Here is a 72,089-nt window from a genome sequence, read left to right as displayed (position 1 = left end):
AAGTGAATATACACACTAAAGTATGTCTATATACATCCGTATGTAGTCCACTAAGGGAATCTCTAGAAAGACTTATATTTAGGAACGGAGGGAGTAATTGCTAAAGATTACTACAAAATGATCAGTGACTTCTATGAGGGAAACATCTCCTTACAAAGCATTAATGACTCATTTATTACTCTCATTCCCAAGAAGGATAATTCAGTGACAGCCAATGATTTCGGACCAATATTTCTACTCAATTGCACCATCAAAATCATTACCAAGTTGCTTGCAAAGAGACTACAAAAGGTGATCTTCAAACTGATTCACAAAAATCAGTATGGTTTCATTAAAATAGAACAATCCAAGACTGCTTAGGCTGGGCTTTTGAATATCTACATCAAGGTGAGCACTCCAAGAAACCAATAGTCATTGTAAAGCTAGATTTTGAAAAGGAATTTGATCTTATTGAGCACAAGGCAATCATATCCATACTGAAGGCAAGAGGGTTTGGGGACAGATGGATTAGTTGGATAAACATGATTTTCACATCTCGCACCTCATCAGTTCAACTTAATGAAGTACCAGGGAAAGTATTTCACTACAGGAGAGGTGTTAGACAGTGAGATCCTTTCTCTCCTTTGATTTTTGTTCTTGCAGCTGATTTATTGCAATCTATTCTGAATGAATCTATGCAACAAAATCTCATCCACCCCCCAATCAACAGTAGGCATGCCCAGATTTCCGAGTAATTCAATATGCACATGACACTATCCTAGTACTCCTTGCAGATTCAACTCAACTTTCTCACATCAAAAGCCTGCTTAAGTTTTACTCAGATTTCATTAGTCTAAATATCAACTTTGACAAGTCATTCTTAGTCCCAATCAATGTGATTGGTCAACAAACCAAGGTATTATTAAGCATTCTAGGCTGCAATCAACGACAAATTCCTTTCACATATCTAGGACTTCCAATGGGAACTAACAGGCCAAAAATTGAAGATTTTAGTCCAATGGTGCAAAAAATTGAAAGAAGACCCTCTCGATGATCAACCAAGCTCTCATATGATGGTAGAATTCTTTTTGATCAAGTTTGTATTTGCTGCTCTTCCAATTTTTTATATGAGCACTTTGTCACTACCAATTGGGGTAATTGAACAAGTCAACAAATATCTGAGAAACTTCTTATGGAGGAAGTTTGGAATGGAAGATAGAGAAACTGCTTTGATTGCATGGTCAAAAGTATGTAATCCAAAGAAGCAAGGAGGACTGGGGATATTGGACATTGCTGTGCACAACAAAGCCCTACTCATGAAAAATCTATATAAATTCTTGAACAAGACAGACATCCCCTGGGTCAATCTAATTTGGAAGAAATACTATCATTCCACTATTCACATGGGAACCCAGTGGGGTCCTTTTGGTGGAAAGCCCATGTAAAGATCATACAAGAGTTCAAGACCTTATGCAACTGCAGTGTTGGCTCAGGAGAAACAATTCTTTTCTGGAAATACAAATGGATAGATGAAAGGCTCGTGCAAATATTCCCTCAGTTACACTCTTTTTCTCAAGATGACAAGCAATTGATTAAAAACTTCTGTACTAACCAAGACTAGATAACACAATTCCACCTCCCATTGTCTAATGAAGCATATGATCAATTCATCTAGCTAGATAATGTAATCCTAGAATTGCAGCCATACCAACTGGACAAATGAAGATGTTGTGGTATGATAAACAAGTTTTACTTCATGCGCATTTACCACCAACTTTTACAAAAGAAGGAGGAACACCCTATCTTCATAATGATTTGGGACAGTTCTAGTAGAGTAAGGCACACAATTTTCTTTTGGCTCGTTGCAAATTGTAGAATCAATACCAGATCACTGCTTCTAAGAAAAGGAATGCAACTTGATAATCCACATTGTCCTAATTGTAACCATAGGGCAGAAGAGACAACCATGCATCTTCTTTGGGACTGCAATTCTGTTCAAGACTGTTGGAACTCAATACTCACAAAGAGACAATGAGGTACTTCTGTTTTTGAAGATACCACATTGGCCACACAACAACTACCAAAGCAATATGCAACATAAATCATCATCTTGGGTTGTTTGAATATATGGATTCAAAGAATTAATAGAGCCCTTAGGGGACAGATTCAAACAGTGCAAGCTTGAAGATATTTCCTTCGACAAGATCTTAAGCTACTAAGGTTCAAGATCAAAGAGAAACACTTGGATAGTTTCACATGTTGGATAGATAATAATCTGTAATATAATATTTTTCTTTCCTAGAACTGGAATTGGCTAATTTTGACCTCCCAGACTTGTATTTGCATTTATAATATATATATAAAAATATACCATAGAACATTTGTTTTACGATGAGAGCTTTAAAAAAACATTTTGTGGCATCCTTTCTGTGACAAGGTAAACTTGGATGCGATGTGGTTAGAGTACAATAGTACATATGTCAATTAAACCTATTCAAACTTTACATGGGACTAGTCCCAGAAAATTATTTCATTTTGACCTCATAGGTATTGACAAATTAAAATGACATGATGAAATGTGTGAGACCCCGAAGCCATGCCCACCGGGACCGGAATTTGAGGCAAGACGAGTTTGCTCTGCTCGACTCGGTACTACTCATTAAGACAATGAGTTAGCTCGAATCAACTCATTAAAACAATGAGCTTAGATACAAGCATGGTTCAACTCATGTTGGCTCGTTTAACTCATTATAATAGTGAACGACGAAGTATATTTATATTTATGGACATATATTTTTCTCTATAAAAAACAGTCAACAATTTTATAGCTAAAGGGCACATGTCTCACTCCACAACTCAACTCACTATGTTAAGGAGCTTTGATAAAACCGGTTAGTCAACAAGTTAAGGCCAAGTGACGCCCAAACTATGAGCTATTCATTTTAGCCCACAAGTGTTGAGTTTTATTTCCAGCTCTACCTCAAATAAAAGGTCAGTTTTGATACATCTTTGGTAGATGATTTCTTGATGATTGGAATGTTTTTATTTTCAATCTCAACTATTTGTTGAAATTACAGAGCATATTAGAGAAAAGCCAAGACATAAGAGAAATTCTGGTACTCTGACCGCCTTCCCTTCTAATCAGCCACGACGAGGACCTAGGACTCCCTTGTATCTCTCCCTCCAGGGCGATCAGGGTGCCAACCCCAGTGCCCCGGCCATCGCCCCTCCCTTTTCTCCTCCATCTCGTCGTCCGAGAGACGTGTGCCAGCTAAGTCCAAGCGCCACCGATGATGGGGACGATGGGGATCTAGGCTTCAGCCCCACGGTCTGGAGGGACCGACGACGCGAGGTCGCCCTTCGGTCTTCATTTTTCCCGGTGGTTCGGCGCTGCTCCGGCGGCTTCGCAGAAAGGGCGGATCAGGAGTGGATATGGCCATGGTTAACTGGACAGTGTCGCCTTCGATCAGATCTGATTTGGCCGGTGCCGCTGGTGGTGGTGGCCATCCTCCGTCGGAGGTGGTCAGCCTTAGGCTAGATGGTTAGATCTCGAGATCCGCCATCTAGTTCCGACTACGAGTCGGGAAGACATAGGTGCCGGTGAAAACTGAGCCGATGGCAGGCGATGGCGGCGTTCTACGTTGTTACCTTGATGAAGGCATCCTCGCGTAACTACTGTCAACCCACTCGTGCTGCTCCGGGAAAAACCTAGGATCTGGTCTTCAGATCGAACAATGACGGTACTACGGTCTCGTTTTCTTTCTTGGGAGCATCGTTTGTGGAGCAGAGCTGGAAGACACAGGCACAAGGTGGAGCGTCTTCGTCTTGCATGAAGCTTTTGTTGAAGATGTCAAGTCATGCTTGGCCGACATGTGCTACGATGTGTCATGCCTGATCAGTAGGTTCTACGCACGAGAGATATTCTAAAATCTTTGCTTCTTTACGGACGAGCGTGGGGCGGTGGGGTTGTTGGGCGCCATGGTGACGTTGACAGATGGACAGGCTGACAAGGATGATGCAGATCTCTCTCCTGAAGATGGGTTAGTGATACGTCTCAAACGTATCTATAATTTTTGATGGTTTCATGCCGAATTTTTGATGGTTTCATGTTGTTATCTTGTCAACTTTGGATGTTTTATGTACCTTTTATATCTTTTTGCGACTAACTTGTTAATTCAGTGTCAAGTGCCAGTTCCTGTTTTTTCTGTGTTTTTGACTCTTTTCAGATCTGATTTTGGAACGGAGTCCAAACAGAATAATATCCCCGAAATAAATTTTTCCAGAACAGAAGAAGATCGGGGGACTTGAGGGCCAAGGTAGGAGCGCCACAGGGGGCCCACAAGCCTTGTAGCCGCCACCAGGGGGCGGCGGCTACCAGGCTTGTGGCCCCCGTGGAGCTCCCCTGCCTTAGCTCTTTCGCCTATAAATTCCCTAAAATCCCAGAAAAAATCAGGGCATCCACGAAAACACTTTTCCACCGCCGCAAGCTTCCGTTTTCACGAGATCTCATCTGGAGACCCTTCCCGGTGCCCTACCGGAGGGGACTTTGGAGTTGGAGGGCTTCTACATCAACATCATCGCCTCTCCAATGACTCGTGAGTAGTCCACTTCAGACCTACGGGTCCATAGTTAGTAGCTAGATGACTTCTTCTCTCTCTTGGATCTTCAATACAAAGTTCTCCATGATCTTCATGGAGATCTATCCGATGTAATCCTCTTTGGCGGTGTGTTTGTCGAGATCCGATGAATTGTGGATTTGTGATCAGATTATCTATGAATTATATTTGAGTCTTTGCTGATTTCTTATATGCATGATTTGATATCCTTGTAAGTCTCTCCGAGTCTTCGGTTTTGTTTGGCCAACTAGATCTATGATTATTGCAATGGGAGAAGTGCTTGGTTTTGGGTTCATACCGTGTGGTGACCTTTCCCAGTGACAGAAGGGGTAGCAAGGCACGCATCGTGTTGTTGCCATCAAGGGTAACAAGATGGGATTTTTATCATAGATATGAGATTGTCCATCTACATCATGTCATCTTGCTTAAGGCGTTACTCTATTCTTATGAACTTAATACACTAGATGCATGTTGGATAGCGGTTGACGTGTGGAGTAATAGTAGTAGATGCAGAAAGTATCGGTCTACTTGTTTTGGACGTGATGCCTATAGATATAATCATTGCCATAGATAACGTCACGACTTTGCGTGGTTCTATCAATTGCTTGACAGTAATTCGTTCACCCACCGTCTACTTGCTTTCATGAGAGAAGCCACTAGTGAACACTACAGCCCCCGGGTCTATTCACAACTATCGTCTCCACTTTCACTTTTACTTTGCTTTGTTTACTTTTTGCTCTCAGTTCTCACTTTGCAAACAATCTATAAGGGATTGACAACCCCTTCATAGCATTGGGTGCAAGCTCTTTGTGTTTGTGCAGGTACTTGTGACTCGACGTGCGCCTCCCACTGGATCGATACCTTGGTTCTCAAACTGAGGGAAATACTTACCGTCGCTGTGCTACATCACCCTTTCCTCTTCAAGGGAACACCAACGCAAGGCTCCAAGGCAGCGGGGAAAACCTTTGCATATTTGCCAAAGAAGTCCCTATAGGTGTAGCCCGTGACAGAAGGATTCATGGCGCCGTTGCCAGGGAAGGTGTGTTGTCGCAGTAGCAGAAGGATTTCTGGCGCCGTTGCCGGGGAGGAGGATCGCTTGCCGAGGAAGATAAAGACAAGAATAATCTCCCGTCAACACGCCTATTTCTGGCACCGTTGCCGGGGAGGAGAGATCAAGTCAAGATCTATCCAAGTAGGTGTCACAAACTCATCTCTTGCATTTACCTTTTTTGCCAGTTGCCTCTCATTTTCCTCTCCCTCACTTCACATTTGCCATTTTCATTTGCCTTTCTCCTTTGCCTTTTTCGTTTGCCTTTTTTGTTCGCCCTTTTCTCTCGCTTGCTTTCTGTTCGCTTGTGTGCCATGTGCCTTCAATATGCTTGCATCTTCGCTTGCTGAAAATCTAGTGATATGGATCCTCATCCACTTGCTAATCTCTTTAAGAGATCCACTTATGTGGAACCAATTGCTAGTGAGTTGAGTGCACTTGACTATCTTTTTGGAGTTTTGCTTGAGATGCGTGAATCTGAAAGTCGCGATGAAGAAACTTATGAAGTGATTCACGAGGACTCCTTGAATGAAAAGCATGATTGCAATGGTTTCACTATAAATCCTATTAGTGACAATCATGCTAAAATTATGCAAAACCCTAAGCTTGGGGATGCTAGTTTTGCTATATCCCCTACTTGTTGCAATAATCATGATTGGGGTGATGATCTTTCTTATGATCTTGAAAATTTGTTCAAGCCTCATGATGATTATGATATTTGCAACAATATTGAAAGTGGGATTGGAGAAGTCATGACTTTAGTTGATGACAATCCCACTATTTTTGAAGAGCGTCAACTTTGCATGCATGTGGCTCATGAAAAGAATATTCTTTGAGATAGTTACATTGTTGAATTAGAATATGATCCCACATGTAATTATTATGAGAGAGGAAAATATTGTGGTAGAAACTTTCATGTTACTAAACCACCTCTCGTTGTGTTGAGATTGATATTGTCTCTTTCTTCTTCCTTGCATATGGTAACAATTGGTTGTCTTGCAAATTTGTTCTCCTATAAAATGCCTATGCATAGGAATTATGTTAGACTTAGATGTGATTTTCACATGTTTCATGATGCTCCCTTCGTGTCCGATTGCTATCTTTTATGTGAGCATCATTGAAATCCTTATGCCTAGCTAAGGGCATTAAACAATAGCGCTTGTTGGGAGGCAACCCAACGAATCTATCCTTTTTCTTTATGTTTTGTGTTTTTCACACTTTCATAATTCTGTTATGATTGTGTTTTTTGTGTTTCTTTTGCGTTTGTGCCAAGTAAAACCGTTATGATTAGTCTTGGGGATGATCGTTTGGTCATGCTGGAAAAGACAGAAACTTTCTGCTCACGAAAAGAATTTACTTTTTTTTGTAAGAGCTTTTGAGTTGATTATTTTTGCTGCTGATTTCTACTCAAATTCTTCAGACTGTCGCAATTTTTCAGAATTTTTGAAGTACGAGAATTATACGAAGTATACAGATTGCTACAGACTTGTCTGCTATTAACATATTCTGTTTTTGTTGAGTTGGTTGCTTATTTTGATGAAACTATGGATAGTATCGGGGGGTATTAGCCATGGAAGATTGAAAATACAGTAACCCAACATCAACATAAGTAGAATTTAAGTTTGCTACAGCACCTAAGGAAGTGGTGGTTTGCTTTCTTATACTAATGATATCACGAGTTTCTGTTTAAGTTTCGTGTTGTGATGTTTTTAAGTTTTGGGTGAAGTTCTTATGGACAAAGAGATAAAGAGTGGCAAGAGCTCAAGCTTGGGTATGCCCAAGGCATCCCAAGTTGATTCAAGGATGCCGTAAAATCCTAAGGTTGGGAATGCCCCGGGAAGGCATCCCCTCTTTCGTCTTCAATCCATCGGTAACGTTACTTGGGGCTATATTTTTATTCACCACATGTTATGTGTTTTGCTTGGAGCGTCTTGTATCGTAGGAGTCTTTTTTTGTGTGTCACAATCTTCCTTGCTGCACACCTAGAGAGAGAGACATGCACTCACCCTGATTTTGTCGAGCTTCACTTATATCCTTTGGTTAGACAATTCAGCTCACATGTGCTTCACTTATATCTTTTGAGCTAGTTGATTTTGCTCTATGTGCTTCACTTATATCTTTTAGAGCACGGAAGCGCGTGGCTTGGTAGTCGATCTATGCTATGATAGTAGTCTCAAAAGGGGTAGTTATCCAAAGGGATATGAAAATTTCCATCTCCATGTGCATTGAATAGTTAGAGAAGTTTGATTCCTCTCAATTAGTTTTGAGATGTGGTTGTGGTAATATTGAAGTTATATTAGTATGGTGTTGCGGATCTATAAATACTTGTGTCAAAGTTAGTGATTCCCGTAGCATGCACGTATGGTGAACCGCTATGTGATGAAGTCTGAGCATGATTAGTCTATTGATTGTCATCCTTTGTGTGGCGGTCGGGATTGTGCGATGGTTTATACCTACCAACCCTTCCCCTAGGAGTATGCGTTGAATGCTTTGTTTCGATTACTACTAAAACTTTTGCAACAAGTATATGAGTTCTTCATGACTAATGTTGAGTCCATGGTTTAGATGCACTTTCACGTTCCACCATCACTATCTTCTTTAGTGTCGTGCAACTTTCGCCGGTGCACAAAACCCACCATATAGCCTCCCTCAAAACAACCACCGTACCTACCTACTATGGCTTTTTCAATGCCATTCCTAGATATATTGCCATGCAACTACCACAATGACATGTGCCACCACTTCTACGTTGCCATTGCATGATCGTAAGATAGCTAGCATGATGTTTCCATTGATGTCTATGCCATGCTAGATCATTGTCACGGTACACTACCGAAGGCATTCCATATAGAGTCATCATTGCTCTAAGTTTTGAGTTGTAAGTGTGATGATCATCATTGATGGAGCATTGTACCATGTGAGGAAATAAAAGAGGCCAAAGATGCCCACCAGAATTTAAAAAATAAAAGAAAAAAAAGAGGACAAAGAGCCCACAAAAAAATGAGAGAAAAAGAGAGAAGGGACAATGCTACTATCCTTCCACACTTGTGCTTATTAAGCATCATGATCTTCATGATTGAGAGTCTCTTGTTTTGTCACCACCATATAGCTAGTGGGAAATTTTCATTATATAACTTGGCTTGTATATTCCAATGATAGGCTTCCTCAAAATTTGCCTTAGGTCTTCGTGAGCAAGCAAGTTGGATGCACACCCACTAGTTTTCTTTAAGAGCTTTCACATACTCTTAGCTCTAGTGCATCATTTGTATGGCAATACCTACTCATTCACATTGATATCTATTGATGAGCATCTCCATAGCTCATTGATATGCCTAGTTAATGTGACCATCTTCTCCTTGTTTGTCTTGCAACCTCCACCACACTCCATTTCATTTATAGTGCTAAACCATGGCTCACGCTCATGTATTGCGTGAGAGTTGAAAAAGTTTGAGAAAGTAAAGGTGTGAAAACAATTACTTGGCCAATACCGGGGTTGTGCATGATTTAAATTCGTTGTGCAAGGATGATAGAGCATAGCCAGACTATATGATTTTGTAGGCATTACTTTCTTTTGGCCTCTTTATTTTGAAAGTTCATGATTACCTTGCTAGTTTGCTTGAAGTATTATTGTCTCCACATCAATAGCAAACTATTGTTTTGAATCTAATGGATCTGAACATTCACGTCACATAAGAGGAGTTACAGAGGACATCTATGCTAGGTAGCATGGAAGCATAAATTTTTTATTCTTTATCACTTCCCTACTCGAGGACGAGCAGGAGTTAAGCTTGGTTATGCTTGATACGTCTCAAACGTATCTATAATTTTTGATGGTTTCATGCTGTTATCTTGTCAACTTTGGATGTTTTATGTACCTTTTATATCTTTTTTGGGACTAACTTATTAATTCAGTGCCAAGTGCTAGTTCCTGTTTTTTCTGTGTTTTTCACTCTTTTCAGATCTGATTTTGGAACGGAGTCCAAATGGAATAAAATCCTTGAAATAATTTTTTCCAGAACAGAAGAAGATCGGGGGACTTGAGGGCCAACGCAGGAGCGCCACACGGGGCCCACAAGCCCTGTAGCCGCCACCAGGGGGGCCGACGGCTACGAGACTTGTGGCCCCGTGGAGCTCCCCTGCCCTAGCTCTTTCGCCTAAAAATTCCCTAAAATCCCAGAAAAAATCAGGGCATCCACGAAAACACTTTTCCGCCGCCGCAAGCTTCCGTTTCCGTGAGATCTCATCTGGAGACCCTTCCCGGTGCCCTGCCGGAGGGGACTTTGGAGTTGGAGGGCTTCTACATCAACATCATCGCCTCTCCAATGACTCGTGAGTAGTCCACTTTAGACCCACGGGTCCGTAGTTAGTAGCTAGATGGCTTCTTCTCTCTCTTGGATCTTCAATGCAAAGTTCTTCATGATCTTCATGGAGATCTATCCGATGTAATCCTCTTTGGCGGTGTGTTTGTCGAGATCCGATGAATTGTGGATTTGTGATCAGATTATCTATGAATTATATTTGAGTCTTTGCTGATTTCTTATATGCATGATTTGATATCCTTGTAAGTCTCTCTGAGTCTTCGGTTTTATTTGGACAACTAGATCTATGATTCTTGCATTGGGAGAAGTGCTTGGTTTTGGGTTCATACCGTGTGGTGACCTTTCCAAGTGACAGAAGGGGCAGCAAGGCACACATTGTGTTGTTGCCATCAAGGATAACAAGATGGGCTATTATCATAGATATGAGATTGTCCATCTACATCATGTCATCTTGCTTAAGGCGTTACTCTGTTCTTATGAACTTAATGTTGGGGAACGTCGCATGGGAAACAAAAAATTTCCTACGCGCACGAAGACCTATCATGGTGATGTCCATCTACGAGAGGGGATTTCCGATCTATGTACCCTTGTAGATCGCACAGCAGAAGCGTTAAGAAACGCGGTTGATGTAGTGGAACGTCCTCATGTCCCTCGATCCGCCCCGCGAACCGTCCCACGAACTGTCCCGCGATCCGTCCCACGATCCACTCCGATCTAGTGCCGAACGGACGGCACCTCCGCGTTCAGCACACGTACAACTCGACGATGATCTCGGGCTTCTTGATCCAGCAAGAGAGACGGAGAGGTAGATGAGTTCTCCGGCAGCATGACGGCGCTACAGGGGTTGGTGGTGATCTAATCTCAGCAGGGCTCCACCCGAGCTCCGCAAAAACGCGATCTAGAGGTAAAACTGTGGAGGTATGTGGTCGGGCTGCCGTGGCAAAAGTTATCTCAAATCAGCCCTAAAACCCCACTATATATAGGAGGGAGGGAGGGGAGGAGGCAGCCTCAAAACCTAAAGGTTTGGCCGAAATTGGAGGTGGAGGAGTCCTACTCTAATCCTACTTGGAGTAGGATTCCACCTTCCCACTTGGAAACTCTTTCCACCTTGTGTTTTTTCCTTCTCAACCTTATGGGCCTTAATGGGAACTTATTCCAGCTCACTAGGGGCTGGTTTATCTCTTCCCATAGCCCATGAGACCCCTTGGGGTGTGACACTCCTCCTGATGGTCCCCGGCACTCCCAGTACACTACCGATGAGCCCGAAACTTTTCCGGTAATGCACGAAAACCTTCCGGTAACCAAATGAGGTCATCCTATATATCAATCTTCGTTTCCGGACCATTCCGGAAACCCTCGTGACGTCCGCGATCTCATCCGGGACTCCGAACAACATTCGGTAACCAACCATATAACTCAAATACGCATAAAACAACGTCGAACCTTAAGTGTGCAGACCCTGCGAGCTCGAGAACTATGTAGACATGACCCGAGTGACTCCTCGGTCAATATCCAATAGCGGGACCTGGATACCCATATTGCATCCTACATATTCTACGGAGATCTTATCGTTTGAACCTCAGTGCCAAGGATTCATATAATCCCGTATGTCATTCCCTTTGTCCTTCGGTATGTTACTTTCCCGAGATTCGATCGTCAGTATCCGCATACCTATTTCAATCTCGTTTACCGGCAAGTCTCTTTATCGTTCCGTAATACAAGATCCCGCAACTTACACTAAGTCACATTGCTTGCAAGGCTTGTGTGTGATGTTGTATTACCGAGTGGGCCCCGAGATACCTCTCCGTCATACGGAGTGAAAAATCCCAGTCTTGATCCATACTAACTCAACGAACACCTTCGGAGATACCTGTAGAGAATCTTTATAGTCACCCAGTTACGCTGCGACGTTTGATACATGCAAAGCATTCCTCCGGTGTCAGTGAGTTATATGATCTCATGGTCATAGGAAAAAATACTTGACACACAGAAAACAGTAGCAACAAAATGACACGATCAACATGTTACGTCTATTAGTTTGGGTCTAGTCCATCACATGATTCTCCTAATGATGTGATCCCGTTATGAAGTAACAACACTTGCCTATGGCCAGGAAACCTTGACCATCTTTGATCAACGAGCTAGTCAACTAGAGGCTTACTAGGGACAGTGTTTTGTCTATGTATCCACACAAGTATTGTGTTTCCAATCAATACAATTATAGCATGGATAATAAACGATTATCATGAACAAAGAAATATAATAATAACTAATTATTATTGCCTCTAGGGCATATTTCCAACAGTCTCCCACTTGCACTAGAGTCAATAATCTAGTTCACATCACCATGTGATTTCAACGAATCCAACACCCATATAGTTCTGGGGTCTGATCACGTCTTGCTCGTGAGAGAGGTTTTAGTCAACGGTTCTGAAAATTTCAGATCCCTGCGTTCTTTACAAATCTTTATGTCTTCTTATAGATGCTGCTACTACGTGCTATTCGAAAATGCTCCAAATATCTACTCTACTATATGAATACGTTTCACTACTCATAGTTATTCGGATTAGTGTCAAAGCTTGCATCGACGTAACCCTTTACGACGAACTCTTTAACCACCTCCATAATCGAGAAAAATTCCTTAGTCTATTTAGTTACTAAGGATAACTTTGACCGCTGGTCAGTGATTCAATCCTGGATCACTCTGTGTACCTCTTAACAGACTTGCTGCAAGGCACACATCAGGTGCGGTACTCAGCATGGCATACTTTAGAGTCTACGGCTAAGGCATAGAAGACGACCTTTGTCTATTCTCTTTATTCTGTCGTGGTCGGGTTTTGAGTCTTACTCAAATTCACACCTTACAACACAATCAAGAACTCCTTCTTTGCCGATCTATTTCGAATTCCTTCAAAAACTTGTCAAGGCATGCATCTTGTTGAAACTTCTATTAAGCGTTTTGATCTATCTCCATAGATCTTGATGCTCAACGTTCAAGTAGCTCAATCCAGGTATTCCTTTGAAAACTCCTTTAAAACAACCTTGTATGCTCTACAAAAATTCTACATTACTTTTGATCCACAATATGTCAACCACATATACTTATCATAAATTCTATAGTGCTCCCACTCACTTCTTTGGAAATACAAGTTTCTCATAAACCTTGTACAAACCCAAAATCTTTGATCATCTCATCAAAGTGTATATTCCAACTCCGAGATGCTTGCACCAGTCCATTGAAGGATCGCTGGAGCTTGCATACTTGCTAGTATCTTTAGGATCGACAAAACCTCCTGGTTGTATCACATACAATGTTTGCTCAAGGAAACCGTCGATGAAACAGTGTTTTGACATCCTATGTGCAATATTTCATAAATAATGTAGCAACTACTAACATAATTCTAACAGACTTTCAGCATCGCTACGAGTGAGAAAGTCTCATCATAGTCAACTGTTTGATCTTGTCGGAAACATCTTTGCGACAAGTCGAGCTTTTCTTAATAGTGACTTATCACCATCATCGTCTGTCTTCCTTTTAAAGATCCATCTTTACTCAATAGTCCTATGACCATCAAGTAGTTCTTCCAAAGTCTACACTTTGTTTTCATACATGGACCCTCTCTCGGATTTCATGGCTTCCAGCCATTTGTCGGAATCCGAGCCCACCATTGCTTTCTCCATAACTCGTAGGTTCACTGTTGCTCAACAACATGACCTCCAAGACAGGGCTACCGTACCACTCTGTAGTAGCACACGACCTTGTCAACCTATGAGGCTTGTAGTAACTTGATCCGATGCTCGATGATCACCATCATCAGCTTTCACTTCAATTGGTGTAGGCGCCACAGGAATAACTTCCTGCGCCCTGCTACACACTGGTTGAAGTGATGGTTCAATAACCTCATCAAGTTCTACCACCCTCCCACTCAATTATTTCGAGAGAAACCTTTCCTCGAGAAAGGATCCGTTTCTAGAAACAAACACTTTGCTTTCGGATCTGAGATAGGAGATGTACCCAACTGTTTTGGATATCCTATGAAGATGCATTTATCCGCTTTGGGTTTGAGCTTATTTGACTGAAACTTTTTCACACAAGTGTCCAAGCCCCAAACTTTCAAGAAACGACAGTTTAGATTTCTCTAAACCTCAGTCTATACTGTGTCGTCTCAATGGAAATATGCGGTGCCCTATTTAAAGTGAATGCGGTTGTCTCTAATGCATAACCCATAAACGATAGTGGTAATTCAATAAGAGACATCATAGCATGCACCATACCAAATAGTGTGTGGCTATGACGTTCAGACACATCATCACACTATGATGTTCCAGGTGGCATGAACTGCGAAACAATTTCCACATTGTCTTAACTGCGTACCAAAACTCGTAACTCAGATATTCATTTCTATGATCATACCGTAGACAGTTTATCCTCTTGTTACGACGAACTTCACTCCTGAAACAAAATTGAACCTTTCAATATTTCAGACTTGTGATTCATTAAGTAAATACTCTTATATCTGCTTAAATCGTCATTGAAGTAAGAACATAATGATATCCACTGCGTGCCTCAGCACCCATTGGACTGCATACATCAAAATGTATCACTTCCAACAAGTTACTATCTTGTTTCATCTCAATGAAAACAAGGCCTTGCTCATGTGGTATGATTTGCATGTCACTAGTGATTCAAAATCAAGTGAGTATAAAGATCCATCAGCATGGAGCCTCTTCATGCAATTTATACCAACATGACTCAAGCGGCAGTGCCACAAGTAAGTGGTACTATCATCATTACCTCGTATCTTTTGGCACCAATATCATGAACATGTGTAACACTACGATCGAGATTCAATAAACCATTGAAGGTGATTATTCAAGCAAATAGAGTAACCATTATTCTCTTTAAATGAATAATCGTATTGCAATAAACACGATCCAATCATGTTCATGCTTAACGCAAGCAACAAATAACAATTATTTAGGTTTAACACCAATCCCGATGGCAGAGGGAGCGTGCAACGTTTGATCATATCAACCTTGGAAACACTTCCAACACGTATCGTCACCTCGCCTTTAGCTAGTCTCCGTTTATGCCGTAGCTTTCATTTCGTGTTACTAATCACTTAGCAACCGAACCAGTATCCAATACCCTCATGCTACTAGGAGTACTAGTAAAGTACACATCAACATCATGTATATCAAATATACTTCTTTCGACTTTTGCCAGCCTTCCTTATCTACCAAGTATCTAGAGTTGCTCCGCCTCAATGACCGTTCCCCTCACAACAGAAGCACTTAGTCCCGGGCTTGGGTTTAATCTGGGGTCTCTTCATTAGTGCAGCAACTGCTTTGCCGTTTCACGAAGTATCCCTTCTAGCCCTTGCCTTTCTCGAAACTTAGTGGTTTTACTAACCATCAACTATTGATGCTCCTTCTTGATTTCTACTTTCGCAGTGTCAAACATCGCGAATCGCTCAAGGATCATTGTATCTATCCTTGATATGTTATAGTTCATCATGAAGCTCTCACAGCTTGGTGGCAGTGACTTTGGAGAACCATCACTATCTTATCTGGAAGATCAACTCCCACTTGATTCAAGCGATTGTCGTACTCAGATAATCTGAGCACACGCTCAACGATTGAGCTTTCTCCTTTACTTCGTGGACAAAGAATCTTGTCGGAGGTCTCATACCTCTTAACAAGGGCACAAGCATGAAATCACAATTTCATCTCTTTAGAACATCTCTTATGTTCCGTGACGTTTCAAAACGTCTTCGGCGCCTTGCTCCTAAGACATTAAGTATTTTGCACTGAACTATCGTGTAGTCATCAGAAACGTGTATGTCGGATGTTCACAACATCTACAGACGACGCTCGAGGTGCAGCACACCGAGTGGTGCATTAAGGACATAAGCCTTCTGCGCAGCAACGAGGACAATCCTCGGTTTTACAGACTCAGTCTGCAAAGTTTGCTACTATGAACTTTCAACTAAATTTTCTCTAGGAACATATAAAAACAGTAGAGCTATAGCGCAAGCTACATCGTAATTCGCAAAGACCATTAGACTATGTTCATGACAATTAGTTCAATTAATCATATTACTTAAGAACTCCCACTCAAAAAGTACATCTCTCTAGTCATTTGAGTGGTACATGATCCAAATCCACTATCTCAAGTCCGATCATCACGTGAGTCGAGAATAGTTTCAGTGGTAAGTATCTCTATGATAATCATATCAACTATAAGATTCATGCTCGACCTTTCGGTCTCATGTGTTCCGAGGCCATGTCTGCACATGCTAGGCTCGTGAAGCTTAACCCGAGTGTTCCGCGCGTGCAACTGTTTTGCACCCGTTGTATGTGAACGTTGAGTCTATCACACCCGATCATCACGTGGTGTCTCGAAACAAAGAACTGTCGCAACGGTGCACAGTCGGGGAGAACACAATTTCGTCTTGAAATTTTAGTGAGAGATCACCTGATAATGCTACCGTCGTTCTAAGCAAGATAAGGTGCATAAAGGATTAACATCACATGCAATTCATAAGTGACATGATATGGCCATCATCATGCGCTTCTTGATCTCCATCACCAAAGCACCGGCACGATATTCTTGTCACCGGCGTCACACCATGATCTCCATCAACGTGTCGCCATCGGGGTTGTCGTGCTACTCATGCTATTACTACTAAAGCTACGTCCTAGCAATATAGTAAACGCATCTGCAAGCACAAATATTAGTTTAAAGACAACCCTATGGCTCCTGCCGGTTGCCGTACCATCGACGTGCAAGTCGATATTAACTATTACAACATGATCATCTCATACATCCAATATATCACATCACATCGTTGGCCATATCACATCACAAGCATACCCTGCAAAAACAAGTTAGACGTCCTCTAATTGTTGTTGCATGTTTTACGTGGTGACCATGGGTATCTAGTAGGATCGCATCTTACTTACGCAAACACCACAACGGATATATGAATTGCTATTTAACCTCATCCAAGGACCTCCTCGGTCAAATCCAATTCAACTAAAGTTGGAGAAACCGACACTCGCCGGTCATCTTTGAGCAACGGAGTTATTCGTAGCGATGAAACCAGTCTCTCGTAAGCGTACGAGTAATGTCGGTCCGAGCCGCTTCGATCCAACAATACCGCGGAATCAAGAAAAGACTAAGGAGGGCAGCAAAACGCACATCACCGCCCACAAAAACTTTTGTGTTCTACTCTAGAAGACCTCTACGCATGAACCTAGCTCATGATGCCACTGTTGGGGAACGTCGCATGGGAAACAAAAATTTTCCTACGCGCACGAAGACCTATCATGGTGATGTCCATCTACGAGAGGGGATTTCCGATCTACGTACCCTTGTAGATCACACTGCAGAAGCGTTAAGAAACGCGGTTGATGTAGTGGAACGTCCTCACGTCCCTCGATCCGCCCCGCGAACCGTCCCACGAACCGTCCCGCGATCCGTCCCATGATCTGCTCCGATCTAGTGCCGAACGGACGACACCTCCGCGTTCAGCACACGTACAACTCGACGATGATCTCGGCCTTCTTGATCCAGCAAGAGAGACGGAGAGGTAGATGAGTTCTCCAGCAGCGTGACGGCGCTCCGGAGGTTGGTGGTGATCTAATCTCAGCAGGGCTCCGCCCGAGCTCCGCAAAAACGCGATCTAGAGGTAAAACCGTGGAGGTATGTGGTCGGGCTGCCGTGGCAAAAGTTATCTCAAATCAGCCCTAAAACCCCACTATATATAGGAGGGAGGGAGGGGAGGAGGCAGCCTAAAAACCTAAAGGTTTGGCCGAAATTGGAGGTGGAGGAGTCCTACTCCAATCCTACTTGGAGTAGGATTCCACCTTCCCACTTGGAAACTCTTTCCACCTTGTGTTTTTTCCTTCTCAAACCTTATGGGCCTTAGTGGGAACTTATTCCAACCCACTAGGGGCTGGTTTATCTCTTCCCATAGCCCATGAGACCCCTTGGGGCGTGACACCCCTCCTGATGGTCCCCGGCACCCCTCCCGGCACTCCCAGTACACTACCGATGAGCCCGAAACTTTTCCGGTAATGCACGAAAACCTTCCGGTAACCAAATGAGGTCATCCTATATATCAATCTTCGTTTCCGGACCATTCCGGAAACCCCCGTGACTTCCGTGATCTCATCCGGGACTCCGAACAACATTCGGTAACCAACCATATAACTCAAATACGCATAAAACAACGTCGAACCTTAAGTGTGCAGACCCTGCGAGCTCGAGAACTATGTAGACATGACCCGAGTGACTCCTCGGTCAATATCCAATAGCGGGACCTGGATACCCATATTGCATCCTACATATTCTACGAAGATCTTATCGTTTGAACCTCAGTGCCAAGGATTCATATAATCCCGTATGTCATTCCCTTTGTCCTTCGGTATGTTACTTGCCCGAGATTCGATCGTCAGTATCCGCATACCTATTTCAATCTCGTTTACCGGCAAGTCTCTTTATCGTTCCATAATACAAGATCCCGCAACTTACACTAAGTCACATTGCTTGCAAGGCTTGTGTGTGATGTTGTATTACCGAGTGGGCCCCGAGATACCTCTCCGTCATACGGAGTGACAAATCCCAGTCTTGATCCATACTAACTCAACGAACACCTTCGGAGATACCTGTAGAGCATCTTTATAGTCACCCAGTTACGTTGCGACGTTTGATACACACAAAGCATTCCTCCGGTGTCAGTGAGTTATATGATCTCATGGTCATAGGAACAAATACTTGACACACAGAAAACAGTAGCAACAAAATGACACGATCAACATGCTACGTCTATTAGTTTGGGTCTAGTCCATCACATGATTCTCCTAATGATGTGATCCCGTTATGAAGTAACAACACTTGCCTATGGCCAGGAAACCTTGACCATCTTTGATCAACGAGCTAGTCAACTAGAGGCTTACTAGGGACAGTGTTTTGTCTATGTATCCACACAAGTATTGTGTTTCCAATCAATACAATTATAGAATGGATAATAAACGATTATCATGAGCAAAGAAATATAATAATAACTAATTATTATTGCCTCTAGGGCATATTTCCAACACTTAATACACTAGATGCATGCTGGATAGCGGTCGACGTGTGGAGTAATAGTAGTATATGCAGAAAGTATCGATCTACTTGTTTTGGACGTGATGCCTATAGATATAATCATTGCCATAGATAACGTCACGACTTTGCGCGGTTCTATCAATTGCTCGACAGTAATTCGTTCACCCACCGTCTACTTGCTTTCATGAGAGAAGCCACTAGTGAACACGACGGCCCCCTGGTCTATTCACAACTATCGTCTCCACTTTCACTTTTACTTTGCTTTGTTTACTTTTTTCTCTTAGTTCTCACTTTGCAAACAATCTATAAGGGATTGACAACCCCTTCATAGCATTGGGTGCAAGCTCTTTGTGTTTGTGCAGGTACTTGTGACTCGACGTGAGCCTCCCACTGGATCGATACCTTGGTTCTCAAACTAAGAGAAATACTTACCGCCGCTGTGCTACATCACCCTTTCCTCTTCAAGGGAACACCAACGCAAGGCTCCAAGGCCGCGGGGAAAACCTTTGCATATTTGCCAAAGAAGTCCCTATAGGCGTAGCCCGTGACAGAAGGATTCCTGGCGCCATTGCCAGGGAAGGTCTGTTGTCGTAGTAGCAGTTAGCGGTTCGATGATGATGACGGCGTCTAAAACGTGTGCATGTGGTGTACGCTTTAGGTGTGCTCCACGGGTGGTTAGTTCCTATACGTTATATCGATGGATCGGCGACGACACCGGTTTGAGATATGGGAGGGGGGTGAGAGCACTTCACATTATCGAGTTTTATAGATGTGAGTGATGGTTTTGGATGGCTTGACGTACGTTTTTATTAGACCTATTTTAAATAATTAATAAAGATGGTTGTATGCATTGATTGATGTATAGATCGGGGTTTTAACATCCTTTAAAAAATTGAGGTAGGAGTGCTAAATATCAACGAGGTGTCGCACCGGACTTTATCAAAACTAGTACAAATGCCCGTGCGTTGCAACGGGCAAAAAATGACGTAAAACCTGCTTCGTGTGATAAAAGTTTGATAAACAACAATAATAATCTTATACTGATATCGCTTTACAAAGTATGAAGTGTCATTTCTTATATACAATTCTGATAAACATCGATAATAATTCTATAACATTGTCGCTTTACAAGGTGTGAAGTGTGGACGCAAAGAAATCAACCTAATATTGTTCATGTGATGGAAGAGTAGCGGTGAATGGAATAGTCTAGTAATCAGTTTTATATTTTGTTTTTTCCAAAAAACGTAAATATTTCTTTATTTCAAAATAATTAAACATAATTGAAAATTTTAATCTTTTTATTAGAATTGCACTGAATACTACAGATCTTCCTCTGTAGATCCTTAGAGCCAGAGATCCACTGCGCGTCGTTGTTGGCTTGGTTGACAAAAATGGCGTGGTTGACAAAAATGGCGTTATGATGCAATACATGAAGGTAGATGGCTAATGATGCTTCTTCTTCTTCTTGGTACAACTTCGGCTTATATAGTTCTGGGCGTGTGGTTTGCCAGCTCTTACATGCCTGATTAGTAAGAAGATGATGATCGAGTTTATTAATATTTCACATCTTCTCGAAGGGGAAAAGAAAGAAGAAAGGTATTCAGTGCAAGTGCAACATATTTGATCGCTTGCAAGTGGTCTAGATTTTTATTTATAAGCAGTTGTACCCTCCTCACATAGTTACCACATTTGCACCACAGAACTTGGATTCCCTATTAGGAACTAAAGAAATATTATGTCACATTGTGTTGTGAATCTCCTTTAGGGCTTGTTCTGTTAATCCCATCAAGGAGGGGATTGAAGAGGATTGGGGGGGATTGAGGTGGAATTTGACTTGTATGGGATTTAGTCCCTCCCAATCCCCTCCAAACCCTTTCAATTCTGAAAGAACAAAACAAGGCCTTGGTGGACAGAATTACCACATGGCCAGGCTAAAGAAACAAGTGGACCATTGAGTTTCTCTGCAGCTAAATAGAAATAACCCAGTCGGACCGACCGAAAGGATCAGAGGCTGAACATCCTCCACCTGACAATTTATCTTCAGTTAGTGGTGAGACAAATGGACATCATGTTGTCGTTCGGCAGAGAAGTCTTCAGGAAACTATCACGAGCCCACAACACCATGTTGATTAACATGCATATGTGAATCATCTTGTTGAAGAACCACGGAAGGACTATTGTTGCCGTAGCGCATAGAGCTTTACATATGGGGAGCAACAGTTTGACAGGCGGGTGGAGTTTCTGCAAATTAAGCTCTTTCCGACCACAGGTTCCTGACGGTGCACTTTAAAATTAATGAAAGCAAGGGAGAGCTACCTGAAAACGAGCTTGGTCTCGTCTTCATCGTGTAGAAGCAATGCCAAGCTCCAGTAGCATGTAACAGGGGTCACACACTCATTCAACACCGACTTTATGATCTTGTTGATGTTCACAAACCTGCAATGTACTCGTCCGATGTGCAAGATAACGTAGGTGTAAAAGAGATAAAAGGACAAAGAAGCTCTGTTTTCTGTACATGTATTATATTTAATAGAATAATGAAAAGGGAAAATCAGATAGTGATCATTTCCAGTTGGCACAAAAACAACTTTGTCCGTTGCAAAATCTTGCCGCTAATTAAGCATTGTACTTATTTTGTAGGCATCCAAAGCCTTTAATTCTATATATCTGTTTGCAACTGTTCAAATGCTATAATGCCATAAAACTGAGTAACAAATGCTGACAAGAAGAGTGGAATCTGGATGCACTCATGTAGACTCCATACTGGTTCTTTCAGCTCCAAAAATATTGTTCTATGTGAATACCAAAGGCTGTCACGATCACCAATGATTCTGTGAATATAAGCATTTTCAATGCAAATGGTGATAAACAAGAATATCCCAACCTTTCTTCACAGAATTGTTATGCAGACATTTAATGAGAAAGTTCACTACAAAGCACAAAATTGGATAATAGGGAGACATCATCAGCGTCCAACCTTTCTTCACGGACTTGTATTGCAAACATTTAGCGACGATAGTAGAAAACGGAACACTCCAAAAGGAACCAATGCATAAACTCTCGTGAAACATTTAAGCATGTTTAAGTCATTATAGTGGGACAATCAAATGCATGAAAATTACATTAACCTATGATCTGCAATCTCTGCCGTTAACTAGACGAATGCTTATGACAACAAACCTTCTCCTGCAACGGCACCAGAAGAATGCTGCTAGCACTCCCCGGTAATGAAACTGGAAGAATGTTGTTGATGGCCCACGAGCTCGTGGGTTCGCAATAGTTTTCGAGGGTAGATTATTCGACCCAATTTGTTGATAAGCCTCAGGAGGTGAGAGTATACTCTCAAGTATTAGCAGCTGAATTTGTCAGATTCAACCACACCTGAAAGATTAGTATCTGCAAGCACAGTAGTAACAACAAAGTAATATGATAACAACGGTGTCAGAAACGATCTATTGACGACGGACTATTCCTAACGATTGTATCAATGGCGCCTCGTTGCCGCGTTGACGGAAGTTGTTAATTCCCATCAACGGTAGATGAACCAACAGTGTAACTGGTACTAGCAGTGTAACGAGCAATAGCAGTGGCAAGGAACATCAGTAGTGACAGCAGTAGCAAGCAACAGTAATAGCAACAGTAGCAGCAGAGCTAGACAAGTAACAGCAGTAGCAACAGTAGTAGCAGCAGCAGAGCAAGACAAGTAATAGCAGTAGAAATAGTAGTAGCAGCAGCAAAGCAACACAAGTAACAACGGTAGCAACAGTAGTAGCAGCAGCAGTAGAGCAAGACAAGTAACAACAGTAGTAGGACAAACTCGTAGGCAATGGGTCGGTGATTTGTTTGGATGATATTCATCATGCAATGGCTATAACACGGAGAGATATATGGCTAGCTCCCATTCGTCAATGTGATGTAGGCATGCATTCCGTGTGTCGTCATACATGCTTAGGGAAAAGAACTTGCATGACATCTATTGTCCATCCCTCCCGTGGCAGCGGGGTCCAAAAGGAAACTACGGGATATTAAGGTTCTCCTTTTAATAAGTAACCGGACCAACGCATTAGCACTTGGTGAACACATGAACTCCTCAAACTATGATCATCACCGGGAGTGGTTCCGGTTATTGTCACTCCGGGGTTGCCGGATCATAACACATAGTAGGTAACTACAACTTGCAAGATCAGATGTAAAACACACATATATTGGTGACAACATAATAATTTCAGATCTGAAATCATGGCACTCGGGCCCTAGTGACAAGCATTAAGCATGGCAAAGTAGTAGCAACATCAATCTCAGAACATAGTGGATACTAGGGATCAATCCCCATCAAAACTAACTCGATTACATGATAGATCTCATCCTACTCATCACCGCCCAGCGAGCCTATGAATAGATTACTCACGAACGACGAAGAGCTTCATGGAATTGGAGAGGGAAGAAGGTTGATGATGACGATGGCGACGATTTCCCCTCTCCGGAGCCCAAGACGGACTCCAGATCTACCGTCCAGATGAAGAACTGGTGGTGGCGGCGCCTCCGTATCGAAAACGCGACGAAAACTTCTCTTTTTATTTTTTCTGGGACGAAAGGTAACTTGTAGAGCTGGAGTTGGGGGCGGCAGGTGTCTGTGGGCCCCACAAGCCTACCCACTTCCACCAGGGGGGTGGTGGCGGAGCAGGGGCTTGTGGCCCACTGGCCCACCCCCTAAGGTGGAACTTGGCGCAGATATTTTTGATATTTTCCAAAACTGCTCCTCGTAAATTTTCAGGACGTTTGGAGAACTTTGATTTCTGCACAAAAACAACACCAAGGCAATTCTGCTGAAAACAGCGTCAGTCCAGGTTAGTTCCATCCAAATCATGCAAATTAGAGTCCAAAACAAGGGCAAAAGAGTTTGGAAAAGTAGATACGATGGAAACGTATCAACTCCCCCAAGCTTAAAACCTTGCTTGTCCTCAAGAAACTCAGTTGACAAACTGAGAGAGAAAGAAAAAACTTTGACAAACTCTATTTGATCTTGTTGTTGCAACTATGTCTAAATCATAACCAGAATTTCAGCAAGATCACAAGTTAACCACATAAGCAAATGACACAAAGGTCTCACGGTAAACTAATATCAATGGCATAATCAGCTAACGAGCAAATAATAATGAGTTTCAAATACCAACACTTCAATCAAAATAAGCATGAAGCAATATGAATAGATGGTATCTCGCTAGCTCTTTCTGAGACCGCAAAACATAAATGCAGAGCACTTTCAAAGATCAAGGGCTGATCAGACATTGTAATTCATAACAACGAAGATCCAGCCATAGTCATACTCAATATCAATCAAAAGCAAAGCATAAAAATGACAGAAGTGCTCTCTAATTGGTGCTTATATAAGAGGAGCATGACTCAACAGGAAAATAAATAGACAGGCCCTTCGCAGAGGGAAGCATTGATTTGCAGAGGTGCCAGAGCTCAAGCTTTGAAAACAGAGATAATAATTTTGGGTGGCATGCTTTCATTGTCAACGCAATGACCAAGAGTTCTCAATATCTTCCATGCTACTCATGCTATAGGCGGTTCCCAAACAGAAAAGTAAAGTTTTAACTCCCCCACCACCAATCAATCACACTCCACGGCTAGCCGAATCCTCAAGTACCGTCCATACTAACATCAATCCGGGGGGGGGAGTCTTGTTTTACAGTTATGTTTTCCATTTAAGCGTGGAACTGGGCATCCCAAATACCGGCCCCTTTCTCGTGAATGACTGTGAATAAACACATGCCGAGGATAACACTCCTAGCATGGAAGATACCAATAGCCCTCTGTCACCACATGAGCGGTTCGGGCATGCAAAACAGATTATTTCTTGAAGGTTTAGAGAATGGCACATGCAAATTTACTTGGAACGGCAGGTAGATACCGCAAATAGGTAGGTATGGTGGACTCTCATGGAAAAAATTTTGGGTTTATGGAAGTGGATGCACAAGCAGTATTTCGCTTAGTACAAGTGAAGGCTAGCAAAAGACTGCGAAGCGACCAACTAGAGAGCGACAACAGTCATCAAGATGCAATCAGTTTGACTAAGATTGAATGCAAGCATGAACATGATATAAATCACCATGAACACGAACATCATAGAGGCTATGTTGATTTCGTTTCAACTACATGCATGAACATGCACCAAGTCAAGCCACTTGAAACATTCAAAGGAGAATACCATCCTATCATACTACATCATAGTCATCTCAAAATCTATGTTGGCATTCAAGACAAACCATTATAAGCTCTCAGCTAAATAAGCATGGCATCAGAAACTATGATCTCTAAGTTGTCATTGCAAACATGGTTCTCTCACAACAAAGCTAAATCTGGGTCGACAAGCTAGTCATATTTACAAAAACAAAATAGATAGAGTTCATACCAGCTTTTCAGTCTCAGTGACTTCATCATATATCATCATTGTTGCCTTTCATTTGCACGATCGAACAATGTGAACAATAATAAGTGCATTGGACTAAGCTGAATCTGCAGGCAAACACAAAGGAGAAGACAAAATAATATGGCTCTTTGAAAGCTAAACAGGTAAGCATGCAAGAACCAATAAACATTGTAACCAATATCTTCTACCTTGACACAAAGAAAAAGAAAACTATTTACATGGGAAAGCTCCCAACAAGCAAAAGAAGAAAGAAAAATCTTTTTGGGTTTTCTCAACAGGACACAAAACAAGGAAACAAGAAAACGAAAAGAAACTAGCATGGTTAATATAGTGGCAAAGTGTAAACACCGGCTAACAAAGTGAAAGCATAAGCATGAATGTTAAGTCGGTGAGAACACGTACTCCCCCAAGCTTAGGATTTTGGCCTAGCTTGGTCTACTCCCAACGTGGGAAACAACCAGCTCCAGGATACTCCGGAGCAGACTGTGGATGCCACTGCTGTGTGAGCTCCTCTGGCTCCCACTGATAAACTGGCGTCTGGTACTCGACTGGCGGCTCGGGCACGGGCGCCTGTGGTTGGGCCAAGCCCCAATATGCGTAGATGTCCGCGGGCATAATAGTGTACCTGCTTGCATGAAGATCGAACAAAAAAGGAGCAGGCAAAGTAATAGTCTCTCGAGTACCCTGACTAAACACCTGGTTATAAATCATCCGTCTACTAGCATCTCTATCCAGAAAATCATGGCGAACCATGCTGTCATAATCCAGATATCTCTCATGAAGAAGCATCTCTCCTTCCTCTCCCAGTCTAATTGGTATCTCAAAGTGTCTGGCAAGACGGGTAGCATAGATACCTCCATAGACAACACCTTTAGAACGGTTCAGGTTCAACCGTTGAGCTACTATAGCGCCCAAGCTATAAGTCTTATCGTTATAAAGGCCTTCGCGCAAAACCGCAAGGTCTGGAGAACTAAGTGATCCAGCCTCTCCACGGCCAATCAAACATTTTCCCACAAATAGTGAGAAGTACCGAAGCACAGGAAAATGTATGCTAGCAATTCTAGCGCGAGACACTCCTCTCTCCTCTCCAACAATAATAGAACCAATGAAATCCTCCAAGTCCCGTGGACGAGGGTCACGGATATCCCCAACATAAGGTAATTTGCATACATTGCAAAAGTCCTGCGACGTCATGCACTGGGGGACATCGTATATCATGAACTCAACCATGGGAGGATTCTTCCTCGGATAAAAGTTGAAGCTTTGAACGAAAATATTGGTGAGGAGGAGATATTTTGGGCACTTATCTTCAACGAACGCAGTAAGACCTGCGTTCTCCACCAAGTAATAAAAGTCTTCATAAAGTCCGGCGGCGCGCAAAAAATCATCACTTGTCCACTCGCATGCTCGAACTTCTGTGACTCGAGGGACTATGTACTTGGGGTGGTTCTTCTCATCCTCCTTAGGGTTACGGCTTGAAGAGCCTCTCAAGAACCTCCTCATCTTTTCCCTTTTCTAGCTCTGAAATTTTTTGAAATTTTTAGAGACTTCGAAAGAAAAGTGAATAAGGATTAACCCAACTTGTAGCAACCACTCCTACTAGTGCCTAGAGACCGTATCACTCGCTAAAACTACTTGGGACCAGCTAAAATCAACATTTCTGGCTCAAGAACAGGGTCACCAAGGTAGCAAGAACTTGCGAAGGATAAAGCACTACAGCAAAAACTAATTGGACCAATGGAGGAGTCACTTACCAAGGAGTAATTTCCCCAAAATAGTTCGGAGAATGGTGCTTTGAGCAAGGAGATCGAAAATCACAGCCAAATGAGCAAGAACACGGGTTTGAGCTGCGAAACAATTTTTTCTCGAGGTGGAAGAAGAGGCTGGGAACAATTTTTTCCCATTTTTTCAATAATTCCACAAAAAATCATACTAAATTTTCAGGACCATCGGAGAACTTTTATTTTCGAGGTATTTTTCTCCGGGACGCTAAAACAGAAAACAGGAAAAACTAAACTAATTCTATCATTTTTCTTCTAAGCAAAAGAAAAGGAAAGCTCAAAATAGAGGTATCTTCAACGAACGCAGTAAGACCTGCGTTCTCCACCAAGTACAGAGGTATGTGGTTTGCTAGGTTGAACAGGTTGAGGTTAACATGGCATTGTTGAGAGGCTGATATTTAACAGGTGGTAGGCAACGAGACATAATCGATAGAAGCGATAAAACTAGCATGGCAATGATAGTAATGGTATCTGGGGAAATGGTCATCTTGCCTGAGATCCCGCTTGGAAGAAGAATGCCTCCGTGAAGCAGACGAACCGACGTAGTCGAACGTGTCCTCACATCCGACACGCTTGCGGAACTCTATCGAGACGGGGAAAACCGGAAACACATATCATCACATGGAATTCACCACACGATGCACAACACAAATGATGCATGAGCAGCTGAAAACATGCAAGTCACGGCATGACAAAACACACAATCAAACACTACACATTAAGTGAAGTTCAATATGCAACAAGTTGCATATTGACGAAACTCCACGTTTATTTCTTTAGTTCTATCCCGATTATATACACGGCAATATTAAATGTGGTTAAACATGGCAAGAGGTGAAGCGTAATTAAACTACCTATCTAGGCATTTTAAATGAGGTCGGAAATGATATATAGCACCTCCGAGACGAACTCACATGTTAATTTACAATTCTGACCAGATCTGTACTAACACATTTAATTAGTTGTTAAACAGCAAAACAAATAGGTTCACGTGATTCTACGCGTCATATCAGGCAATCTACACATAGAGATCATCTCCAACGGAGCTACGGATCAAAAGTTACAAGCACCGCAAGATATGATGGCATGAATGCAATATGTGTGCAACGACGGTCACGAGCACTTCAAAACATGCAACCAACAAGAGAAAATGAAACTACGCGAGATTCTAAGCAAGTTTCATACAGTACACGATCAAATCGGAGCTACGGTTCAAAAAACTACGAGCAAAACAAGAAATCACTACAATCTGCCAAAATCAGCCACATAGCATTTACTACGCCCGACAACTACGAGCTACACTATTCTGATGAACTCAAGCAAGGCATGACACAAAATAGGGCAAGAAGCACTACTACAAACAACCAACAACAACTAGCATGGCATCATGGAGCACTAGGAAAAGAAGACACAAAATGGCATCTCACACACTATTTCAGCATGCTTAACTAGGCGTTTGGCACGTTAAACTACGCCAAATAAATGTGCAAGTTGCGCCAACGTATTCTATGCGAGAAATTACATGAAAACCATATACAACTTGCCTCGATCCGACATCCGGATTAAAAACTACGGACGTTCTAAGATATGCCTATTTTCTGGAATTTATTAAATTCCTAAAATTCCTAAAATACCTAAATGGGCCGAACTATGGGCACGAGGTAAAAAAAGGTGCACAGGCGGGGGGGGGGGGGAGGATCTCACCTCGGTTCGGCCGGTTGGGGGGTTTGGGCCGTCTGCGGGAGGCCTGAGCTGGCTGGGCCGAGCAGGAGGAGGCCGGCCTGGGCCGCTGGGGCTCTCTGGCCTGGGCCGGGGCGACGGAGGCTGGGCCTGGGGGGCGCTGGGACGAGCCGTCTCCATCGTGCTCTGCTCGCTCCCGAGCGCTACAGGGGGCGGCGGCGGCTGGCTCGCCGGCAGCAGGCGAGACGGGGCGAGGCGGCCCTTCCCCGGACTGGATCCGGCCGGTGGAGGAAGGGATCCATCGGATCCATGGCCGGAGGGTACCTGGGGAGGACGGCGATGAGGCATGGTGGCAGGGACGGTGGCGACCTCGCGCGGCCGGCGGGGAGCTGCGGGGAACGGCGCGAGGTGGCACGGCTGCTCGCAGGCGACGCGGGAGGCTGCTCCGGCGAGGCCAAGAGGGCGACGAGGGGCGGCGGTTCCACTGCTCGGGAGGAGCGGGGCTGGTTCGACGAGAACGAGCTCGAGCGCGGGGCTGGTTGTGGGAGCCTCGGCTCCAAGTGGCGGCGCGGACGAACCGGGCTCGGGTGGGCCCCAGATGGACTTCGCGGCCCGGCGGTAGGAGGGAGGTGAGAGGCTGCGCGGCTAGGGTTTGAGGGGCGCGGATCCCGAGGGGGATTAGGGTTTGCTGTCTGAAAATGCACAGGGGGCTATATATAGGCAAAGGGGGGGCTAGGTTACCCGGAATTTCGTTCCGGATCCAACCGCGGGGTCGGATTCAAAAGATTCCGCACGTGGGAACGGGTACACGGCCGTGTAGGGTGGTTATCCGGAGATGAGAGGGAGAACGGGCGGCGCGGCAACACAATTTAAAACACCGGAATACGTCCGACGGTAGACCGAATACGGTGCCGCTACGGTCGACCATTCGGGTACCAGACGGACTCCGATCGCGACGAAACTCGACAGGCGGCCTAGCCATATTAAAATAAGATCTCACGTCAAATCTCAACCTGATCAGAGAAAGTTTTACGCACACTTTAAAAACAGGGTTTCGACGATGTCGCGGGCGCGTGCGAGTGCGGTCGGGCTCAGAACGGACAACGACGAGAACCGGAAACTAACAACGGATGCAACTTTTTTTGAAAACTGGCGGCACGGAGATGCCGATGCAATGCAGATGATGTGAATGATGCGATGATGATGCGACAAAATAAAAGAGACACACGATGAAAACGGAAAGGAAAGGGAATCTTCTGGAACATCGGCATCGGGCTGTCACAACTCTCCTACACTACAAGAATGAAAGGGGAAGAGGATGAGAAAGAACAAGAGGTAAAAACTTAGTCGCTTCTTTGACAAACGAGTGAAAACAAAGAACCTTGAAGGTTGCGAAGCATTGAGGAGTGATATGAGAAAGAAGCAAGAATTCACGGAAAATTTCGGCAGCACTTCGGTAGGAAAAAGGGACAAAAAATTCGATAAGAAGAGAGTATTACACAATATTCATAACACACAACTTAATAGAACAAGGGAGCACCAAGATCTTGATAGAACAACATGATAGACCCAAAAGAGCAACAACACAATGCCTCCGGAACAATAGAATAGGAACTAGCTCATACGGAAGAAGAGAATGAAGAGAGAATGACAACTACTAAATCCAATGAACCTGACAAGCATTCTTGCAAGAAGAATTGGACGGAGTTGTTGGAAAACAACAACGAAAGATCAAGATAGTAATGGGCTTATGGAAATATTTTCAAACTAATGAAGTGACAACCAACCACTACAAGAACCAAGGATAGAAGAAAGCAAGGATATCAAAACTTCTTACGCCAAGGATACATTGAGAACTAGGATTAATGACAAGCACCATGATAGCAACAATCCATAGGAAAAGCTTTAGGTCAAATCCAAACCAAGATAGCTCAATGAAGAAATCATGGGTTGAAATATCTCATGATCATAGAATTGATGGATTTAATTCTCTCATTCTTGAAAGGAAATCTCTTCGAGGCTCCTACACTAACAAGAAGGCTATAATACCACCTCAAAGGATAAAGGAAGAACAAATGCACTTGGGAATGCAAGAGAAGAAAACTTGAGGAAAAAATTGATATCATGAGTCCTCCGGAAGAAGAATTGAAATCTCTTGGAGGAAGGAAGGACAATAATAAGAATTATGTTATGCTCATCCTTCATCAAGTTTAATTGATGACAAGCAACGGATTTAGCATACCACTTATTCTTATAGCAATGAATCTTGAAGAGGCAGAGAGATAAGCACCACTTGAAGTAAAATTAAGGAAGCACCGGTAGAATTCACAATTAAATGGGGATACCAAGAATGCATGGAAACACATGAGAATGAAGAGATCATGATCCACCTAACTGAAAACTTGAATAAAGCACCGGAATAATTGAGAGACGAACGAAGAGACAACAATGGAGAATAATTGAGGATGAAAGCTGAAAGCTGAGAACGAAGGATCTTCTAAAATGATGGCCTTCGGAGGAACGAGAATGAAAACAACTCAGAAATGCACCGGATGGCAAGAAAGGGATTACTCATGATTGACAACAAATGAGAGGATACACGAAGCTGAGATGACAATCTTCACAAGAATGGAACAAGGCTGAGAGAAGCACTCCTTCGAATTTGCAAGCTGAGAATGATGACGAGGAACAACACCAAGAATAGTTGAGACACTTCGGAATAAAGAAGAATGAAAGGTTGAGCCAATATGAGAATTAATTCAAATAGATCTTGACGAAGGGATATGACTGAAGAAATTCATACTTACGTCATAGTTGAAAAGAATTAAAGGATCTCCGGGAAAAGATTAAACGAGCCAGGAAAGATCCTGGGAAAAACCTGTGGGTTATGGGTCCACTCAAAGAAACCACCGTTGAAACAATAGATTAGAAAGAGCGATTGCACCAGTATAAAGAAAAATAGATGAGGATAGCACCTCAAAATAATTGAATGGATTGGAAATAAGAACCTCTGAGATAACTTCAACACTCCGCATTATAATAAATATAGTAATTATTATAATTCCTGTATCAAGATAATCGTTTATTATCCATGCTATAATTGTATTGAATGAAGACTCATTTACATGTGTGGATACATAGACAAAACACCGTCCTTAGAAAGCCTCTAGTTGGCTAGCCAGTTGATCAAAGATAGTCAGTGTCTTCTGATTATGAACAAGGTGTTGTTGCTTGATAACTGGACCACGTCATTAGGAGAATCACGTGATGGACTAGACCCAAACTAATAGACGTAGCATGTTGATCATGTCATTTTGTTGCTACTGTTTTCTGCGTGTCAAGTATTTATTCCTATCACCATGAGGTCATATAACTCACTGACACTGGAGGAATGCTTTGTGTGTATCAAACGCCGCAACGTAACCGGGTGACTATAAAGATGGTCTACAGGTATCTCCGAAGGTGTTAGTTGAGTTAGTATGGATCAAGACTAGGATTTGTCACTCCGTGTGACGGAGAGGTATCTCGGGGCCCACTCGGTAATACAACATCACACACAAGCCTTGCAAGCAATGTAGCTTAGTGTAAGTTACGGGATCTTGTATTACGGAATGAGTAAAGAGACTTGCTGGTAAACGAGATTGAAATAGGTATGTGGATACTAACGATCGAATCTCGGGCAAGTAACATACCGAAGGACAAAGGGAATGACATACGGGATTGTATGAATCCTTGGCACTGAGGTTCAAACGATAAGATCTTCGTAGAATATGTAGGATCCAATATGGGCATCCAGGTCCCGCTATTGGATATTGACCGAGGAGTCTCTCGGGTCATGTCTACATAGTTCTCGAACCCGCAGGTTCTGCACACTTAAGGTTCGACGTTGTTTTATGCGTATTAGAGTTATATGGTTGGTTACCGAATGTTATTCGGAGTCCCGAATGAGATCACAGACGTCACGAGGGATTCCGGAATGGTCCGGAAACGAAGATTGATATATAGGATGACCTCATTTGATTACCGGAAGGTTTTCGGAGTTACCGGGAATGTACCGGGAATGACGAATGGGTTCCGGGAGTTCACCGGGGGGGGGGGGGGGCAACCCACCCCGGGGAAGCCCATAGGCCTTGAGGGTGGCGCACCAGCCCTTAGTGGGCTGGTGGGACAGCCCAAAAGGGCCCTATGCGCCTAGCAAAGAAAATCAAAGAGAAAAGAAAAAAAAGAGGAGGTGGGAAGGGAAGGAAGGACTCCCACCCACCAAACCAAGTCCAACTCGGTTTGGGGGGGGGGAGCCTTCCCCCCTTGGCTCGGCCGACCCCCTTGGGGCTCCTTGAGCCCCAAGGCAAGGTCCCCTCCCTCCCACCTATATATACGGAGGTTTTAGGGCTGATTTGAGACGACTTTTCCACGGCAGCCCGACCACATACCTCCATGGTTTTTCCTCTAGATCGCGTTTCTGCGGAGCTCGGGCGGAGCCCTGCTGAGACAAGGTCATCACCAACCTCTGGAGCGCCGTCACGCTGCCGGAGAACTATTCTACCTCTCTGTCTCTCTTGCTGGATCAAGAAGGCCGAGATCATCGTCGAGCTGTACGTGTGCTGAACGCGGAGGTGCCGTCCGTTCGGTACTTGATCGTGGGACTGATCGCGGGATTGTTCGCGGGGTGGATCGAGGGACGTGAGGACGTTCGACTACATCAACCACGTTCACTAACGCTTCTGCTGTATGATCTACAAGGGTACGTAGATCACTCATCCCCTCTCGTAGATGGACATCACCATGATAGGTCTTCGTGCGTGTAGGAAATTTTTGTTTCCCATGCGACGTTCCCCAACAGTGGCATCATGAGCTAGGTTCATGCGTAGATGTCTTCTCGAGTAGAACACAAAAGTTTTTGTGGGCGGTGATGTGCATTTTGCTGCCCTCCTTAGTCTTTTCTTGATTCCGCGGTATTGTTGGATTGAAGCGGCTTGGACCGACATTACTCGTACGCTTACGAGAGACTGGTTTCATCGCTATGAGTAACCCCGTTGCTCAAAGATGACTGGCAAGTGTCAGTTTCTCCAACTTTAGTTGAATCGCATTTGACCGAGGAGGTCCTTGGATGAGGTTAAATAGCAACTCATATATCTCCGTTGTGGTGTTTGCGTAAGTAAGATGCGATCCTACTAGATACCCGTGGTCACCACGTAAAACATGCAACAACAAAATTAGAGGACGTCTAACTTGTTTTTGCAGGGTATGCTTGTGATGTGATATGGACAAGATGTGATGTGATATATTGGATGTATGAGATGATCATGTTGTAATAGATAATATCGACTTGCACGTCGATGGTACGGCAACCGGCAGGAGCCATAGGGTTGTCTTTATACTAATGTTTGTGCTTGCAGATGCGTTTACTATTTTGCTAGGATGTAGCTTTAGTAGTAATAGCATGAGTAGCACGACAACCTCGATGGCAACACGTTGATGGAGATCATGGCGTGGCGCCGGTGACAAGAAGATCGTGCCGGTGCTTTGGTGATGGAGATCAAGAAGCACGTGATGATGGCCATATCATGTCACTTATGAATTGCATGTGATGTCAATCCTTTTATGCACCTTATTTTGCTTAGAACGACGGTAGCATTATGAGGTGATCTCTCACTAAAATTTCAAGACAAAATTGTGTTCTCCCTGTCTGTGCACCGTTGCTACAGTTTGTCGTTTCGAGACACCACGTGATGATCGGGTGTGATAGACTCAACGTTCACATACAACGGGTGCAAAACAGTTGCGCACCCGGAACACTCGGGTTAAGCTTGACGAGCCTAGCATGTGCAGACATGGCCTCGGAACACATGAGACCGAAAGGTCGATCATGAATCATATAGATGATATGATTAGCATAGGGATGCTTACCACTGAAAATATACTCAACTCACGTGATGATCGGACTTGAGCTAGTATAAGTGGATCATGAACCACTCAAATGACTAAGAGAGATGTACTTTTTGAGTGGGAGTTTAGCGTATAATTTTGATTAAAGTTAAACTCTAATTATCTTGAACATAGTCTAAGTCCACTTTGAATATATTTGTGTTGTAGATCATGGCTCACGCGACAGTCACGCTGAATTTTAATACGTTCCTAGAGAAAGCTAAGTTGAAAGATGATGGAAGCAACTTTGTAGACTGGGCTCGTAATCTTAAGCTAATCTTACAAGCTGGGAAGAAGGATTATGTCCTTAATGCTGCGCTAGGAGATGAACCACCCGCTACGGCTGATCAGGATGTTAAGAATGCTTGGTTAGCACGTAAGGAGGACTACTCAGTAGTTCAATGTGCAGTCTTGTATGGCTTAGAACCGGGACTTCAACGTCGCTTTGAGCGTCATGGAGCATTTGAGATGTTCCAGGAGTTGAAGTTTATCTTTCAGAAGAACGCCCGGATCGAGAGGTATGAGACCTCCGATAAATTCTATGCTTGCAAGATGGAGGAAAACTCGTTTGTCAGTGAACATGTGCTCAAAATGTCTGGGTACTCAAACCGTCTAGCTGAGCTGGGGATTGAACTCCATCAAGAGGCTATCACTGACAGAATCCTTCAATCACTACCGCCAAGCTATAAAGGCTTTGTGTTGAACGACAACATGCAAGGGATGAACAAGTCTCCCGGCGAGTTGTTTGCGATGCTGAAAGTCGCAGAGTCTGAACTCCGTAAAGAGCATCAAGTGTTGATGGTGAATAAGACCACTAGTTTCAAGAGAAACGACAAAGGCAAGAAGGGTAATTCAAAGAAGAGCGGCAAGCCTGTTGCCAATCCGATGAAGAAACCCAAAGCTGGACCTAAGCCTGAAACGGAGTGTTACTATTGCAAGGGTATGGGTCACTGGAAGCGCAATTGCCCCAAGTATCTGGCAGATAAGAAGGCGGCCAAAGAAAAATCAGGTATATTTGATATACAAGTTATTCATGTGTACTTAATCGGCTCTCGTAGTAGTGCCTGGGTATTCAATACCGGTTCTGTTGCTCATATTTGCAACTCGAAACAGGAACTGCAGAATAGGTGAAGGCTGGCGAAAGATGAAGTGACGATGCGCGTAGGAAATGGTTCCAAGGTTGATGCAATCGCCGTCGGCACAGTTTCACTTCAGTTACCATCAGGATTAGTGATGAACTTAAAACATTGTTATTTAGTGCCTGCGTTGAGCATGAACATTATATCCGGATCTTGTTTATTGCGAGACCGTTACTCTTTTAAGTCAGAGAATAATGGTTGTTCTATTTCTATGAGTAACATCTTTTATGGTCATGCACCCAATGTGAGAGGATTGTTCATATTGAATCTTGATAGCAATACACACATACATAACATTGAGACCAAAAGAGTTAGAGTTAACAATGATAGCGCCATAATTTTGTGGCACTGCCGCTTAGGTCATATTGGTGTAAAGCGCATGAAGAAACTCCATGCTGATGGACTTTTGGAGTCACTTGACTTTGATTCACTTGACACGTGCGAACCATGCCTCATGGGCAAGATGACTAAGACTCCGTTCTCCGGAACAATGGAGCGTGCAAGTGACTTGTTGGAAATCATACATACCGATGTGTGTGGTCCGATGAGCGTGGAGGCACACGGAGGATATCGTTATTTTCTCACCTTCACTGACGATTTGAGTAGATATGGTTACGTCTACTTGATGAAGCACAAGTCTGAAACATTTGAAAAGTTCAAGCAATTTCAGAGTGAAGTTGAAAATCATCGTAACAAGAAGATCAAATTCCTACGGTCTGATCATGGGGGTGAATATCTGAGTTTCGAGTTTGGTGCTCACTTAAGACAATGTGGAATTGTTTCACAGTTAACACCGCCTAGAACACCACAGCGTCATGGTGTGTCCGAACGTCGTAATCGTACTTTATTAGAGATGGTGCGATCTATGATGTCTCTTACCGATTTGCCGTTATCGTTTTGGGGTTATGCATTAGAAACAGCTGCATTCACTTTAAAAAGGGCACCATCAAAATCCGTTGAGACGACACCATACGAACTGTGGTATGGCAAAAGGCCAAAGTTGTCGTTTCTTAAAGTTTGGGGATGTGATGCTTATGTCAAAAAGCTTCAGCCTGAAAAGCTGGAACCCAAAGCGGAAAAATGCGTCGTCATAGGTTACCCAAAAGAGACAGTTGGGTAAACCTTCTATCTCAAAACCGAGGGCATAGTGTTTGTTGCTAAAAACAGAGCTTTTCTCGAGAAGGAGTTTCTCTCGAGAGAATTGAGTGGGAGGAAGATAGAACTTGACGAGGTTGTCGAACCTCTCATCCCTTTGGATGGTGGCGCGGGACAAGGGGAAACCTCTGTCGTTGCGACGCCGGTTGAGGAGGAAGTTAATGATGATGATCATGAAACTCCGGTTCAAGTTTCTATCGAACCACGCAGGTCGACGAGACCACGTGCTGCTCCAGAGTGGTACGGTAATCCCGTCTTGTCAATCATGTTGTTGGACAATAATGAACCTGCAAATTATGAAGAAGCAATGGTGGGCCCGGATTCCAACAAATGGCTAGAAGCCATGAAGTCCGAGATAGGATCCATGTATGAGAACAAAGTGTGGACTTTGGAGGTACTACCTGAGGGCCGCAAGGCTATTCAGAACAAATGGATCTTTAAGAGGAAGATAGACGCTGACGACAATGTGACCGTTTATAAAGCTCGACTTGTGGCAAAGGGTTTTTCGCAAGTTCAAGGAGTTGACTACGATGAGACATTCTCACCCGTAGCGATGCTTAAGTCCGTCAGAATCATGTTAGCAATAGCTGCATTTTTCGATTATGAAATCTGGCAGATGGATGTCAAAACGGCGTTCCTTAACGGTTTCCTTAAGGAAGAATTGTATATGAAGCAACCCGAAGGTTTTGTCGATCCTAAGAATGCTAACAAGGTGTGCAAGCTCCAGCGATCCATTTATGGACTGGTGCAAGCATCTCGGAGTTGGAACAAACGCTTTGATGAGGTGATCAAAGCATTTGGGTTTATACAAGTGGTTGGAAAATCTTGTATTTACAAGAAAGTGAGTGGGAGCTCTGTGGCGTTTCTAATATTATATGTGGATGACATATTGCTGATTGGAAACAACGTAGAGTTTTTGGAGAGCATAAAGGATTACTTGAATAAAAGTTTCTCTATGAAGGACCTAGGAGAAGCTTCTTACATTCTAGGCATTAAGATCTATAGGGATAGATCAAAATGCCTGATAGGACTTTCACAAAGCACATACCTTGATAAAGTTTTGAAGAGGTTCAAAATGGAACAGTCCAAGAAAGGGTTCTTGCGAGTTTTACAAGGTACGAGATTGAGTAAGACTCAGTGCCCAGCAACTGATGAAGATAGAGAGCATATGCGCTCCGTCCCCTATGCTTCAGCCATAGGTTCTATCATGTATGCAATGCTGTGCACTAGACCGGATGTTAGCCTGGCCATAAGTATGGCAGGTAGATTCCAGAGTAATCCAGGAGTGGATCACTGGACAGCGGTCAAGAATATCCTAAAGTACCTGAAAAGGACTAAGGAGATGTTTCTCGTGTATGGAGGTGACGAAGAGCTCGCCGTAAAAGGTTACGTTGATGCAAGCTTTGACACAGATCCGGACGACTCTAAGACGCAAACCGGATACGTATTTATTCTTAATGGGGGTGCGGTAAGCTGGTGCAGTTCCAAGCAAAGCGTCGTAGCAGATTCTACATGTGAAGCGGAGTACATGGCTGCCTGGGAGGCGGCTAAGGAGGGTGTCTGGATGAAGCAGTTCATGACGGATCTTGGAGTGGTGCCAAGCGCACTGAATCCAATAACCTTGTTCTGTGACAACACGGGTGCCATTGCCTTAGCAAAGGAACCACGGTTTCACAAGAAGACCAGACACATCAAACGACGCTTCAACCTCATCCGCGACTACGTCGAGGGAGAGGACGTAAATATATGCAAAGTGCACATGGATCTGAATGTAGCAGACCCGCTGACTAAACCTCTTCCACGGCCAAAGCATGATCAACACCAGAGCTGTATGGGTGTTAGATTTATTACAATGTAATTCACATGATGATGTGAGGGCTAGATTATTAACTCTAGTGCAAGTGGAAGACTGTTGGAATTATGCCCTAGAGGCAATAATAAATATAGTTATTATAATAATTCCTGTATCGAGATAATCGTTTATTATCCATGCTATAATTGTATTGAATGAAGACTCATTTACATGTGTGGATACATAGACAAAACACCGTCCCTAGCAAGCCTCTAGTTGGCTAGCCAGTTGATCAAAGATAGCCAGTGTCTTCTGATTATGAACAAGGTGTTGTTGCTTGATAACTGGATCACGTCATTAGGAGAATCACGTGATGGACTAGACCCAAACTAATAGACGTAGCATGTTGATCGTGTCATTTTGTTGCTACTGTTTTCTGCGTGTCAAGTATTTATTCCTATGACCATGAGATCATATAACTCACTGACACCGGAGGAATGCTTTGTGTGTATCAAACGTCGCAACGTAACTGGGTGACTATAAAGATGGTCTACAGGTATCTCCGAAGGTGTTAGTTGAGTTAGTATGGATCAAGACTGGGATTTGTCACTCCGTGTGACAGAGAGGTATCTCGGGGCCCACTCGGTAATACAACATCACACACAAGCCTTGCAAGCAATGTAGCTTAGTGTAAGTTACGGGATCTTGTATTACGGAACGAGTAAAGATACTTGCCGGTAAACGAGATTAAAATAGGTATGCGGATACTAACGATCGAATCTCGGGCAAGTAACATACCGAAGGACAAAGGGAATGACATACGGGATTGTATGAATCCTTGGCACTGAGGTTCAAACGATAAGATCTTCGTAGAATATGTAGGATCCAATATGGGCATCCAGGTCCCGCTATTGGATATTGACCGAGGAGTCTCTCGGGTCATGTCTACATAGTTCTCGAACCCGCAGGGTCTGCAAACTTAAGGTTCGATGTTGTTTTATGCGTATTTGAGTTATATGGTTGGTTACCGAATGTTGTTCGGAGTCCCGGATGAGATCACGGACGTCACGAGGGTTTCCGGAATGGTCCGGAAACGAAGATTGATATATAGGATGACCTCATTTGATTACCGGAAGGTTTTCGGAGTTACCGGGAATGTACCGGGAATGACGAATGGGTTCCGGGAGTTCACCGGGGGGGGGGCAACCCACCCCGGGAAAGCCCATAGGCCTTGAGGGTGGCGCACCAGCCCTTAGTGGGCTGGTGGGACAGACCAAAAGGGCCCTATGCGCCTAGGAAAGAAAATCAAAGAGAAAAGAAAAAAAAAGAGGAGGTGGGAAGGGAAGGAAGGACTCCCACCCACCAAACCAAGTCCAACTCGGTTTGGGGGGGGGGAGCCTTCCCCCCTTGGCTCGGCCGACCCCCTTGGGGCTCCTTGGCAAGGTCCCCTCCCTCCCACCTATATATACGGAGGTTTTAGGGCTGATTTGAGACGACTTTTCCACGGCAGCCCGACCACATACCTCCACGGTTTTTCCTCTAGATCGCGTTTCTGCGGAGCTCGGGCGGAGCCCTGCTGAGACAAGGTCATCACCAACCTCCGGAGCGCCGTCACGCTGCCGGAGAACTATTCTACCTCTCCGTCTCTCTTGCTGGATCAAGAAGGCCGAGATCATCGTCGAGCTGTACGTGTGTTGAACGCGGAGGTGCCGTCCGTTCGGTACTAGATCGTGGGACTGATCGCGGGATTGTTCGCGGGGCGGATCGAGGGACGTGAGGACGTTCCACTACATCAACCGCGTTCACTAACGCTTCTGCTGTACGATCTACAAGGGTACGTACATCACTCATCCCCTCTCGTAGATGGACATCACCATGATAGGTCTTCGTGCGCGTAGGAAAGTTTTTTTTTCCATGCGACGTTCCCCAACAGGTACTGCTCTGATACCAACTTGTCACGCCCAAGATGCGACCCTATCATCAATTTGGCACGAAGGCCTCGTCAGGGATAGAAGCGCATCTCGTCGTGTCGCAAGAATGGATATCGTTACAAGTACATGTACTGAAAAGAAGAGATATATATACAGAGTTGGCTTACACTCGCCACAAGCTACATCAGTGTCACATCAGTACATTACATAATCATCAAGAGTAAGAGCAGGGTCCGACTACGGACGAAAACAAACGACCAAAGAAGAACGACGTCCATCCTTGCTATCCCAGGCTGCCGGCCTGGAACCCATTCTAGATCGATGAAGAAGAAGAAGAAGAAGCAACTCCAAATGTACAATCAACACGCTCGTGTCAAGTAACCTTTACCTGTACCTGCAACAGATGTTGTAGTAATCTGTGAGCCACAGGGGACTCAGCAATCTCATTTCCAAAGGTATCAAGACTAGCAAAGCTTACTGGGTGAGGTATGGTTAAGTGGTGAGGTTGCAGCATCGACTAAGCATATATATTTTGTGGCTAACTTACGAGTACAAGAAATAAGAGGGGGGAGATCTACGCATAACGGACATGAACTACTGATGATCAAATGAATGATCCTGAACACCTACCTACGTCAGACATAACCCCACCGTGTCCTCGATCAGAGAAGGAACTCACGAAAGAGATAGTCACGGTTACGCACATAGTTCACAAGTTTTAATTAAGTTAACTTCAAGTTATCTAGAACCAGTGTTAAACAAAGTTTCCACGTTGCCACATAACCGCGGGCACAGCTTTCCGAAAGATTTAACCCTGCAGGGGTGCTCCAAATAGTCCATCACAAATTACCACAAGCCGCATAGAAATCCTCAATCACGAAGCTCGCGATCTCGTCGGATTCCCTAGTGGAAAACCTCAACTCTGAGATTACCCAAAGCATCACCGGAATCCCGATGCACAAGATATTCCGTCAAAGGTAAAACTAATCCAGCAAGGCCGCCCGACGTATCGACAATCCCGATAGGAGCCGCGTATCTCGTTCTCAGGACACGACGGATGGGTCACACTAGGAGAACCAAACCTCGCGTTGCCCCGCGGTGGCCCCGTAGTATGCCAAATTGGACCAACACTCATGAGGAGCACTGGCCCGGGGGTTGATTAAATATCCTCGGGTTAATTACTCCCTATGCAGTTCATTAGTTATTAGGCAAATGTGGTACCAAAGTTGGGCCCTGCCAGATCAGCTTTAATCTAAAACGAATTATCAAGGGGGTCCCCATAACAACCCCGATCGTGTTAGGAGCGCTCATTTATCGAACATAACACCGGTAGCCGAAACTAAGGGGGCAAAGGTGGAACAAAACACCAGGCTAGAAAGGCCGTGCCTTCCACCTTTTACCAAGTATATAGGTCCATTATATTAAATAACATTAATATGGTGGTATAATAAGGAACCCATGCTTTCGCATGGAAGCATCTGCACCTGCAACTAGCAACGCTAACAACAAGGTTAAGCAAGCAGTAACATAGCCAATTGGTGGTTTGCTAGGTTGAACAGGTTGAGGTTAACATGGCATTGTTGAGAGGCTGATATTTAACAGGTGGTAGGCAACGAGACATAATCGATAGAAGCGATAAAACTAGCATGGCAATGATAGTAATGGTATCTGGGGAAATGGTCATCTTGCCTGAGATCCCGCTTGGAAGAAGAATGCCTCCGTGAAGCAAACGAACCGACGTAGTCGAACGGGTCCTCACATCCGACACGCTTGCGGAACTCTATCGAGACGGGGAAAACCGGAAACACAAATCATCACACGGAATTCACCACACGATGCACAACACAAATGATGCATGAGCAGCTGAAAACATGCAAGTCACGGCATGACGAATCACACAATCAAACACTACACATTAAGTGAAGTTCAATATGCAACAAGTTGCATATTGACGAAACTCCACGGTTATTTCTTTAGTTCTATCCCGATTATATACACGGCAATATTAAATGTGGTTAAACATGGCAAGAGGTGAAGCATAACTAAACTAACTATCTAGGCATTTTAAATGACGTCGGAAATGATATATAGCACCTCCGAGACGACCTCACATGTTAATTTACAATTCTGACCAGATCTGTACCAACACATTTAATTAGTTGTTAAACAGCAAAACAAATAGGTTCACGTGATTCTACGCGTCATAACAAGCAATCTACACATAGAGATCATCTCCAACGGAGCTACAGATCAAAAGTTACAAGCACCGCAAGATATGATGGCATGAATGCAATATGTGTGCAACGACGGTCACGAGCACTTCAAAACATGCAACCAGCAAGAGAAAATGAAACTACGCGAGATTCTAAGAAAGTTTCATACAGGACACGATCAAATCGGAGCTACGGTTCGAAAAACTACGAACAAAACAAGAAATCACTACAATCTGCCAAAATCAGCCACATAGCGTTTACTACACCCCACAACTACGAGCTACACTACTCCGATGAACTCAAGCAAGGCATTACACAAAAGAGGGAAAGAAGCACTACTACAAACAACCAACAACAACTATCATGGCATCATGGAGCACTAGGAAAAGAAGACACAAAATGGCATCTCACACACTATTTCAGACTCAGTGAAAATTACACCTCATGAAAGTGCAGTTTTCGATCTGAAGCAATATGGACAGCAGCAAAACCTATAGCTACAGGACTCCAAATGGCATGAAACTTCATAGCATGCTAGAGAAACACAAGGGGTACAACTAACTCCATTGGTCCAACCTCAAAAGAGCTACAGATCACAAGCTAGAAGCAAAAATAAAACAGCAACAAAATATAACAGATTCCAGACTTAGAAATATTTCAGCTCCTCAAAATCAGCACTATTTCTAGCAACTTGAGGGCAATCAAACCACACCTAAACATGCATTTCTATTGCAACTAAAAATACCAGGGGCTAGTCTAAACACCCAAGAACAACTCCCTAGTTGACAACTTAACCAAACGAAGCACGGAATAAATCCTACGAAAATGACAAGAGGGCAACATGGCAAAATATCGCGCGAACTAACTTGCTCAAAAGCTAAAATTAATTTCACTGCCCCGGAAACATATAAAATATGTGGGGTTGCAACACAAAATAAAGCCACACATTAATGCGAGAAAATAACCTATACGCGGGAAAATAAATTACCGGCAAATCCCTACACGTAAAAATACAAATGATCGCTCTAAAATACATGGAAAATAGGATCCTAAAACATGGGCATTTTACCTACGATATATGAACAAACCGGACACGCGCAAAAATAAATACGGGAGAATCCCCTATTAGGACAGCACGCTTAACTAGGCGTTTGGCACATTAAACTACGTCAAATAAATGTGCAAGTTGCGCCAACGTATTCTACGCGAGAAACTACATGAAAACTATATACAACTTGCCTCGATCCGACATCCGGATTAAAAACTACGGATGTTCTAAGATATGCCTATTTTCTGGAATTTATTAAATTCCTAAGATTCCTAAAATACCTAAATGGGCCGAACTATGGGCATGAGGTAAAAAAAGGTGCACAGGCGGGGGGGGAGGATCTCACCTCGGTTGGGCCGGTTGGGGGGTTTGGGCCGTCTGCGGGAGGCCTGAGCCGGTTGGGCCGAGCAGGAGGAGGCCGGCCTGGGCCGGGGCGACGGAGGCTGGGCCTGGGGGGCGCTGGGACGAGCCGTCGCCCTCGTGCTCTGCTCGCTCCCGAGCGCTACAGGGGGCGGCGACGGCAGGCTCGCCGGCAGCACGCGAGACGGGGCGAGGCGGCCCTTCCCCGGACTGGATCCGGCCGGCGGAGGAATGGATCCACCGGATCCATGGCCGGAGGGTACCTGGGGAGGACGGCGACGAGGCATGGCGGCAGGGACGGTGGCGACCTCGCGCGGCCGGCGGGGAGCTGCGGGGAACGACGCGAGGTGGCGCGGCTGCTCACACGCGACGCGGGAGGCTGCTCCGGCGAGGCCAAGAGGGCGACGAGGGGCGGCGGTTCCACTGCTCGGGAGGAGCGGGGCTGGTTCGACGAGAACGAGCTTGAGCGCGGGGCTGTTTGCGGGAGCCTCGGCTCCAAGTGGCGGCGCGGACGAACCGGGCTCGGGCGGGCCCCAGATGGGCTTTGCGGCCCGACGGCAGGAGGGAGGAGAGAGGCTGCGCGGCTAGGGTTTGAGGGGCGCGGATCCCGAGGGGGATTAGGGTTTGCTGTCTAAAAATGCACAGGGGGCTATATATAGGCAAACGAGGGGCTAGGTTAGCCGGAATTTCGTTCCGGATCCAACCGCGGGGTCGGATTCGAACGATTCCGCACGTGGGAACGGGTACACGGCCGTGTAGGGTGGTTATCCGGAGACGAGAGGGAGAACGGGCGACGCGGCAACACAATTTAAAACACCGGAACACGTCCGACGGTAGACCGAATACGGTGCCGCTACGGTCGACCGTTCGGGTACCAGACGGACTCCGATCGCGACGAAACTCGACAGGCGGCCTAGCCATATTAAAACAAGATCGCACGTCAAATCTCAACCTGATCAGAGAAACTTTACGCACACTTTAAAAACAGGGTTTCGACGGTACCACGGGCGCGTGCGAGTGCGGTCGGGCTCAGAACGGACAACGACGAGAACCGGAAACTAACAACGGATGCAACTTTTTTTGAAAACTGGCGACACGGAGATGCCGATGCAATGCAGATGATGCGAATGATGCGATGATGATGCGACAAAATAAAACAGACACACGACGAAAACGGAAAGGAAAGGGAATCTTCTGGAACGTCGGCATCGGGCTGTCACAATCAGGCAATTCATATCTAGGAGAGCTAGATCTAGCAGGAGCAAAAGCAGGTTCTATCTCAATAGTATCGGCAGTTTCAAAAGCATCACGAGCATTGGCAGTAACTCTAGCAATATGAGCATCAAGGAACACTCCTAGTGGAGAATCAGGAAAAGGAGTATCTCTAGCAGTATCAAGCATAGCATCATCAGGCAAAATAGCATCTCTAGCATCATCAGGCAAAGCAGTATCAAACATAGCATCTGTAGCAGTATCAAGCATATCATCTCTAGCAGCATCAGGCATAGTATCAAGCATAGTATCATCAGGCATAGTATCAAGCATAGCATCTCTAGCAGTAGCATCATAAACATGATCAAGCACATGCGACATATCAAGATTTCTAGCAGGAGGTGATGTCGCAAACTTACTCATAACGGAAGGTGAATCAAGTGCAGAGCTAGATGGCAATTCCTTACCTCCCCTCGTAGTTGAGGGCAAGACTTTGGTCTTCGGATCCTTCAGATTCTTCATAGTGATCAGCAGATATAAATCCCAAGTGACTCAGAGAATATAGCAATACCTCCCCGGCAACGGCGCCAGAAAAATGCTGATCTGCAATCTCTGGCGTTAACTAGACGAATGCTTATGACAACAAACCTTCTCCTGCAACGGCACCAGAAGAATGCTGCTAGCACTCCCCGGCAATGAAACTGGAAGAATGTTGTTGATGGCCCACCAGCACGTGGGTTCGCAGCAGTTTTCGAGGGTAGAGTATTCGACCCAATTTGTTGATAAGCCTCAGGAGGTGAGAGTATACTCTCAAGTATTAGTAGCTGAATTTGTCAGATTCAACCACACTTGAAAGATTAGTATCTGCAAGCACAGTAGTAACAGCAAAGTAATATGATAACAACGGTGTCAGAAACGATTTGTTGACGGCAGACTATTCCTAACGATTGTATCAATGGCGCCTTCGTTGCTACGTTGACGGAAGTTGTCAATTCCCGTCAACGGTAGGTGAACCAACAGTGTAACAGGTAGTAGCAGTATAACGAGCAATAGCAGTGGCAAGGAACAACAGTAGTGACAGCAGTAGCAAGCGACAGTAATAGCAACACTAGCAGGAGAGTAAGACAAGTAACAGCAGTAGCAACAGTAGTAGCAGCAGCAGAGCAAGACAAGTAACAGCAGTAGCAACAGTAGTAGCAGTAGCACAGCAAGACAAGTAACAGCAGTAGCAACAGTAGTAGCAGCAGCAGCAGAGCAAGACAAGTAACAGCAACTATAACACGGAGAGATATATGACTAGCTCCCGTTCGTCAATGTGATGTAGGCATGCATTCCGTGTGGCGTCATACGTGCTTAGGGAAAAGAACTTGCATAACATGTATTGTCCATCCCTCCCGTGGCAGCGGGGTCCAAAAGGAAACTACGGGATATTAAGGTTCTCCTTTTAATAAAGAACCGAACCAACGCATTAGCACTTGGTGAACACATGAACTCCTCAAACTACGGTCATCACCGAGAGTCGTTCCGGTTATTGTCACTCCGGGGTTGCCGGATCATAACACATAGTAGGCAACTACAACTTGCAAGATCGGATCTAAAACACACATATATTGGTGACAACATAATAATTTCAGATCTGAAATCATGGCACTCGGGCCCTAGTGACAAGAATTAAGCATGGCAAAGTAGTAGCAACATCAATCTCAGAACATGGTGGATACTAGGGATCAATCCCCATCAAAACTAACTCGATTACATGATAGATCTCATCTACTCATCACTGCCCAGCGAGCCTACGAATAGATTACTCACGAACGACGAAGAGCTTCATGGAATTGGAGAGGGAAGAAGGTTGATGATGACGATGGCGACGATTTCCCCTCTCCAAAACCCAAGAAGGACTCCAGATCTGCCCTCCAGATGAAGAACAGGTGGTGGCGGCGCCTCCGTATCAAAAACGCGACGAAAACTTCTCTTTTTATTTTTTCTGGGACGAAAGGCAACTTATAGAGCTGGAGTTGGGGGCGACAGGTGCCTGTGGGCCCCATAAGCCTGCCCACCGCCACCAGGGGGTGGTGGCGGAGCAGGGGCTTGTGGCCCACTGGCCCACCCCGTGAGGTGGAACTTGGCGCAGATATTTTTGATATTTTCCAAAACTGCTCCCCGTAAATTTTCAGGACGTTTGGAGAACTTTGATTTGTGCACAAAATTAACACCAAGGCAATTCTGCTGAAAACAGCGTCAGTCCAAGTTAGTTCCATTCAAATCATGGAAATTAGAGTCCAAAACAAGGGCAAAAGAGTTTGGAAAAGTAGATACGATGGAGACGTATCAACCTACACAACCTGAATCTAAACCATGGCATGGTGATAGCATCATCAATAAAACATTTATAGTACTATGCTTGTTTTAGTAGCCTAACATATTTCTTCCCATCTGCTATACTTTGTTTTGTGAATGATTCCGAGAAAACTACCTTTGGCAAGAAGGTATGGCAAACATTCGCAAGAAAACATATCACACCGATATATGAAAACATCACCCGGAATGGGCTCCTCTCCACAAAGACATCATGAATATTAACTCCACTCTCGCAGTGGTGCGTGTATATGTACATGCCACTCGAAATCCCTTGCATTTGCCGCTTCATGGTCTCAGCGCATCAAACAATCTTAAGGTTCTCGTATAGGGTAACAGTCACATGGCCTATGGCACATTAGGATCAAGTATCAACAACTTAATTAGGCTACATTCCGAATAGACCACAACAATTGCAAACGACACAATGATACAATACAGATGATCTAGAAAAGGGAAACATACCACTTGAATAGGTGCACAGTGCAGAACAAACGTACGTAATTCGTCTCAACTATTCATGGGTGAAAGAGTCATGCAGAGACACTGCTATGTTGATGGAACAATTAATTATGCATCCAAGGGTACTACTCCTGCTCATAATGCACTGGGAGCGGGGATAGTTGGTGAATGGATTTTGCACAAGGAATCAAGCGCACCATCGGCTAGGATTGACCCACAAAATCGTAGGGGGTCAATGATGGCAGCCGAAGCTGCCTCAACTACACAAGTTCCCGAATTAACATATTTCCCAACCAATCTGGGCATGAAATTAAGATTTGGAGCGGTAGAATTAGTGTCCGGGGTGAAGAAACCCTCATGCGGGAAACAAAATCCGCAACAAATGTATGTGCTCATGGTTTTGGGAGGCGGGCATACCTTAGCCGGGAGGGAGTGGCACCCGGCCTTGGAGCTCACCTTCTTCGGACTCCTCTCCATCGATCCATCCGCCCTGCCGCCGAATTCACGTCGAAGCAGCCGGATCAAAGGGAGTGGCACACAGCCTTGGAGCTCGCCATCTCCGGCCACCTCTCCGTTGATCTGTTAGCCCTGCCGCCAAATCCACGTCGGAGAAGTCAGATCCGCCGCCTGCCTGCCCTGTCGTCCGGACGAGGATGACGAGAGGAGCACCTGTTCGTCCGCTGCCTTGGACCTTGATGACCCACAAGTGTAGGGGATCTATCATAGTCCTTTCGATAAGTAAGAGTGTCGAACCCAACGAGGAGGAGAAGGATTTGACAAGTGGTTTTCAGCAAGGTATTCTCTACAAGCACTGAAATTTTCGGCAACAGATAGTTGTGTGATAAGATGATTCGTAGAAAGTACCAAGTAACAATAGTAACAGAGGTGCAATAAAGTGGCCCAATCCCTTTTGTAGCAAGGGACAAGCCTGGACAAACTCTTATAGGAGGTAAAGCGCTCCCGAGGACACAATTTCTGTCAAGCTAGTTTTCATCATGTTCATATGATCCGCGTTCGCTACTTTGATAGTTTGATATGTGGGTGGACCGGTGCTTGGTTGCTGCCCTTACTTGGACAAACATCCCACTAGTGGATCCAAATCAGCCCCTTACGAAGCAACACATAAACTAGGGTTTAAGCTTCTGTCACTCTAGCAACCCATCATCTACTTACTACTTCCCAATGCCTTCCTCTAGGCCCAAATAATGGTGAAGTGTTATGTAGTCGACGTTCACATAACACCACTAGAGGAAAACAACATACAACGCATCAAAATATCGAAAGAATACTAAATTCACATGACTACTTATAGCATGACTTATCCCATGTCCTCAGGAAGAAAAGTGACTACTCACAAAGCATAATAATATTCATGACCAGAGAGGTATTGAATAGCATAAAGGATCTTAACATGTAATCTTCCACCGAGTAATCCAACTAGCATCAACTACAAATAGTAATTAACACTACTAGCAACCTTACAAGTACCAATCGGAGTCGCGAGACGGAGATTGGTTACAAGAGATGAACTAGGGTTTGGAGATGAGATGGTGCTGATGAAGATGTTGATGGTGATGAGTCCCCTCTGATGAGATGAGTGTTGGTGATGACGATGGCGACGATTTCCCCCTCCGGGAGGGAAGTTTCCCCGGCAGGACAACCCTGCCGGAGCTCTAGATTGGTTCTGCTCAAGTTCCGCCTCATGGCGGCGGCGATTCGTCCCGAAAGCCTCCTCTTGATTTTTTCTGGAATGAAACCCTCCTTATAGCAAAAGAGGGGAGCCAGAGGGCCAACAGGGAGCCCACAAGCCCCCTAGGCGCGGCTAGGGGGGTAGGTCGCGCCTAGAAGGCTTGTGGCCTCGTGGTGGCTCCCCTCTAGTACTTCTTCCGTCCAGTATTTTTTATAAATTCCAAAATAATTCCTCGTTGACTTTCTCGACTTTTGGAGTTGCGCAGAATAGGTATCTCAGACTTGCTCCTTTTTCAAGCCAGAATTCCAGCTGTCGGCATTCTCCCTCTTCATGTAAACCTTGCAAAATAAGAGAGAAAAGGCATAATTATTGTACCATGAAGTGTAATAATAGCCCATAAAGCGATAAATATCAACATGAAAGCATGATGCAAAATGGACGTATCAACTCCCCCAAGCTTAGACTTCGCTTGTCCTCAAGCGGAAACCGAGATCAATAAATATGCCCACATGTTTAGAGAGAGAGGTGTCGACACAACAAGATATGGACATGCAGGCATCATGATCATAATCAGAACAACAATATCATCATATAATCTCGTATGCTAAAGTGATAATTCCTTCACAAAGTAAAGTAAGGATCAAGAACTTTATCGAGAATTAACAACCAATAGCCTTTAGTCATTGAAGCAATTACAATTTATCATAACATCAGAAATAGTCAAATAAGAGCTTGTAAAGCAAATCCACATACTCAATCATCCTTTTGTCTTCTACAATTGCTACAACTCACGTGGTACTCATGAGATCAAAGTTTCAGTCGGACAGAGAGAAAGATAGGGGCTTATAGTTTCGCATCCCAACTATTTACCTCAAGGGTAATGTCAACAATAATAATTCATGAATACTTACTTCCAAGTTGACATATGAATATAGATCTTTCCCTAGCATATGACGTTAGCCAAGATAAAGGCGAAATAAGGGATTGGTGTAGATCACCATGACTCTTTCAAGGGCAAAAAGTAAAGGTACAAGATAGGCCCTTCGCAGAGGGAGGCAGAGGTTGTCATGCGCTTTTGAAGTTTGGATGTGTGACCTCTAGTGTGAAGGAACGTCACTTTATATTGCCCCCTGTGATAAAGAACTTTATTATGTAGCCTGTCACTTTTATGTCTTCCTCATCACAGGTTCGTACAAAGCTTATTTTCCACACACTAATAGATCATACATATTTAGGGAGCAATTTTTATTGCTTGCATCGATGACAACTTACTTGAGGGATCTTATTCAATCCATAGGTAGGTATGGTGGACTCTCATGGAAAAACTGGGTTGAAGGTTTATGGATGCACAAGTAGTATCTCTACTTAGTGCGGAAGTTTTGGCTGATATGAGGTGGAAGCAAGCGTCACATGCTAAGGGATCTCTAATCATATAATCATTGTTCGGAACCAAGCAAAAATAATTCATTATGTTGTCTTCCTTGTCCAACATCTACTTCTAAGCATGCAATAGTTTAGTGAGTGTTCACGATCATAGATGGTATATTTATATGTGAACCTCTCTTTCTTTATTACTTCCTATTAATTGCAGCAATGACCAAGGTCTACGTTTGTCCACCCACAACAAGTTTCAATCAACATTCTTTTTATATGTGAAGTCATCACTTCCCATAAGATCATTACATGATCTTTCATAGTTTTGTTCTTTTATCATTCTTTTCTTTAGATCATGGCATGAAGCAAGGCCCTTAACTAAAACACTCTTTATTATATGACTCACGAACTCGAATACATGGGGGGTGACACAAAGCAAAACTCAAGCCTAAAACACTAAGAACTTTATTCTACTAGAGAAAGATAAAACCAAAAAGGATCGAACTAAGAAAAGGTAAAGGCAAAAGATGCGATGGTGATACGATATCTGGGCAACTCCCCCAAGCTTGGCACAAGCCAAGGGGATTGCCCATACCCGTGCTTAGTTGTCTTCCTTCGGAGGTGATGGTGGTGGAGTTGTTGCAACCTGGGTTTGATCCTCCGTCTTCCAAGGCATAGGTGCTCCATCATGGAAAGATGATCGAGTCTCCAGAATCCTCAAATCTGCAGCCAACCGTATTGATTTAAACCTATACTCATACTCACAGTTTTGGTTCTGCAGGTCATAGATCTGGGCTTGGAGGTGATCAATTCTGTCATAGAGCCTGGAGAGGTGCTTCCCGATGTCATTGTCATCGATCTTGTGCTTGTTGGTGAACTCTGTGATCATTATGTGGTTGGCATTGAGTCCGCGTTCCACCATCCCTTGGCACTTGAAGACTTGCTGCTCCATTGCTTCGAGCCTCGCCTCCATGCTTCCGGTCTTCTTGGGCCCCTCAACATCACGGATGTGCAGCACCCCCTCACGCATCTCGATAAATTGAGGGTGCTGCAGCACTCCCGCGAGGTAGGGATTGATGACCTTCTCGAAGAACTTGTCCTTCAGAGCTTTTGGGGATGCCATAGCGATCTAGATCTGTCTGCACAACAGCTCGAAACGAAAACAGAGGAAAATTGCGTGATACGAGGGTCAGACCTTTTGGGAGAATATATAATGATTTTTTCTGACCAGAAGGAGTACTCCGCAAGAAAATGGAGTCCGGGAGGCACACGAGGTGGTCACAAGCCCCCCACGCACGGCCAGGGGGGTGGCCCGCGCCTGGCAGGCTTGTCGCCTCCTCGTGCGCTTTCCGGACTACTTTAAATTTTTCTAATTTTCTAAACATTCCAAAATGGAGAAAAATTCCTACTGCAAAAGTTTTGGAGTCGGTTTATTTACCGAATCACATACCTCTTCGTTTTCGGAGTCTGAAACAGGCTGATAAATATCCCTTATGTACTGCTCTAGAGTTATGGTATTGATAATATTGCTTTCAACATTTATGGGAGTACCTGAGATATAATGCTTGAATCTTTGCCCATTTACCACTCTCGTAAAATTACCTTCCGTGTTGTTGATCTTGATGGCACCGGAACAATATACTTCCTCAACAATGTAAGGACCTTACTATTTAGAGAGAAGCTTGCCTGCAAAAAATATTAAACGAGAATTATATAGCAAGACATAATCACCTACATTGAACTCATGTTTTTTGTATCCTTTTATCATGCCACCTCTTAACCTTTTCTTTAAACAACTTGGTATTTTCATATGCCTGAGCTCTCCATTCATCAAGCGAGCTAATATCAAATAACATCTTCTCACCAGCAAGTTTGAAATCAAAGTTGAGATCTTTGATTGCCCAATAAGCCTTATGCTCTAGCTCAAGAGGTAAATGACATGCTTGACCGTAAACCATTTTGTACGGAGACATGCCCATGGGATTCTTATAAGCAGTTCTATAAGCCCACAATGCATCATCGAGCTTCTTAGACCAATTCTTTCTAGACCTATTGATAGTCTTTTACATAATTAGTTTAATCTCTCTATTACTTAGCTCTACTTGACCGCTGGACTGAGGATGATAGGGAGACGCAATTCTATGATTGACATCGTACTTAGCAAGCGTTTTACGGAAAGCACCATGAATAAAATGTGAACCACCATCAGTCATTAGATATCTAGGGACTCCAAATCTAGGGAAAATAACTTCTTTAAGCATCCTGATAGAGGTGTGGTACGTCCATTTTGCATCATGCTTTCATGTTGATATTTATCGCTTCTTGGGCTGTTATTTCACTTCATGGTACAATACTTATGCCTTTTCTCTCTTGTTTTGCAAGGTTTACATGAAGAGGGAGAATGCCGATAGCTGGAATTCTGGCCTGAAAAAGGAGCAAGTTTGAGATGCCTATTCTGCGCAACTCCAAACGCTGTGAAAATCAACGTGGATTTTTTGGGATTTATAAAAAATACTAGGTCGAAGAAGTGCCGGAGGGGCACCATCACGGGGCCACAAGCCTGCTAGGCGCGGCCACCCCCTAGCCGCGCCTAGGGGGCTTGTGGGCTCCCAGCTGGCCCTCTAGCTCCCCCCTTTAGCTACAAGAAGGATTTCGGTCTGAAAAAATTAGGAGGAGGCTTTTCGGAGGATTCGCCGCCGCCACGAGGGAGAACTTGAGCAGTACCAATCTAGAGCTCCGGCAAGACGATCCTGCCGGGGAAACTTCCCTCCTGGAGGGGGAAATCATCGCCATCGTCATCACCAACACTCCTCTCATCGGAGGGGACTCATCACCATCAACATATTCATCAGCACCATCTCATCTCCAAACCCTAGTTCATCTCTTGTAACCAATCTCCGTTTCGCGACTCCGATTGGTACTGGTAAGGTTGCTAGTAGTGTTAATTACTCTTTGTAGTTGATGCTAGTTGGATTAATTGATGGAAGAGTTTATGTTCAGATCCTTGATGCTACTCATTACCTCTCTTGTCATGAATATGATTATGCTTTGTGAGTAGTTACTTTTGTTCCTGAGGACATGGGATAAGTCATGCTATAAGTAGTCATGTGAATTTGGTATTCGTTCGTTATTTTGATGTGATGTATGTTGTTTTTCCTCTAGTGGTGTTATGTGAATGTCGACTACATAACACTTCACCATTATTTGGGCCTAGAGGAAGGCATTGGGAAGTAGTAAGTAGATGATGGGTTGCTAGAGTGATAGAAGCTTAAACCCTAGTTTATGTGTTGCTTCGTAAGGGGTTGATTTGGATCCACTAGTTTAATGCTATGGTTAGACTTTGTCTTAATTCTTCTTTCATAGTTGCGGATGCTTGCGAGAGGGGTTAATCATAAGTCGGATGCTTGTCCAAGTAAGGGCAGTACCCAAGCGCCGGTCCACCCACATATCAAACTATCAAAGTAACGAACGTGAATCATATGAACATGATGAAACTAGCATGACAGAAATTCCCATGTGTCCTCGGGAGCGTTTTACCTCCTATAAGACTTTGTCCAGGCTTGTCCCTTGCTACAAAATGGATTGGGCCACTTTGTTGCCCCGTTGCTACTTTTGTTACTTGTTGCTTGCTACGAATCATCTCACCACACAACTACTTGTTACCGATAATTTCAGTGCTTGCAGATATTACCTTGCTGAAAACCACTTGTGAGATCCTTCTACTCCTCGTTGGTTTTGACACTCTTACTTATCGAAAGGACTACGATTGATCCCCTATACTTGTGGGCCATCAAAACTCTTTTCTGGTGCCGTTGCTGGGGAGTGAAGCGCCTTTGGTAAGGAAACATTCATATAGTGTGCTGAAATTTATTTTCACTTGTCACTATGGATACTAATCCTTTGAGGGGCTTGTTCAGGGTATATTCACCTCGAACGGAAGCACGAATGGTTGCTCCTCAAGTTTCTGCACCTACTGAAAATATTTGCTTTGAATTTCCTTTGGGTATGCTTGAGAAACTGCTGGCTAATCCTTTTACAGGAGATGGAACATCACATCCAGACTTGCATCTAATCTATGTAGATGAAGTTTGTGGTTTATTTAAGCTTGCAGGTTTGCCTGAGGATGAGGTCAAGAAGAAGGTATTTCCCTTATCTTTGAAGGAAAAGGCGTTGACATGGTATAGGCTATGTGATGATACTGGATCATGGGACTACAATCGGTTGAAATTGGAATTTCATCAAAAGTTTTATCCTATGCATTTAGTACAACGTGATCGAAATTATATTTACAATTTTTGTCCTCGTGACAGAGAAATCATCGCTCAAGCTAGGGGAGGCTTAAATCAATGCTATATTCATGCCCCAATCATGAGCTCTCGACAGAAATTATCATTTAGAACTTCTATGCTCGGCTTTCTCATGATGATCGCACCATGCTTGATACTTCTTGTACCGGTTCTTTTATGAAGAGAGATATTGACTTCAAGTGGAATTTATTGGAGAGAATTAAACGCAACTCTGAAGATTGGGAGCTTGAAGAAGGTAAGGAGTCAGGTATGAATTTCACTTTTGATTGCGTTAAATCCTTTGTTGAGAAAAATACTTTTTGTGACTTTAGCGCTAAGTATGGACTTGACTCTAAGATAGTAGCTTCATTGTGTGAATCCTTTGCTGCTCATATTGATCTCCCCAAAGAGAAGTGGTTTAAATTTCATCCTCCTTTAGAAGTCAATGTAGTTAAACCCACTCCAGTTGAAGAGAAAGTCATTGCCTATAATGATCCTGTGGTACCCAGTGCTTACGTTGAGAAACCACCTTTCCCTGTTAGGATAAATGATCATTCTAAAGCTTCAACTATGATACGTAGAGGCTATATTAGAACACCTACACCTCCTGAGCAAATTAGAGTTGAACCTAGCACTGTTATTATCAAAGATCTTCTGTCTGAAGAAGTTGAGGGACATAATATTCACTTTCGTGAAGATGCTGCTAGAATTGCTAAACCTCACGCTAGAGACAAACATAGGCCTGTTGTTGACATGCGTGTAGTTTATGTTAAGATAGGAGATCATTCTTATCATGGTTTATGTGACTTGGGTACTAGTGTTAGTGCAATACCTCAATCCTTATACGATGATGTCAAAGATGAGATTGCACCTGTTGAGATAGAACCTATAGATCTCACTATTCAGTTTGCCAATAGAGATACTATCCGCCCTCTGGGAATTGTTAGGAATGTTGAAGTCTTGTGTGGCAAAACAAAGTATCCTGCCGATTTCCTCGTTCTTGCTACCGCACAAGATAGCTTTTGTCCCTTCATATTTGGTAGAACTTTTCTCAATACTGTCAATGCTCATATTGATTGTGAGAAGCAAACTGTCACTGTTGGCTTTGAAGGTGTGTCACATGACTTCAATTTCTCTAAGTTTGGTAGACAACCTCATGAAAAGGAGTTGCCTAGTAGGGATGAAACTATTGCCTTAGCCTCTATTGACGTGCCTCCTACTGATCCCTTAGAGCAATACTTGCTTGAGCATGAAAATGATATGCATATGGATGAAAGGGATGAGATAGATAGAGTTGTCTTAGAACAATATCCTATCCTTAAGAATAATCTGCCTGTTGAACTGCTTGGGGATCCACCCCCACTAAAGGCTGATCATGTGTTCGAGCTTAAACAGTTGCCTGATACTCTTAAGTATGCCTATCTTGATGAAAAGGAGATATATCCTGTTATTATTAGTGCTAGCCTCTCAGAGCAGGAAGAAAAGAAGTTACTAAAAACTCTGAGGAAGCACCGTGCTGCTATAGGATATACTCTTGATGATCTTAAGGGCATTAGTCCTACTCTATGCCAGCACAAGATCAAAACTGATCCTGATTTCAATCCAGTTGCTGATCATCAAAGGAGATTGAATCCTAAGATGAAAGAAGTAGTAAGAAAATAAATACTAAAGCTCCTGGAAGCGGGTATTATCTATCTTGTTGCTGATAGCGATTGGGTGAGTCCGGTGCATTGCATTCCTAAGAAGGGAGGCATCACCGTTGTCCCTAATGATACGGATGAGTTGATCCCACAGAAGATTATTACTGGCTATAGGATGGTGATTGATTTTAGGAAGTTGAATAAGGCCACTAGGAAAGATCATTACCCTCTGCCTTTCATCGACCAAATGCTAGAAAGGCTGTCCAAACACATAGACTTCTGCTTTCTAGACGGTTATTCTGGTTTCTCCCAAATACCAGTTGCACAATCTGATCAGGAGAAAACCACTTTCACCTGCCCTTTCGGTACCTTTGCCTATAGACGTATGCATTTTGGCTTATGTAATGCACCTGCCACCTTTCAAAGATGTATGATGGCTATATTCTCTGACTTTTGTGAAAAGATTGTTGATGTTTTCATAGCTGACTTCTCCGTTTATGGGTCTTCCTTTGATGATTGCCTCAGCAACCTCGATCGAGTGTTACAGAGATGTAAATACACCAACCTTGTCTTGAATTAGGAGAAGTGCCACTTTATGGTTAATGAAGGCATAGTCTTAGGACATAAAATTTCCGAAAGAGGTATTGAAGTCGATAAGGCTAAGGCTGATGCAATCGAGAAAATGCCATACCCCACAGATATCAGAGGAATAAGAAGTTTCCTTGGTCATGCTGGTTTCTATAGAAGGTTCATCAAAGACTTCTCTAAGATTTCTAGGCCTCTTACCAATCTCTTGCAAAAGGATATCCCTTTTGTCTTTGACAATGATTGTGAGGAAGCCTTCAAAATACTTAAGAGGGCTTTGATAACTGCACCTATTGTGCAACCACCTGATTGGAACTTGCCTTTTGAGATCATGTGTGACGCTAGCGATTATGCTGTTGGTGCTGTTCTAGGGCAAAGAGTTGATAAGAAGTTGAATGTTATTCACTACGCTAGTAAAACTCTAGACAGTGCCCAGAGAAACTATGCCACTACGGAGAAGGAATTTTTAGCAATCGTGTTTGCATGTGAAAAGTTCAGGTCTTACATAGTTGATTCCAAAGTCACTATTCACACTGATCATGCTGCTATTAAGTACCTCATGGAGAAGAAGGACGCTAAACCTAGACTTATCAGATGGGTTCTCTTGCTACAAGAATTTGATTTGCACGTTGTCGACAGAAAGGGTGCTGATAACCCAGTAGCAGATAACTTGTCTAGGTTGGAGAACGTTCTTGATGACCCACAACCTATTGATGATAGCTTTCCGGTGAGCAACTGAATGTCATCAATGCTTCACGTAGTGCACCGTGGTATGCTGATTATGCAAACTATATCGTTGCCAAATATATACCGCCTAGTTTCACGTACCAGCAAAAGAAGAAATTCTTCTTTGACTTGAGACACTACTTTTGGGATGATCCTCACCTTTATAAGGAAGGAGTAGATTGTGTTATTAGATGTTGTGTACTTGAACATGAACAGGGACAGATCCTATAGAAGTGTCACTCCGAGGCCTACGGAGGACACCATGCGGGAGATAGAACTGCACACAAGGTATTGCAATTAGGTTTCTATTGGCCCAATCTCTTCAAGGATGCCCGTAAGTTTGTCTTGTCTTGTGACGAATGTCAAAGAATAGGTAATATTCGCAAACGTCAGGAAATGCCTATGAACTATTCACTTGTCATTGAACCATTTGATGTTTGGGGCTTTGATTATATGGGATCGTTTCCAAAATCCAATGGGTATACGCACATCTTAGTTGCTGTTGATTACGTCACTAAGTGGGTAGAAGCTATCCCCACTAGTAGTGCTGATCACAACACCTCTATCAAGATGCTGAAAGAAGTTATCTTCCCTAGATTTGGAGTCCCTAGATATCTAATGACCGACGGTGGTTCACACTTCATTCATGGTGCTTTCCGTAAAACACTTGCTAAGTATGATGTCAACCATAGAATTGTGTCTCCCTACCACCCTCAGTCCAGTGGTCAAGCAGAGCTAAGCAATAGAGAGATTAAACTAATTCTGCAAAAGACTGTCAACAGTTCTAGAAAGAATTGGTCTAAGAAGCTCGATGATGCACTGTGGGCTTATAGAACTGCCTATAAGAATCCCATGGGCATGTCTCCGTACAAAATGGTGTATGGGAAAGCATGTCACTTACCTCTTGATTTAGAGCATAAAGCTTATTGGGCAATCAAAGAGCTCAAGTTTGATTTCAAACTTGCTGGTGAGAAGAGGTTATTTGATATTAGCTCGCTTGATGAGTGGAGAACTCAAGGATATGAGAATGCCCAGCTCTTCAAAGAGAAGGTTAAGAGGTGGCATGATAAGAGGATACAAAAGTGTGAGTTCAATGTAGGTGATTATGTCTTGCTATATAACCCTCGTTTAAGATTCTTTGCAGGCAAGCTTCTCTCTAAATGGGAATGTCCCTATGTTGTTGAGGAAGTATATCGTTCCGGTGCTATCAAGATCAACAACACGGAAGGTAATTGTCCGAGAGTGGTAAATGGGCAGAGAATCAAGCATTATATCTTAGGTACTCCCATAAATGTTGAAAGCAATATCATCAATACCATAACTCCGGAAGAATACCTAAGGGACATTTATCAGCCTGTTTCACACTCCAAAAACGAAGAGGTATGAGATTCGGTAAGAAAACAGAGTCCAAAACGTTCCCCATAGGAAATTTTCTCCGTTTTGGAATTTTTGAAAAATACAAAAATTGGAAGTAGTCCGAATAGTGCGCGAGGAGGCGACAACCTGCACGGCGTGGGCCCACCCCTGGCCACGCCGTGAGGGCTTGTGCCCACCTTGTGCACCTCTCGGACTCCATTTTCATGCAGGGGACTCCTTCTGGTCTGGAAAAAATCATTATATATACTTCCGTTTGGTCTGACCCCTGCATCACGCAGATTTCCTCTGTTTTTCATTTCGAGCCTGTTTTCTGCCGCAGATCTAGGTCAAGATGTCTTCTCAGGACTCAGAGGGGGAGATCTATGTGGTCGATTACCTTGTTAACCCCAAGGTCTATGGGGACTTGGACCATACGGCTGGACCACTGATGAGGAAGAGGACTATGATCCCAAGGGGAAGGAACAAACGAGTTCCGATGAAGTGGAGGCTCCTCTACCTCAACCTGGACGCACTCATGTGGAGTTCAAGAAGTTGAGCCTCCCTGACTCAAGGAAGAAGCCTAAGAACTTGTTTATCCCTTCTTGTTTCTTGCAGGAGAGTAAGCAAGAACTTTGTCAAAGGGTGTTGAAGCTTGAGGAGGAAAATGATGATCTGAGAGAGCAGGATTTTATGCTCAAGTGGAAATTAGACAAGCTCAAGACCTCTGCAACAACTCCTCGATCACCACCAAAGGACGACAACTGAGCATTGGTATGGGCAATCCCCTTGGCTTCTGCCAAGCTTGGGGGAGTTGCCCCGGTATCGTATCACCATCATATCTTTTGCCTTTACCTTTGTTTTAGTTTTCCTTTTCAGTTTTCTCTTTTTTAGTAGTTTAAAAGTCTTAGTGTTTTAGTCTTTAGTTTTGCTTTGTGTCACCCTCGATGTATTCTTGCTCGTGAGCCATATAATAAAGAGTGTCTTAGTTGCAGGGATTTTCCTCTTGCCATGATCAAAAGAGTGAGAATAGAACAAAAGCATGAAAGATCATGTAGTGATCTTATGGGAAGTGATGGCTTCACGTATAAAAAGAATGATGATTGAAACTTGTTGAGGGTAGGCAAACGTAGACCATGGTCATTGTTGCAATTAATAGGAAGCGATAAGGAAGGAGAGGTTCACATATAAATATATCATCTCTGACACCATCTATGATTGTGAACACTCATCAAACTATTGCATGCCTAGAAGTAGATGTTGGACAAGGAAGACAACGTAATGAATTGTGTTTTCTTGGCTCTGAACAATGTTATATGATTAGAGATCCTTTAGCATGTGACGATTGCTTCCACCTCATATTAGCCAAAACTCCCGCACTAAGTAGAGATACTACTTGTGCATCCATAAACCTTCAAACCAGTGTTGCCTTGAGTGTCCACCATACCTACCTATGGATTGAATAAGATCCCTCAAGTAAGTTGTCACCGGTGCAAGCAATAAAAATTGCTCTCTAATATGTATGATCTATTAGTGTGTGGAAAATAAGCTTTATACGAACCTGTGATGAGGAAGACATAAAAGCGACATACTGCATAATAAAGTTCTTTATCACACGAGGCAATATAAAGTGACGTTCCTCCGCACTAAGAGGACATGCATCCAAACCTCAAAAGCGCATGACAACCTCTGCTTCCCTCTGCGAAGGGCCTATCTTGTACCTTTACTTTTTGCCCTTGAAAGAGTCATGGTGATCTTCACCAATTCCGTGTTTCGCCTTTGTCTTGGCTACCGTCACATGCTTGGGAAAGAACTATATTCATATGTCAACTTGGAGGTAGGCATTCATGAATTATTATTGTTGACATTACCCTTGAGGTAAGCAATTGGGAGGCAAAACTATAAGCCCCTATCTTTCTTTGTGTTCAGCTGAAACTTTGATCTCATGAGTACCACGTGAGTTGTAGCAATTGTAGAGAACGAAAGAATGGTTGAGTATGTGGATTTGCTTTACAAGCTCTTACTTGACTCTTTCTGATGTTGTGATAAATTGCAATTGCTTCAATGACTAAAGGTTATTGGTTGTTACTTCTTGGTAAGGTTCTTGATCCATGCTTTACTTTGTGAAGGAATTATCACTTTAGCATGAGAGATTATATGTCGGTATGCTGTTCTGAGCTTGATCATGATGCATGCATGTTCGTATCTTGTTTTGTCGACACCTCTCTCCCTAAACATGTGGACATATTTAGTGAGCTAGGCTTTCGCTTTAGGACAAGCGAGGTCTAAGCTTGGGTGAGTTGATACGTCCATTTTGCATCATGTTGATATTTATCGCTTCTTTTGCTGTTATTTCACTTCACGGTACTATTCTTGTGCCTTTTCTCTCTTATTTTGCAAGGTTTACATGAAGAGGGAGAATACCGGCGACTGGAATTCTGGCGTGAAAGTGGAGCAAAGTTGAGATACCTATTCTGCGCAACTCCAAACGCCGTGAAAATCAACGGAGATTTTTTTCGATTATATAAAAAATACTGGGCCGAAGAAGTGTCAGAGGGCCGCCAAGGGGTGGCCACAAGCCTGCACGGTGCGGCCACCCCCAGGCCACGCCACGGGGGCTTGTGGGCACCCTGCTGGCCCACTAGCCCCCCTCTTTTGCTATATGGAGGGTTTCGTCCAGAAAAAAAAATCCGAAGGAAGCTTTTTCGTGGTTTTGCCGCCGCCACGAGGCGGAACTTGAGCAGAACCAATCTAGAGCTCCGGCAGGACGATCCTGCCGGGGAAACGTCCCTCCCGGAGGGGGAAATCGTCGCCATCGTCATCACCAACACTCCTCTCATCAGAGGGGACTCGTCACCATCAACATCTTCATCAGCACCATCTCATCTCCAAACCCTAGTTCATCTCTTGTAACCAATCTCCGTCTCGCGACTCCGATTGGTACTTGTAAGGTTGCTAGTAGTGTTGATTACTCTTTGTAGTTGATGCTAGTTGGGTTACTTGGTGGAAGAGTTTATGTTCAGATCCTTGATGCTACTCATTACACCTCTGATCATGAATATGATTATGCTTTGTGAGTAGTTACTTTTGTTCCTGAGGACATGGGATAAGTCATGCTAATAATAGTCATGTGAATTTGGTATTCGTTCGGTATTTTGATATATTGTATGTTGTTTTTCCTCTAGTGTTGTTATGTGAACGTCGACTACATGACACTTCACCATTATTTGGGCCTAGAGGTAGGCATTGGGAAGTAGTAAGTAGATGATGGGTTGCTAGAGTGACAGAAGCTTAAACCCTAGTTTATGCGTTGCTTCGTAAGGGGCTGATTTGGATCCACTAGTTTAATGCTATGGTTAGACTTTGTCTTAATTCTTGTTTCATAGTTGCGGATGATTGCGAGAGGGGTTAATCATAAGTGGGGTGCTTGTCCAAGTAAGGGCAGTACCCAAGCACCGGTCCACCCACATATCAAACTATCAAAGTAACGAACGCGAATCATATGAACATGATGAAACTAGCATGACAGAAATTCCCTTGTGTCCTCGGGAGCGTTTTTCCTCCTATAAGACTTTGTCCAGGCTTGTCCCTTGCTACAAAAGGGATTGGGCCACTTTGCTGCACCGTTGCTACTTTTGTTACTTGTTGCTTGCTACGAATCATCTCACCACACAATCACTTGTTACCGATAATTTCAGTGCTTGCAGATATTTCCTTGCTGAAAACCACTTGTCAGATCCTTCTGCTCCTCGTTGGGTTCAACACTCTTACTTATTGAAAGGACTAGATTGATCCCCTATACTTGTGGGTCATCAAACATGCGCCAAGTCAAGCCACTTGAATCATTCAAAGGAGGATACCATCCTATCATACTACATCATAGTCATCTCAAAATTCATTATGGCAACCAAGACAAACCATTATAAGCTCCTAGCTGAGTAAGCATAGCATTAGCAACTATGATCTCTAAGTTGTCATTGCAAACATGTTTCTCTCACAACAAAGCTGAATCGGGCACGATGAGCTAGTCATATTACAAAAACAAAATAGATCGAGTTCATACCAGCTTTTCCAGGCTCAGTCACTTCATCATATATCGTCATTATTGCCTTTCACTTGCACGACCGAAAGATGTGAACAGTAATAAGCGTGCTCGTGCATTGGACTAATGCTGGAATCTGCAGGCAAACACAAAGGAGAAGACAAAGTAATATGGCTCTTTGAAAGCTAAACAGGTATGCATGCAAGAGCCACTAAACATTGTAACCAATATCTTCTACCTTAACCCAAAGAAAAAGAAAACTATTTACACGGGAAAGCTCCCAACAAGCAAAAGAAGAAAAGAAAATCTTTTTGTTTTTTCTCAAACTAGACAGACAAACGAAAAGAAAACGAGAAAAAGAAAATAAACTAGCATGGATGATACAGTGGCAAAGTGTGAACACCGGCTAACAAAGTGAAAGCATAAGCAAAAATGTAAAGTCGGTGAGAACACGTACTCCCCCAAGCTTAGGCTTTTGGGCTAAGTTGGTCTACTCCCAAGGATGGTCCTGGCGAAACCCAAAATCATAATGGGGGTTATACGGGAGCGCTGCAGCCACTGCCTGCATAGCTGCCTCACGGAGACGAGCAGCCTTTGCCTCCCTCTCATACTCCTCTGCCTCTCCTTTGGTTATGTAATATCTCCGTTTTACCTGAAAGTCAAAGAAGGCATGAGCAGGAAGGGTAATATGGAAAACACGCTGTCGGTTAAATATCAGACGGCATAGGAGGGATTCGTCATCCCTATTAAGGAACTCGTAGCGTGTCAAAGCGACGCGGTCAAGGAAAACTGTATGGAGCGGGGGATCTCCTTCGCGGATGAGTACTCCAAGAAAATTTGCTATGCGAGTGGCATAGATCCCACCAAAGAAATTCCCTTCATTAGCATTCTTATTCAGCCTCCTTACTATTATAGCTCCCATGTTGAAGCTTTTGTCACCCGTCATTGCGCTCTTAAGGATACTAAGGTCGGATGCGCAGAGGTGACAATGCTCAATCTTGCCATTAATGCATCTGCCTATGAAGAGGGCAAAATAATGCAAGGCGGGAAAATGAATACTCCCCATGGTAGCTTGCGTAATGTCTCTAGTTTCCCCAATAGTAATACCAGAGCAAAAAATCTCTAACCGAAGATTTAGGAGGATCATTGAGGCTACCCCAAATAGGTATTTTGCAAATTCTATTGAAATCCTCTAAATCCATGGTATACGATTTATCATAGAGATCAAACAGTACCGATGTCTCACGACCAGCTGAAAATTTGAATCTACAAACAAAAGAGGCAGTGAGAGCAACATACTGTTCACATTTATCGGAGATGAATTCTTCGAGTCCGACGTTGTGAACAAGTGCATCGAACTCATCTTTGAAACCTGCCTCAATCATAAATTCATCAGAAGGCCATTCACATGGTTGTACCTACGCGTCCCTAGGATGGTAAGGATCAGGCTCCTGAATCGCAAGACGGGGACCTCTCTTGCTTGAGGAACCACCATGAAAGCTTCTCCTGAACATCTTCCTTTTTCTGAAATTTTCAGTGACCCAAAGGAAGAATGAACAAGGATCAACTAAACTCGTAGCAACTACTCCCACAAGTGCCTAGAGACCATATTGCGCATCAAAACTACTTGGGACCAGCTAGAATTAGCATGCAAAGCTCAAGAACATGGTCACCAAGGCAGCAAAAATACACGGAGTATAAGGCACTAGAGCAAAAACTAATTGGACCAATGGAGGAGTCACTTACCAAGGAGTAATTTCCCCAAAACAGTTCGGAGAACAGTGATTTGAGCAAAGAGATCGAAAATCCCAGCAAGAGGAGCAAGAACACGGGTTTGAGCTGCGAAACGATTTTTTCTGGAGGTAGGAGAACCAGATGAGAGCAATAATGAGTGGAGGGGGTGCCTGTGGGCCCCACAAGCCTGGGTGGTGCGGCCAGGGGGTGCCCGCGCCCCAAGGGCTTGTGGACCACTGGTGTGGCCCCCAGACAAACTCTTTGTCTCACAATTTTTCAAAAATTCCAGAAAAAATCATACTAGATTTTCAGGACGTTTGGAGAACTTTTATTTTTGGGGTATTTTTCTACCGGACGCTAAAACAGAAAAACAGGTAACACTAAACTAAATCTATCATTTTTCTTCTAAGCAACCTAAAGTAAAAGCTTGGAACAGAGGTTTGTGACTCCTCGATTCATCCATCTCATGGTCATCGAAAGAAATCCGTCAATGGGGTTGATCAAATCCCCTCGACAAAACTTTGGAATCGCAAAAGAAAACGGAGAATTTTTGAATAGTCACTAGGTTACCTCAATGGGGATGTGTATTTTCCCAACAAGCAAGTCATACTTCATCTTCACACGAGGAATAGGGCATTCAAAGCTCCCAATAAGAATCGATGAAGTTTTTTCGATAGCATTGATGCAATGTACTCGATATTGTTTCTTCGGAAAGTGCATCGTATGCTCATTACCGTTGAGATGGAAAGTGACATTGCCTTTGTTGCAATCTATAACAGCCCCTACAATGTTCAAAAAGGGTCTTCCGAGGATGACAGCCATGGCATCGTCCTCGGGAATATCGAAGATAACAAAGTCTGTTAAGATAGTGGTGTTAGCAACCACAACAGGCACATCCTCGCAAATGCCGATAGGGAAAGCAGTTGATTTGTCGGCCATTTGCAGAGAGATTTCACTGGGTGTCAAATTGTCGAGTTCAAGTCTACGATAAAGAGAGAGAGCATAACACTAACACCGGCTCCAAGATCGCATAACGCAGTTCTAACGTAGTTGCGTTTAATGGAGCAAGGTATAGTGGGCACACCGGGATCACCTAGTTTCATAGGAGTTCCACCCTTGAAAGTGTAATTGGCAAGCATGGCGGAGATCTCAAGATCAGGTATCCTCCTCTTATTAGTCACAATATCTTTCATATACTTAGCATACGGAGACATCTTGAGCATATCCGTCAAACGCATTTGCAGAAAGACAGGTCTGATCATTTCAACGAAGCGCTCAAAATCCTCATCATCCTTTTTCTTGGATGGTTTGGGAGGAAAGGGCATAGGTTTCTGAACCCATGGTTCCCTTTCTTTATCGTATCTCTTAGTCTTAGGCTGTGGGTTATCAAGATCAACACTAGGTTCAATCTCCACATCCTTATCTTTGCTAGGTTGAGCATCTTCATGAACATCACTGTTGATATTATCATTAGGCTCATGTTCATCACCAGATTGTGTTTCAGCATCAGAGATAGAGACATCGTTTGGACTCTCAGGTGTACCAGCAACAGGGTTGCTAGCGTGCAGGTTCCTATCATCTTTCTTCTTCTTTCTAGGATGACTAGGTGCATCAGTGCTAACTCCTTGAGAATCTTGTTCAATTCTCTTCGGATGACCCTCAGGATACAAAGGTTCCTGGGTCATTCTACCGCCTCTAGTGACGACTCTGACAGAATTGTCATTCAACTCATTGAGCAAGTCATTCTGAGCTTTAAGTACTTGTTCTACTTGAGTAGTAACCATAGAGGCATGTTAATCATAAGTTTAAGATCATTGACATTTCTGTCTACACAAGCACTTAAATGACTAAGCATACGAGCATTCTGTTCCAATTGTGTGCTAACATAATCGTTGAAACTCTATTGTTTGGCAAAGAAGTTATCAAATTCATCCATGCATAGGCTAGCAGGTTTATCAAAAGGAATATCACTCTTATCAAACCTACGCAGAGAATTTACTTCACCTACCTGTATCGGGTTATCGAGACCATGGATCTCTTCGATAGGTGGTAGATTTTTGACATCTTCATATTTAATGCCTTTCTCTCGCATAGATTTCTTGGCTTCTTGCAAATCTTCGGGACTGAGGAATAGAATACCTCTTTTCTTCGGAGTTGGCTTAGGAGGTGGGTCGGGAATAGTCCAAGCATTCTCATTGCACAAGATGTTATTCAGTAGAATCTTAGCTTGTTCTACAGCTCGTTCCCTAAAAACACTACCGGCACAACTATCTAGGTGGTGTTTGGAAGCATCAGTAAGTCCATTATAGAAGATATCAAGTATTTCATTCTTCTCAAGAGGGTGATCAGGCAAAGCATTCAGTAGCTGGATGAGCCTCCCCCAAGCTTGTGGGAGACTCTCTTCCTCAGCTTGAGCAAAGTTGTATATTTCCTGTAAGGCAGCTTGCTTCTTATGGGCAGGGAAATATTTTTCAGAGAAGTAGTAGACCATATCTTGGGGGCTACGCACACAATCAGGATCAAGAGAAGTGAACCAGGTCTTAGCATCATCCTTTAGCGAGAAAGGAAACAACTTGAGCATATAGTAGCGGCGGATCTTTTCCTCACTAGTGAATAGGGTGGCTATATCGTGCAGTTTGGTAAGATGGCTACAACCGTTTCAGACTCATAACCGTGAAAAGGATCAAATTCGACCAGAGTGATTAACTCATGGTCGACAGAGAATTCATAATCCTTATCGGTCACAAAGATAGGCGAAGTGGCAAACTTCGGGTCGTATTTCATCCTAGCGTTCAGAGATTTTTCTTTCCACTTGCGCAGTAATTTCTCAACATCATAGCTATCCTTACACGCAAGAAAATCCTGAGCTATCTCTCCCTCCATAACATAGCGCGTATCAGGCATAACAGGCAATTCAGGCATAGTAGCAGGTTCTACTTCCATAGTATCAGCAGTTTCAGAAGTATCATCACATCTAGCAGCAACTCTAGCAATATGTGCATCAAGGGCACCTAGTGGCAAAGCAGTATCAAGCATAGCATCATCAGACATAGTATCAAGCATAGCATCATCAGGCATAGTATCAAGCATAGCATCATCAAGCACAGGCGACATATCAAGATTTCTAGCAGGAGGCGTAGTCGCAAACTTACTCAAAACTAAAGGTGAATCAAGTGCAGAGCTAGATGGCAGTTCCTTACCTCTCCTCGTAGTGGAAGGCAAGATTTTAGTTCTTGGATCTTTCGGATTCCTTATAGTGACCAACAGACGTCAATCCCAAGTGACTCAGAGAATATAGCTGTGCTTCCCCGGCAACGGCGCTAGAAAAAGGTCTTGATAACCCACAAGTGTAGGGGATCGCAACAGTTTTCGAGGGTAGAGTATTCGACCCAAATTTTTTGATTCGCCACAAGGGGAAACGAAAGAATATTCTCAACTATTAGCAGCTGAGTTTGTCAGATTCAACCACACCTGAAAGATTAGTGTGTGCAAGCAAAGTATCAAAGTAGTATGATAGCAACGGTGTCAGAAACGATATGTTGACGGCAGACTATTCCTAACTGTTGTATCAATGGCGCCAGTAAGTTGCACGTGGACGGGGAATTATTCTTCCCCGACAACGGAGACGAAAAGGATCTTGCAACAAGTAACAACGAAGTAGCAAGGAACAGCAGTAGCAGCAGCAGCAGAGTAACAGCAGTAGCAAGAGTAGTAGCAAAGTGGCCCAATCCCTTTTGTAGCAAGGGACAAGCCTAGACAAAGTAATGTAGCAAGGACCAGTAGTAAAAGACTCGTAGGCAGTGGATCGGTGATGGATGAGTATGATGGATGTGATTCATCATGTAACAGCAATAACACGGAGAGATATGTAACTAGCTCCCGTTCGTCAATCTAATGTAGGCATGTATTCCGTATGTAATCATACGTGCTTAGGGAAAAGAACTTGCATGACATCTATTGTCCATCCCTCCCATGGCAGCGGGGTCCTAATGGAAACTACGGGATATTAAGGTTCTCCTTTTAATAAAGAACCGGACGAACGCATTAACACTTGGTGAATACATGAACTCCTCATACTATGGTCATCTCCGGGAATGGTTCCGGCTATTGTCACTCCGGGGTTGCCGGGTCATAACACATAGTAGGTGACTACAACTTGCAAGATAGGATCTAAAACACCCATATATTGGCGACAACATAATAGGTTCAAATCTGAAATCATGGCACTCGGGCCGTAGTGACAAGCATTAAGCATAGCCAAGTAGTAGCAACATCAATCTAGAACCTAGTGGATACTAGGGATCAATCCCCGTCAAAAACTAACTCGATTACATGATAGATCTCATCCAACTCATCACCGTCCAGCAAGCCTACGATGAGATTACTCACGCACGGTGAAGAGCATCATGGAATTGTCGATGGAGGAAGGTTGATGATGACGATGGCGACGATTTCCCCTCTCCGGAGCCCCGAACGGACTCCAGATCTGCCCTCTAGATGAAGAACAAGAGGTGGCGGCGCCTTCGTATCGTAAAACGTGATGAATCCTTCTCTTTGATTTTTTTTCGGGCGAGACGGAAGATATAGAGCTGAGTTTGGGGGCGGTGGTGCCACGTGGGCCCCACAAGCCCTCACGGCGCGGCCTAGGGGGGTGGCCGCGGCCTGTGGGCTTGTGGCCCACTAGCACGCCCCCTCCGGTGGATCTTTGCGCAGGTATTTTTCTTTTATTCCAGAAAAAATCTTCATAAATTTTCAGGACATTCCGAGAACTTTTATTTCTGCACAAAAACAACACCATGGCAATTCTGCTGAAAACAGCGTCAGTCCGAGTCAGTTCCATTCAAATCATGCAAATTAGAGTCCAAAACAAGGGCACGCCGTGCTGGCAAAGTATGAGGCCCGCCGCACGTCGTGCTCGTCCCTGAGCCAGGTGTCCTAGAGGGTGGAGTCGGCGGCGTACCTGTCGTCGTAGTACAGGTCATCGGGGAGGAGGCGACGGCGGCGCTCGATCTCGTCGCGGCGCGCACGGCCGCTTGTCGACACCGGCAGGATAGGGACCCGGTCAGTGGAGAGATGCCACACATTGGGGAGGTGGACATCGCTCCACGAGACCGGCGTCATCGTCTCCGAGTAGCGCCGGCTGTTGGAAATATGCCCTAGAGGCAATAATAAAATGGTTATTATCATATTTCCTTGTTCATGATAATCGTCTATTGTTCATGCTATAATTGTATTAACAGGAAACAGTAATACATGTGTGAATAAATAGATCACAATGTGTCCCTAGCAAGCCTCTAGTTGGCTAGCTCGTTAGTCAATAGATAATCATGGTTTCCTGATCATGGGCATTAGATGTCATTGATAACGGGATCACATCATTGGGAGAATGAAGTGATGGACAAGACCCAATCCTAAGCATAGCACTAGATCGTATTGTTCGTATGCTAAAGCTTTTCTAATGTCAAGTATCTTTTCCTTCGACCGTGAGATTGTGCAACTCCCGGATACCGTAGGAGTGCTTTGGGTGTATCAAACGTCACAACGTAAATGGGTGACTATAAAGGTGCACTATGGGTACCTCCGAAAGTGTCTGTTGGGTTGGTACGAATCGAGATCGGGATTTGTCACTCCATGTGACGGAGAGGTATCTCTGGGCCCACTCGGTAGAACATCATCATGAGCTCAATGTGACTAAGGAGTTAGTCACACGATGACGTGCTACGGAACGAGTAAAGAGACTTACCGGTAACGAGATTGAACAAGGTATAGGTATACCGACGATCGAATCTCGGGCAAGTTCTATACCGACAGACAAAGGGAATCGTATACGGATTGATTGAATCCTTGACATCGTGGTTCATCCGATGAGATCATCATGGAGCAAGTGGGATCCACCATGGGTATCCAGACCCCGCTGATGGTTATTGGCCAGAGAGGTGTCCCGGTCATGTCTGCCTGTCTCCCGAACCCGTAGGGTCTACACACTTAAGGTTCGGTGACGCTAGGGTTATAGGGTTATAGGGAATTATTATACGAGGTTACCGAAAGTTGTTCGGAGTCCCGGATGAGATCCCGGACGTCACGAGGAGC

General features: G+C 43.8%; 1 protein-coding gene across 1 annotated transcript; it reads right to left on the bottom strand.

Annotated features, from left to right (window-relative positions):
- Window positions 1-21,081: 21,081 nt before the first annotated feature.
- On the bottom strand, window positions 21,082-48,399 carry LOC123396820. Its single transcript, XM_045091630.1, has 6 exons — window positions 48,223-48,399; window positions 22,055-22,136; window positions 21,854-21,908; window positions 21,396-21,531; window positions 21,242-21,321; window positions 21,082-21,103 (listed from the first exon to the last, which is right to left on the bottom strand). Exons 1-6 carry the CDS (start codon window positions 48,397-48,399, stop codon window positions 21,082-21,084), a joined length of 552 nt encoding a protein of 183 aa, XP_044947565.1.
- Between the last annotated feature and the right edge of the window lie 23,690 nt (window positions 48,400-72,089).

Source organism: Hordeum vulgare, chromosome 5H (genome assembly GCF_904849725.1).
Source record: "Hordeum vulgare subsp. vulgare chromosome 5H, MorexV3_pseudomolecules_assembly, whole genome shotgun sequence".
Classification (NCBI taxonomy): Eukaryota; Viridiplantae; Streptophyta; class Magnoliopsida; order Poales; family Poaceae; genus Hordeum; species Hordeum vulgare.
This window is presented reverse-complemented; position numbering and strand designations above follow the sequence as displayed.

Excerpts from the sequence above, each read along its gene's own strand:
- LOC123396820 (XM_045091630.1), bottom strand. The coding sequence starts at position 48,399 with ATGAAGCGGCAAATGCAAGGGATTTCGAGTGGCATGTACATATACACG. Across the intron at positions 22,137-48,222 it reads ATACCTTCTTGCCAAAGGTA|AGTTTATGCATTGGTTCCTT; the intron begins GTTTTCTCGGAA and ends ATGTTTCACGAG. Across the intron at positions 21,104-21,241 it reads GCAACAATAGTCCTTCCGTG|GTGGAGGATGTTCAGCCTCT; the intron begins GTTCTTCAACAA and ends ATAAATTGTCAG.